Below are 72,089 nucleotides of genomic sequence, written 5' to 3'. Positions count from 1 at the left end.
TATCTGGGGGTCGTAAATCAGCTGAGAGGAGCTTGAAAACGATAGATGGAAGAATAGAAACTCTCCGATTGGATCGGAAAACTGAGCTCACTGATGGATACTCAGTTAACTCATTCTGCGGCCAGAAATAGACAATATAATTCAGAGTTTATAGAAGGCAGATATCTGGGGGTTGTAAATCAGCTGAGAGGAGCGTGAAAACGACAGATGGAAGAATTAGAGACTCTCCGATTGGATCGTAAAACTGAGCTCACTGATGGGTTCTCAGTTAACTCATTCTGCGGCCAAAAATAGACAGTGTAACACAGAGCTTACAGAAGGCAAAAGGTGCTACATTTTTAATAAAATACAGTTGCAAAAATGATTTTTTTTAGCCAAAAATATGTGCTTGTATATAAGAAAAAAAAAATATAAAGTTTCTTTGTGGAATGGTGGGAAAAATTCAGTTTCTTCTACTTGAGTAACAAGAACTCAGCAATTCAGGGATCAATCAGCAGAAGTTTATAAATGCTGAATCTTTTTGGTTCTGAAAGTGTCAGCGCGGTGGGGGATGATGGGTGAGAAGACTTAGTCATGCTCCTTGGTACAGTCAGTACCTTAAGCTTTGAGGGATTGCAATGCCCAGCGGCAGAAAAAGTTGGAGAAACTCATCTAAGAGAGGTCAGGAGTAAAAAAAATGATTTTGTATAATATGTTGTAGTTCATATAAATTTAATGGCTTCCAGACTCCAGAATCTCTATAAAACATGAGGGGAAAAACAAACCCCTATGTATTATATATTAATGCTGCTCAGTGGGTAACAAATCCTATCCAGACTTCGGATTTCTCCGGCCACGTCTCATCCGTTGGGAATGGAGATGCTTTTGTTTGCCCTGTGTATAAAGGATAGGAGAGTGCACCGCTATTAATATTTCATTAAGTATCTGTTAAACAACCTTTACCGTGACATTCACAGCTACAAATGATACATACCGCACCGGGGGAACCTTAAAGGGAATGTCCATATCTATTTCAATCAGGTGTCAATAATTAGATTATGGTCATTCGTCATAAAAAAAAAAATGCCAGATTTATTAAAACTGTCTAAGGTTATGTTCACACATTGCATTTTTGCTTTTTTTTTTAATGCAAAGTAGAAACTGTTTTTACAGTACCAGCAAAAGCTAGGAAATTTCACAAATCTCATGCACACTATTGCTTTTTTTTCCTTCCTGAATTGGAAAACTGCTGCATTACGAAGTCTCCGCACAAGAAACATCTCACGATGGGTAAAATCAGTGAGCTGTCTCAAGACTTTCACAACCTTTTCCCCAGTGCTGCTCTGTACCTGTGCATTACCAGAACACAATTGCTTTTTTGTCTGACTAAATTAGAAAACTGCTGCATTATGAAGTTGCCACACAAGAAACATCTCATGATGGGTAAAATCAGGGAGGTGTCTCAAGACTTTCCCAACCTTTTCCCCAGTGCTGCTCTGTACCTGTGTATTACCAGCACACAATTGCCTTTTTTTCCTCACTGAATTGAAAAACTGCTGCATTACCAAGGTGCCACACAAGAAACATCTTATGATGGGTAGAATCAGGTAGGTGTCTCAAGACTTTCCCAACCTTTTCCCCAGTGCTGTTCTGTACCTGTGCATTACCAGAACACAATTGCTTTTTTTCCTCCCTGAATTGAAAAACTGCTGCATTACCAAGGTGCCACACAAGAAACATCTTATGATGGGTAGAATCAGGGAGGTGTCTCAAGAATTTCACAACCTTGTTCCCAGTGCTGCTCTGTACCTGTGCATTACCAGCACACAATTGCTTTTTTTCCTCCCTGAATTGAAAAACTGCTGCATTACCAAGGTGCCACACAAGAAACATCTCATGATGGGTAAAATCAGGGAGGTGTCTTAAGACTTTCACAACCTTGTTCACATTGCTGCTCTGTACCTGTGCATTACCAGATTTTTCCAACAATATAATACCAAAGTGTAAAAGGTTTTTCATACATGAAAAAAAATTTTTACGGATTTTTTTCTTTCCTGGTCTGCTCTGTTTCCACACTATTTTTGAAAACTGCAGCATGTCGATTTTTTCAGAGATTTTGCAACTTTTTTTTCACCATAGAAAGGAAGTGCAGAAACGCTGCAAAAAAACCCGCAACCATGCATTTTTACTGCATTTTTTTATGAATAAAACTAGCTTTATTGTACTGTACTGTACATCAATTGTCTAAGTAAATACATTTCTAAAGTTGTTTTTGACATGAAGTTCTTAGCAGTTGTCAGTAACAACTCATCTAATCCACACAGGTAAAGAAATCATAAGCCATAGATATCCATGTTAAGTTAGATGTAATAATGAAAAAGAATTGAACAAATGAATAGAGAGAGGTACAAAAAAGCCATGGAAAGTCATGACACCAGCTGAAATTATCTACATTGCGAAAAATAATATCAGCTGCTTATACTGATGGCCTATAGAAAGATGTCTCATTACCAAGGTGCCACACAAGAAACATCTCATGATGGGTAAAACCAGTGAGCTATCTCAAGACTTTGACAACCAATGTTGCAAAAGATACTGATGGCATTGGTTACAGAGGAATATCTAAACTGCTGAAGGTTTCAGTGAGTACTGTTGGTACCATAATCGGGAAGTGGAAAGAACGTAATTTTACCATAAATCAACCACAACCAGGTGCTCCTTGCAAGATTTCAGACAGAGGAATGAAAACAATTATCAGAAGAGTTGTCCAAGAGCTGAGGACCACCTGTAGAGAGCTACAGAAAGACCTGGAGTCAGCAGGTAGAATTGTTTCAAAGAAAACAATAAGTAATGCACTCCTCCTCCATGCCCTGTATGCACGCTCCTGTATGCACGCTCCTGTATGCACGCTCCTGTATGCACGCTCACCAAGCAAGAGTCCATTGCTGAACAAAAAGCAGATTGAAGAGAGTTTAATGTTTGCTCAACAACATTTAGACAAGCCTGTGAAATACTGGGATAATATAGTCTGGTCAGATGAGACCAAAATTGAAATCTTTGGATGTCATAATACACACCATGTTTGCAAGCCAAAAGGCGGCACCGCGCATCACCCCAAAAACACCAACATTGAAGTTTGGAAGTGGGAACATCATGATGTGATCCGCAATCCAGCAATCCGGCAGTACTTTCACTGAGATCAGCAGGGCAGCCTGGGTGTGAGAGACATGTTTCCCTCTCTGCAGGCGCTGGATGTAGCAGAGCTGAGGATCGTTGTGGGACGTCATATGGATGGACTTCATGTGGATGTCGGATCTGTAAAGGTGTTTTGGGGGTTAATAAAAGGGTGAAAGATGGGTGTGAATTTTTTAATTCAAATAAAGGATTTTTCTGTGTTTGTGTTTTATTTATTTTCACTTTCAGGATTAGTATTGGTGGAGTCTCATAGACACCTCCCCTTACTAATTTAGGGCTTGATGGCAGCTGACAAATCACAGCTGTCATTAACCCCTTTATATTACCCGGATTGTCAACGCACTAGAGAAATTGGTATGAGCCGGGTAAAACACCAGGATTGGCAAATTCAATGTGATACCCAAATCTACTTCATACTTTTGCAAAATTCTTCCCCCATAGGGCCAGTTTTTTCTGGGACTACCTAACCTGCCCGTCTACAGCTGGCAGCCATAAAGACGGTCAGTATCGAACCCCTGCAGACAGACCGGCTGGTGGCTGGTGCATTAGCTCATTACCAACAGTCACCCAAAAGCCGTTTACTCCTTCGTTACCTGAGATTGATCGAGTTGCTTGGGAAATTTAATGACGGCCATCAAAATAAAAAAAGAAGTTCTGTCTAAACTCGGTGTAGCCGCCTCTTCCTTTCATCACACTTCCTTTTTTTTTTAGATCCCAACTAACGGTGTGAAACAGAAAACTATTAAAAGATTTCTTTTGATCCTTAATGAAATTCATCTCCATGGAAACCTTAGTGAGTTAACGCCTTCTTCTCGCACAAAGATTTAGACGTGACATTATTATTTCTGCGGAAAACGAAATTAGCAATTATTCCGTTAACAATGACATCAAAGATACCGTACACTGCATAAATAATTTTGTGAATCACACATAAATCCGTTAAGGATCGTTGTCACGCGGCGGCGGCGGCGGCGGTGGTGCCGGCGAGCTGTTATTGAAAATAAAAGCAGGACAATCGGATTTAGAAGCTCAAAACTTTTATTTAAGAAAATCAAAGTTTTTATTAACCGAAAACGTTAATCATGAGATTTCCGCGATTTCCGATTCAACATTGAACGGATTACAGGATTTGTAAGACTTTATTAGATTTCTCTTGTTAATTAAAGAAAGAAAGATGGAAAAAGTCTGAGGAGTGATATCAAATACATAAGATGTCCCCCCCCATAAGTGCTGGGTAACAATGGGCAAAATAATCGCTTTTCTTAGCATTCTGGGGAAACACTTAAAACACAGTGTGCAATTTTGTGCTCCGGTGCGTAAGAACATGGCTGAACAGAGCCGGTGCAAAAAAGAGCCACCAAGGTTATCAAGGGAATGGGGTGACTGCAGTACTGAGACCGGTTGTACACTTGGTATTTGGAAAAAAACCTTCTTAAAAGGAACTAATCAGCAGCAGGTTTTTGTTCTATAAATTAGAGGCAATGCCATACTGGCACTAGGATGCTGATTAGGATACAGTTCCACTTGCGTTTTGCACAAACCGCACCAGGGCAATTAGTAAGAGTCGGGTAAAGTGTCGACACTGTCACATCTAATTTGGGTGGCTGTAGGCTGCTATTTTTAGTTTGGGGGGCCCAATAACCCTGGGTCTCTTCAGCCTGAGAATACAAGCCCCCAGCTGTCGGGCTTTATCATTGCTAGGTATCAAAATTGGGGGGACCGCATGCCATTTTTTTTTTTTAAACTCGTTTTATTGAAGGTTAAGTAAATCATTAGAATAAAAGACAATTCAGCAATTTGTACAGTAAAGATAAGTGTAAACTGGTTAATAGCTAGATTAATAATGCATCAACAATCAGGTCAACATCTATTGCTTTCAGCATGGCATTAGTACAGTAGATAATTCAAAGGTGTCAGCTCGTGAACCATATCCAACCTGGGGCAAAAAGCCCATATTGACAAGGAATGTACAACCCAGGTGTCAAGAACCACGTCACATTACTGATACGGAGTTTCATGGATTACATATTTCTCCTTTCCCATCACCGGAGCAATATCGAGTATTACTGCGATAGTAATGACCGTAGGTTATCGGTCAGGGAACCGGGTGATCCTCCGGTCAAGGGCGAACCCAACCATCTACCCCATATTTTGTCAAATTTATGTAAAGAACCTCTCGTCTTATATACAAATTGTTCTAACAGAATTATAGCATTTACCAATGCAATCCAAGAGGCTCTAGTTGGGGGATGAGTGCTCATCCAATTTAGTATAATGCCCTTCCGGGCCAAAAACAGGACCTTTTTTATTAATAGATTCTCATCTTGGGACCAGAAGTGTACATCCACCACCCCGAATAAACACAGGACTGGGCTCATAGCAACCGCTTTTTGAAGTATGGTGGAAAGAGTCGCTACAACCTCACCCCAATAGGAGAGAATGACCCGGCAATCCCATATCATGTGCCAGAAATCAGCACCGTCTCTCCCGCATCTCGGACAACCCACCCCCACTAAATTATTCATCTTTTTCATCTTTTTCAGTCTCTGGGGAGTGATATAACTCTGGTGTATTATATATAATTGGATCAGTCTATTATTAATTGCGGGAGAGACCAAAGTGTGGGATTCGACAATGCCATCCCACACTACATCATCAATTTCAGGAATCCTGGCACTCCACCTCTCCCGGACAGAAAGAGGACTGTTCATGGCTTTGGCCCGGATGAGGGAGGAGTATAGTTTGGGAAGGAGACCGCCAGGGCCCTGTGATCTGATAATTCCAATGACTGGGAAGGAAGAGAATCTAGCCCCACGACCAGAGAACTGAGCCCGAAAGGCGTGCCTGATCTGGAGATACTGAAACCCATGAGATTCTGGCAGATCGAATTCTGCACGCAGTTGCACGAAAGGGCGGAGTTCACCATCACGGACAATTGAACCCAGGGAGACTATTCCGCGATTCCTCCATTCACCAAATCCCAGCAACCCACAAAAGTGTGTAAGGTCCAGGTTATCCCATAAGGGGGTCTCAATTGGTATGTCATGAAATCCGAATATGGCTTTAGCCTCTTTCCAGATCCTGGCCCCTAGTTTGTGTATCGGGAGGACACGGCCCTCAGGGGCTCTCTTGTGATCTGTCAACAGTGGCCATAGGAGATCCATACCCGTGAACTCTGCCAAGAGTCCCTCCGGAGAACCCCTCACCCCAGGAAGTGTCCATTGACCCAGATATTTCAATTGTCCGGCCAGGTAATATATATAAAGATCAGGAAGGGCCATACCCCCCAGGTCTTTGGGTCTCTGTAATTTGGCCAATTGGACTTTCGATCTGGAGCCACCCCAGACAAAGGTGATCATTAAGGATTCCAGGGTCCGAAAGAAGGAGCGGGGGATCTGCACAAATACATGCTGGGTAATATAAAGACACTTTGGTTGCACTATCATTTTAAGGAGGTTAATCCTTCCCGCCACTGAAAGCGGGAGCTGGCTCCATCTATTAAATTTCTCCCCGAGGTGTGATAACAGGGGGGCAATATTTCTTACTATCATCTCCGAAGGGCTTCTTGCCAGTAGGCATGGCGTTTTTTAAAATTATTTATTCAAATAATTAAAAAAAAAAAGCTGCATGCGCTATTTTCATACATAGACAAGATAAGTGCACGACTGGGGGCTGCAGCCTGTAGCCGTATACTTTATCTTTGCTTCTATCAATAGATGGAGGGACCCCTACACCAATTTTATTTCTTTATTTTATACCACAATAGACCCACATACAGGGTCTGTATTCCAACCAGTCACAGATGCTATCTGGGGGCGGGGTCTGATGGCAGCTAATCAGAGACGGTGGTAGATGGATGAAGGATAGTCAGTGACCTCAGAAGTACAGCTGCGAGAGCAGTTACAGCAGCAAGGAGACTGGGTAAGTATGTCGTGCTTTAACCCTTTTGCTTCTTTTTTATAGTGATTTCCCTGGCCAATTACAGAAATGCCAATATGTGACATGGCTGTGATGGGGCCGTAAGTGGGTTTTCTGCAAACAAATGTGGCGCCCCTGACCTGGTCAGGCACCACTGAGCACTGAACCCATGCTGGGTCAATACAAAACAGGTTTTCTCAGAGGCTGACTAGGGTGTGGACACACAGACACGAAGTAACCAGGAACACACACAGCTTAGAGGGGACCCCTGGGCGGACCCAGGGAGGGGGTGTAGCCCTCGCATCCCAGCTAGTGGTGGGTGTGGGACTGGAGACGGGGAGTTGTGCAGAGGCAGCCGAAGGAGTAGGAGTGGAGGAGCCGTGTTTGGAGGGCAGAGCAGAGGAGCAGGGCCCTGTCAGACACTGGACCAGTCAGTGGCTACTGGAGGGGGAGAAAGGCTACCCAGTGGCACCGCCTGAAAACCACCTAGGGCAGTAGCAAGAGGTGGCTAAGTAAGGGGACCACCGGTAGTCCAAGCCCGCACAGGGAAACAGGTCCCCAGAGCAGAGGCCCATTCAGTTGGCCTGCCAAACCTGCTGGTGAGGGCACTTTATGCGCCTCACCAACCACACAGAGTCCCCAGCTACAGCAGCAACGAGGGGGCCCATAAGGAAGACAGAGCCTGGAGCAGTCTTAACCTTGGTCCACGCTGCCTGCAAATGGGCCAGAAAGGGGAGAACGGCAGTTGCGACTTCCCTGGGTGATTCAAGTAATACTACAAGTAGGAGTCACCTCAAAACAAGAAGGGCTAAGAAGGCGAGTCAGCAGTCACCCCTACATCAGCCGAAGGGATACCTGGTTCCTCCTGGTTCATCATAGCATCGCCCGGGTTGACTCACAGCTACCATCTGAAAGTGAGTAAAAACCCTGAAAGACATTGCTGCTTGTGTGTGAGTTCTTCTGCGACCTGTGGTACTACACACACTGGGCCCTGGGGCCAGTCTCACTCTCGGGAGGCTACAACATCTGACTGCATTTACCATCAGCCCCAGGCGCTCCTTAAACTGCAGTGGCGGTCACCCCCCTGACCACAAATACCGAGAGTGGCGTCACGATTCCTATAGAAGTTAACCTGACCTACCTGTGGCCAGAAGATCCCCAACACGTGGAGTCCCTGAAGACCCTGAAGCGACCTGAAGGTAATGCGGGGCTCCACACAAACACTTACCGAACACTACTGACTTTTGAGCACAGTGTTCGGTAACCCGAGCCCGAACGAAGCAGCCAAGGCTCGTACTAAATCTGAAGTTGGCAAACGCAAACTGAACAGGTTCGCTCATCTCTATTCCTGACTATTTTGTTAGAGCTGGGCATAATATATCTTGGATAAGATTTAGAATCCCTACCCCCCACTTTCTCCACTTAAGAGCCCTTTCATCTCCACTCACCCGTCTCCTGAGCATGTCATTCACTTTGAAATACAGCTAAACTTAGTTTTGTCTCTGCCAGTTCACTGAGGGGCCAAATTACAGTTGCATGTTGAAATCGATGGAGACTGGAGTAGAAGATCGAAGGATATAGTAGTGTGAAAGAAAGAGGCACAAACAACACACAGACAGTGCTGTTGTTTTCTACTAGGCGCTTATCTCATCTCAAAGGTGGATTCACAGATACACTGCTTAATATTGGAAAAATTACAGTTTCACATTGACGTCTATAGAGAGGAATGTGGAGGGGAGGAGGGATATGCCAAATGAAAGTAAATGAGAGAGGCACAGACAACACAGACAGTGCTGCTGTTTTCTACTAGGCGCTTATCTCATATCAAAGGTGGATTCACAGATATACTGCTTAATATTGGAAACAAATTTGTCACGTCCTCACCGGAGCCCACTCCTGGGACTTCCGCTTTAGTCACCAGGCGCCACCGTATTCCCGCCATGGACAGTGCTGGTGATAGGAGAGGAGTCGGTATCCGTGGCTCTGGTGGGCGCAGGTTCTGCTCATCCACTAAGCTGGGTTTCATTGCAACCTGCAGTACCGCTGGCTGACTGTAGGTGGCATGTTTCTTCCAGCTGAAGTTACCACCATTCAACTACAGCCAATGGGAAGACACCACACCCTTCTAATTCCCCCTCTTGTCTGCTGGTCACTGCCAAAGATAGTTTTGTACTCCTGCTAGTGTCTGGTCCCTGTCCTGTCTATTGATCCATGTGTTTTGACCTCTGCCTGTGTGATGCCCTGGACTAGCCAGGTCATCCCAGGTAGTCCCATACACACACAGGCCCCCTTCCCTTAGTAAGGTGACAGCAGCCAAACTACAAAACCCTTGTCTCCACCCTCCGGGTTTAATGTTCACACCAGGGGGGCAGAGCCAGGCGGTTGGCTCCGCCCACCGAGGAGTTCACAGGCCCTGAGGCGGGAAAACAGAGTTAGAGTTGAGCTTTGACAGTGGAGTGGAGTGAAGTGGAGTCAAGTTCAAGGGCAGACCTGTGCCCAGGCTTGCCAAAGTCTACACCAGGTGTCTGGGTTGGAGCCCAGTCACCTCTGGCAAGGAAGCAGACGGTGGTGACCGCCTGCAGGAGCTGGGATTACAGCTGGTGGAACCGATGGGACCGGGGACGGGCGGTGGCCCACCGGTACCGAACCAGGGAACCGATTGGAAACTTGAGCACTGGTCCGTGAAGAGCTCGAGCCACCCACAGACGAGCACGGATCTGAGTGGCTCAGCAGCCGGCCGAGCCCCGGGGCGGTACACCTGCTCTCTGACTACTTTCCTGCCTGCCGTTTTTGTACCTCGCTGCCATCTCTGGTTTTGACCTCTGCCTGGTTTCCTGACTATGCTCCTGCCTGCCATTTTTTTCTCTTTTTGTGCCCCTGGTTTGGACCCTGCCTGAGTAACACTCTTTCCTGGATGGCAGCCTTCCATAGGCAGTGATCTCCTGGACTTTGTGTAATTCCAAATCCCTGTACAGGGGTTAAAGGGTTTCAGGGTTCTTGAGATCCTGCCAACTTAGTGACTAGCCCTAGTATATCCGTGACAGCCATCCTGAGTCTGTGGTCCACGGCAGACTTTACAAAATTACAGTTTCACATTGACGTCTGTAGAGAGGAAAGTGGAGGAGAGGAAGAGGGAGATGCCGAATGAAAATGTCAGAGAGGCACAGACGACACACAGACAGTGCTGCTGTTTTCTAGTAAGTGCTTATCTCAACCCGAAGCTGGATTCACAGCTACACTGCTCAGTATTGCTGTTTGATGTCCTCCATGCTGCTGTTGCTTCTTTTGAACAAGTGCTACATAGACACAGGAAAGCAGGAATCCCTCATGGCTGTGTATTCTGTGTATCAAAGATTTCATTACAGCTAGTCTCCATCGACTAGCTCAGAGACAATGTAAAGTTAGAGACATAGCCCCCGATTCATCAAAGCAATTTTGCAAGAATTCTGGTGTAAATTGGTTTGAAGAGTTGCACAAAAATTTTGCACTTCAGTTTATCCAACCTATGCTAAAATGGATGGAACTGGGGAAAGATGGAGGGAGAGTAAAGGACACTATGGCTCATTTATTTCATGACAAGCTGTGCTGTTATTTACCCCCAGGGACTGGTGTAAAATTTCTGGAGTGGCTCACGCTGCCTGTCTGACGCTCTTGCCCGTCTTCATGAAACAGGTGCCTCTGACTCCACCACACCCTAATCAAGACCGGAAAGAAAATCGTTGTTCTTGATGAATCGGGGTCATAATCTGCAGAGGGAAAAATTGCTGAAAAATGCCATCATATCATGGCCAGAAGGTGTCTTATCCCTCATGCAACTTATTCTGAAAAGAGACCTGAAATGACAAATTTGCTTTTGCAAACCTTCCTTCAAACTCTCTTCATTATACAGAAGTTTACCTTTATTACCATAAATCCAAAAAGCTTCTTAACTCCTATTGACGTTTGTACTTAAATGCGAGATTTGTTTTTATCATCGGAAAAATGTTTCTGAATTGGGTCGTTAGAGTAATCTTAGTGGAAAATTGTCTCCTCTACGTTTGGGAATTTCCAAAATATTCTTTAAGAGAGTTCAAAGAAATGCTCCCGTTGGTTTTTCTTTAAAGGGCTTTTGAATCTTCAAAGGAATTTGATATATTGACTTGTAGATCCCTGCGAGCAAATTTTACTACATTACTTTTTCACTCTTCCTTCCGTGTCTCTTTGACATGACTTGAAATGATATATACATATGCACAACCTAGCTCAGCCGAGCAGCACACCGCGGATGATGTTGCCTCAGGTGCATCTACATTATTCCTGCCTTTCATTCGTGCTATAGTAAAGTCTGTGTCTGACTATAAAATCATAAAAATGTAATAAAAAAATAAAAAATAAACTAGCAACACTCTCCATAATATTCTTCCATGCAAAATATAACCGGTGGGAGTTTCTGGGCACCTCAACAATCCCAAGATTGGAGATGACCACCACCTGTATTCCTAGTGGAGAGAAACAAAAATGTGCAACAACTCTTTATTATTGGGAATTGGAGTGTTATAGGTCCTGCCAAAAAAATGGAATACAGAGTTTAAAGAGGTGGTTCACTACTCAGCAATAGTGGCCACATCCCCGTAAATTCCGGGCTCCGTCACCTATGAGATCCGGTGATGTCACGTCAACTTCCAGTTGACCCGACATCACCAAGCCCGGTCAGGCCCAGTCTCCGTGAGTGACTGGGCTGTGGGGGGGTTTCACCGCTCATCACAGCCCAGCATATCGCATGCTTTCTCCATCTTTGCAGAGCGCTGCAAGCAGATGCGATGCCGGGCTGTAATGAGTGGCGAAACGCCACCCACAGCTCAGTCACTCAAGGATGTGCAGCCTTATCCTTATATAGTATGTATTTTTTGGCTTGCACTCAGAATATATATATATTAGTGCTCACTTCAGTTATCCTATTCAGTTATATGTAGTTTTTTTTTTTTTTAATGAATGTGAACACAGCTCCGCCCCTTTCGGCCATGTTTTTTCCATCTCCTATATAAGACAGTCCTTAGTTACCCCTCTCCACCCAGAGCAGTTTTTAATTGCAATGAGATGACACACAGTTAGGGTCACAGAGCTAGGGACCCCAATATAGAGATATACCTTGACGAGGTTTTGGGGCTCAGTTACATTGATCAATGCGATTGCTAAATATCTCCTTTTTCCTAATATTCATGGAAGGTATGCAATTCATTATTCACATGTTCAAGTTAGCAAGTAACATTTTTCATTGTATTTTTCAAATATTTTTCCATATGCTTGAGGCATTATACCATTATCTAAGTTTGATGTGCAGCCTTATCCTTATATAGTATGTATTTTTTGGCTTGCACTCAGAATATATATATATTAGTGCTCACTTCAGTTATCCTATTCAGTTATATGCAGTCACTCAAGGAGACTGAGGCAGGCTTCGGTGATGTTGGGTCAACTGGAAGTTAACGTGACATCACCAGATCTCAGAGGTCATGGAGCTCAGGGAATCACTTCATGGGGATGAGCAGTCCGCAATATCGCCGCTCAGAGGCAGAATTGGCTGAACAAGGTATTTTGAAAAAGCCTTCCTTATCAGTTTTCCGTAAATGTAGTCATTTTCCAGAGTAGTGAGCCACCCTTTTAAGGGATTCCCTAATTTTTGCCCCTAACAATGTCAATGAGGAATCACTTTGGTGTAATAGGATTCCCAAGTCATGGTGCCCAGACTAGTTACGATTTGACAGTCGGATACAGCAGCAACAAAAGAATGCAAACAATATGTTAAGCGTGGAATGGGATTGTGAAGCTAGTACGGGAAAAAAGAGCAGGGAAAAAGGACCATGGCCGCAGGAAAGGACCATGTTTACAGGACAAGGATGAGGTCACAGGGCCGGAACAGGACAGTCATTTGGTTTCTGACAATAGAAGGTCACAGCATTTGACTGTGCAAAATGCTCCCTGACTTTCTATTGTTCTTGCTATTAGTATTCATTGTACAAGGTAACTTTCCTGCTGGGTTGTAGTCTCTTCCCCTCTAGGACCCAGCGGAACTCTCTTTCCATCCAGTTGCTGATTATCAGTATTCTACATGTACTTAAATACTCCCATTTTCCCTGGACTGTTGTTGGTGATATTATTCAGTTCATTCAAACTCTGGATACAAGTAGGTGGCTTGTACTCATCCTAGGTATTGTTGCTCTTACTTTATTGAACTTCTACCTGAGTCACTTATAGATAAGTAATTCATGCATTTTTCCCCTGTGTGTCCTCCTTATTGTCTTCTTTAGTGTTTATTGGTGTTGACGAAGAGGTCATCCCATCCATTCCCAATTTGGGGCCCAGCATTGGGGATACCTAGGGTTAGGTATCTGGCTTGGCACATAGGTGTGGAACCTATCTAGGGTGGTGAGGGACAACAGGGGCCAGTGGTAGAGTTGGTCACCCCCCTTCCCTAGACACAGGGTTTAATTTCCCTTCCTTTTCGCTTAGTACTTCATCGTACCTAACGTGACATTTGGTCAGAGGTCAAGTAATATGGAGCCCAGGAACTGGATAGGAGCTGGAACGAAGAACACAGAAAACAGACTGGAAATTGGAACTAGGAGATCCCAAGGACTAGCTCTAGAAATGGGCCAGGGTTGGAACCAGGTAACAACAAGAACATGTCTAGAAGGAGGCCATGGTCAGAGCCAGGAGATACCAGGAACATAATCCGGGAGTAGTTTTATGATGGAAATAGGAAATAGCAGGAGGAGCATCCAGGAGCAGTTTTGAGTAAAGAAGACATCATAAGACACCAGGAGCAGTGTTTGATTGAAGGTTTTTAGATGAGGCCTGCAGAAACGAGGTCCAAGAACAGCCCTTCAACAGCATCAGAAGATATCATGAGCACCATGATGGAAATAGGAAATATGAGCAGCATCCAGGATAAGTTTTGTGTAAAAATACCAGAAGACACCAGAAGCAGTGTTTGATAGAAGGTTTTTAGAGGAAGCCTGCAGAAACAGGGTCAACAGAATCAGAAGCTATCATGAGCACCATCCGAGAGTAGTTTTCTGATGGAAATAGGAAATAGCATTAGCAGCATCCAGGATCAGTTTAGAGTAAAAACACCAGAAGACACCAGGAGCAGTGTTTGATAGAAGATTTTTAGATGAAGCCTACAAAAACAGGATCCAGGAACAGGCCTTCAACAGAATCAGAAGATACCATGAGCAGCATCCAGGACTAGTTTTGAGTTAAAGCACCAGAAAACACCAGGAGCAGTGTTTGATTAAAGGTCTGTAGTTGAAACCTAAAGATTTTAGAAACAGAATCCAGGCAAAAGCCTTCAACAGAACCAGAGGATACTAGTAACAGTGACCACGAACTTGCCTAAGAACAAAAGCAGGAGATTACACCAACAGTGACCAGGAATGAGTCTTGAAAAGATCATGGAGCTACTAAGAATTGTCGCTAGAAATAGGCATAGGACAGAATCAGGATATTGTAGAAGAACAAGGCGGAGAAGGTTCTAGGAACCATGCATGGTCAGGAATTGAAACACAAAGATTTTCACCAGGTGATTAGTCAGGATGTGACAGACAATGAGTCAAGACGGAAGAGTTTTCAGGAGCAAACCAGTGGTCAGAATCACGAGTAGCACCACAAATAGCAAGTCAAGTATCCAACGTTGAAGATAACAATGTAGACAGGAGAAGCCAGGAGGAAGGAACAGATCTATTACCACAAGTACCAATCATGGTGCCCAAGGGTCAAGATAACAATGTAGATAGGAGAAGCCAGGAGAAAGGAACAGATCTATTACCACAGGGACCAGTCATGGTGCCCAAGGGTCAAGATAACAATGTAGACAGGAGAAGCCAGGAGGAAGGAACAGACCTATTACCACAAGTACCAATCATGGTGCCCAAGGGTCAAGATAACCATGTAGACAGGAGAAGCCAGGAGGATGGAACAGATCTATTACCACAAGTACCAATCATGGTGCCCAAGGGTCAAGATAACAATGTAGACAGGAGAAGCCAGGAGGAAGGAACAGACCTATTACCAAAAGTACCAATCATGGTGCCCAAGAGTCAAGATAATAATGTAGACAGGAGAAGCCAGGAGGAAAGAACAGATCTATTACCACAAGTACCAATCATGGTGCCCAAGGGTCAAGATAACAATGTAGACAGGAGAAGCCAGGAGGACGGAACAGATCTATTACCACAAGTACCAATCATGGTGCCCAAGGGTCAAGATAACAATGTAGATAGGAGAAGCCAGGAGAAAGGAACAGATCTATTACCACAGGGACCAGTCATGGTGCCCAAGGGTCAAGATAACAATGTAGACAGGAGAAGCCAGGAGGAAGGAACAGACCTATTACCAAAAGTACCAATCATGGTGCCCAAGAGTCAAGATAATAATGTAGACAGGAGAAGCCAGGAGGAAAGAACAGATCTATTACCACAAGTACCAATCATGGTGCCCAAGGGTCAAGATAACAATGTAGATAGGAGAAGCCAGGAGGACGGAACAGATCTATTACCACAAGTACCAATCATGGTGCCCAAGGGTCAAGATAACAATGTAGATAGGAGAAGCCAGGAGAAAGGAACAGATCTATTACCACAGGGACCAGTCATGGTGCCCAAGGGTCAAGATAACAATGTAGACAGGAGAAGCCAGGAGGACGGAACAGATCTATTACCACAAGTACCAATCATGGTGCCAAGGGTCAAGATAACAATGTAGACAGGAGAAGCCAGGAGGAAGGAACAGACCTATTACCACAAGTACCAATCATGGTGCCCAAGGGTCAAGATAACCATGTAGACAGGAGAAGCCAGGAGGAAAGAACAGATCTATTACCACAAGTATCAATCATGGTGCCCAAGGGTCAAGATAACAATGTAGACAGGAGAAGCCAGGAGGCAGGAACAGACCTATTACCACAAGTACCAATCATGGTGCCCAAGGGTCAAGGCACAAGGCACCAGTAAAGCAGAGTTCAGGTGTTTTTTTCCATGATTGAAGACTAATGTGCGGCATCTTAAAGGATAGGGCGATTTTTACTTTTAAAATGTTACAAACAAGAAAAAGAGAAAAAAAGCATCTTTGATTTTGTACAAAATTCATCAAACATCATGCGCATTTTGATTAATTTTGCACAATATCTGCCGGCACTAAGGCCTTTGAGCCAGAATACCGGTGTAATATTGCTGCAAAACTTGGTGCACAACTTTTTTTGTCAACATTTTAGCTCCGATTCATCAAGACAGACGCGTGCCCGGGAGTAACCGGTGCCAAATTCATAAGGAGGCGCATGCATTTTTTAGCTGACGCAAGAAATCTGCATCAGTCAGGGCTTGTTACATGAGTCTCAATGTGCACAGAGAATTTAAAGGGCTATGAAGCATCCCATATTTATAGGAAATAATTTATTTGCCATCTAATTACAGTTTTATGGAAAGTTGCAAATGTCAGATAATGACTTGGTGCTGTAGGGTCTATTATAGTAACAACACATGTACGAGGTTATGTCCTCCAGTGGACGATGAGCCTTAATTATCCTTCTCATCATTCTCAATTTACGTAGCCCCAATACCTCTCCTCTGTTCTGTGGACTGCATCACATGCCGAGTGCAATCTACTATTCTGCCAGTCATAGATGTCTGCACTGTACATCTCCCTTCTCTCAGGCCAGAAGAACTCCGCAGCCACAACAGGACTTGTATCTCTAATAAAGAGGGGGAATTCAACTGTTATTACTGGAGAGGAGCATGAAGATTGCCTTAAACACCATCATAGAAAAATCTATGAAATTACTAATCCCGAGTTACATCCTGTATTATACTCCAGAGCTGCACTCACTATTCTGCTGGTGCAGTCACTGTGTACATACACAGGATAAGTAATGTATATACACAGTGACTGCACCAGCAGAATAGTGAGTGCAGCTCTGGAGTATAATACAGAATGTAACACAGGATCAGTAATGTAATGTATGTACACAGTGACTGCAGCAGCAGAATAGTGAGTGCAGCTCTGGAGTATAATACAGGAGGTAACTCAGGATCAGTACAGGATAAGTAATGTAATGTATGTACACAGTGACTGCGCCAGCAGAATAGTGAGTGCAGCTCTGGAGAATAATACAGGATGTAACTTAGGATCAGTACAGGATCAGTAATGTAATGTATGTACACAGTGACTGCACCAGCAGAATAGTGAGTGCAGCTCTGGAGTATAATACAGGAGGTAACTCAGGATCAGTACAGGATAAGTAATGTAATGTATGTACACAGTGACTGCACCAGCAGAATAGTGAGTGCAGCTCTGGAGTATAATACAGGAGGTAACTCAGGATCAGAACAGGATCAGTAATGTATGTACACAGTGACTGCACCAGCAGAATAGTGAGTGCAGCTCTGGAGTATAATACAGAATGTAACACAGGATCAGTAATGTAATGTATGTACACAGTGACTGCACCAGCAGAATAGTGAGTGCAGCTCTGGAGTATAATACAGGAGGTAACTCAGGATCAGTACAGGATAAGTAATGTAATGTATGTACACAGTGACTGCACCAGCAGAATAGTGAGTGCAGCTCTGGAGTATAATACATGAGGTAACTCAGGATCAGTACAGGATAAGTAATGTAATGTATGTACACAGTGACTGCACCAGCAGAATAGTGAGTGCAGCTCTGGAGTATAATACAGGAGGTAACTCAGGATCAGTATAGGATAAGTAATGTAATGTATGTACACAGTGACTGAACCAGCAGAATAGTGAGTGCAGCTCTGGAGTTAATACAGGAGGTAACTCAGTATCAGTAATGTAATGTATGTGTGTCGCGGGCGGGGAGGAGGGTGTCAGCACACCACGCTCACCCCTTCTGCTCGGGTCCGGCTGCTCAGTGGTGGCTCGAGCCGTAAGCCGGATCCCGGGAGTTTCCTCGAGCGGCACTCCTCGCCCGTGAGTGAAAGGGGGGTTGTTTGGGGTGTTGGGATAATGTCCGTGACGCCACCCACGGTTGTGGTGATTGGTAGCACCACCGCTGCTTATTACGGGGATCCCGGGGATGGTGATGTGGAGCAGCCAGGTGTTGTGTTGCCCCTCCGTGGGTAGGGGTTGGTGATCCCGGGGCCCGGTGATGGCTTGTGAGGTGCAGGGCCTGGTGGGCGCAGGGACGCGGGGGCAGCGCTGTGCCTTGCGGCACTGTGGTACTCACTCAACCTGAGACACGGACACAGTTTGTACGGTAAACCAAACGGCTGGTAGGACGGTCCCACAGACGGCTGCTTTGCTTTCCCGGTAGGTGACGGTGATGTCCCTTTTCCTTGCACCTGTATGTACGGTTGGTTGCGATGGGTCCCCACCGGTAACCCGCTCCCCGGCTTCAAGCTGGGCCGGAGGAGCACTACACTTTGCCCGCAGGCGCTGGCCCTCAGAGACTGGTGCCCTGGCGGTGGCGGTGTCTCTGTTGTACGGGTTGGGCTGTTGCCTTCAATCGGGACTTGGTTGTTGGGGGAATCTACGTCCCCTTCACTGACGGATTCGGCAAATTTGGCGACTCCTAGCCTTGCCGGGGTCCGAGAGGCCCCTGCCCCGGTGCTGACTGTCTTTCGGAACACTGCTCCAGACCACCGGGCACACAGCCAACGGGGTCCTTCCAGGAACTTCCAAACGGTCCCCCTCCGGACAGTCACCGCCGTCGCTGACCTTGCTGTTCTGGCCCTACACAAAGCTGGACCTTCAGGCTTCTCTCTCTCTCTGTCACCACACTTGCGCTCCTCCTTTACCACTTTTCTTTCTTTTCTGTCACTTGGTTGTTTACTTTAGCCACACTGGGCTACTCCTCCACTCCTTCTACTTCCTCCTCCCTGACTAGAGTTCACTCTTGCCCTCCCTGGGCTAATCTGCCTGGTACTTCCTGCCTCCAGAGCTGTGATCTCCTTGGTGGGCGGAGCCAACCGCCTGGCCCACCCCCTGGTGTGAATCATCAGCCTCTGGAGGAAGGCAACAAGGATTTGTGGTTCAGCTTAGGTGTGCCTACCTGGGATGTGGGGTGTGGTGGTGTGTGACCTGTGTCCCCTGGCTTGCCCAGGGCGACACATTCCCCCTTAGCAAAACGCAGACCGTCCGCGGGCTGCCGTCCTACACCGGTTTTATTTTCTGTAAAAAGGGGATAACAGGGTTAAACATAACATTTTCAATAATCTTCCCTTACGGGAGGCACATTTTACTTTAACGTTGCAACGGTTTACGGTTACGGTTTCCGCTCTCTCCCACCCAAGTAACCTGGCCCTGATGCTGCCCCTAAAGCCCAGGCAGCACCCCTTGACCCACAGTCCAGCACACGGTACCCGAGCGGGATCTGTCCTTCCCCTCCAGAGGGTAGCCACCGGTCCCTTTGGTGGCTGGGCCCTAGCCTGCTCTGCTCAGGGCCCTCCCTCCAACCTGCCTCTCCGGACGCGGCCTGCGGAAAACGGTAACGGTAAACAACATATTTACAAGCCACTAACGTCTGTGGTTGCCCTGCAAGTTCACGGGCTTGTCCATGGATAGTTCCCATGCTAAATTTTTTAAACGGTCCCCACGGGGACAACGGTGCCGGCTCCAGCCGGTTGCAAATCACACAAGCAAATCAGGTGAAACTTCGGTATCATCATTTTTCATCATTTTCAACTTTTAAACAAACAAACTGTGGTGGTCCCAACGGGGACTGTGCAACGGTGCTCCGCTGCCTTTTGCGGCTTAACAGTCCATTCTTACTCGTGGGGCTCTAGTGCCACCTTCACATGGTGCACCGCTCTGGACCTCAATGGTAGCTCGCTGCAGGCGATCTCCTTCCATATTCATGCGGGCATGCACATCCGCTCTACACCCCTCTCGGGCATCGATCTCCCTGCGCAGCTGCTGTTGCCGCCGCTCCCAGCCGGGAGTACCTTCCGTTGGCTCCGGTTCAGCGTGTGCGGGGGACGGACCCAGCCAGAGTCCCTCCGTGTCAGCTACGACCGGCACCTTCAGTAATGAGGGACCCCGCTGTGACATGGCCTCCTCTGCCTCCTGGCAGCTGCATCCCCGCCGTGCCTCCAGTGCATCTTTGCTGACGGGCTCAGCCTTTGGCTTCTTCCATAGAAGCGGTTCAGGGTGGTCATGAGCTTCTGCTGCAGGTCGGTCCGCCGGGGCGGATTGGCAGGGTATTGCTACCGGTGGTGGTGGTAGCGGGCCTAGTGGCGGGGCAGCAGCAGCTAACGCGGGTAGCGGGAGAGGCAGCAGGGTGAACGGGTGTAGGCCGGGCCCCTCAGCCGCAGCGGCCGATCCCTCGGGAATACAGGGACGTGGGTCTCTTACCCGTTCCTCCAAATCTTCCTCCACCTCGCATCTCTGCATAGCAGCCACCACTTCCACCATGTCGGCCTCCCACTCCTCCAGGAGGAGCTGCATGCGGACCTGCAGACGGCTGCTTAGCTGGGCGGTCCGGACTTCCACCCACGCCGCCATGCCGGGCGCGGGGACCACGGTGTTGTTGGTCGGACTCAGCATCTTTAGCAGCGGCCTCTTCCAGGAACCAATAAATGGCCGCAGGGTCCTGGCGTCCCTGCTTCCACAGCCGCGCTCAAATGCGGCCAGCCGCCATTTCGTCCCCCTTAGCTCTTTCCGGCCCCTCCTCTCTCGGGGCGGGGTCTTGGCCTTCGCGCCTCTACTGCTCGAGAAGACGCTCGAGCGGGAACTTTTCGCGCCAAAGATGGCGGCTTCTGCAATTTTTCTGCCGGATACCTCCGGCGGTAACAAGGCGCACCTCTACCAGACGGCAGAGCGGTAAGATCCTGTTCGTGACGCCAAGTTGTCGCGGGCGGGGAGGAGGGTGTCAGCACACCACGCTCACCCCTTCTGCTCGGGTCCGGCTGCTCAGTGGTGGCTCGAGCCGTAAGCCGGATCCCGGGGGTTTCCTCGAGCGGCACTCCTCGCCCGTGAGTGAAAGGGGGGTTGTTTGGGGTGTTGGGATAATGTCCGTGACGCCACCCACGGTTGTGGTGATTGGTAGCACCACCGCTGCTTATTACGGGGATCCCGGGGATGGTGATGTGGAGCAGCCAGGTGTTGTGTTGCCCCTCCGTGGGTAGGGGTTGGTGATCCCGGGGCCCGGTGATGGCTTGTGAGGTGCAGGGCCTGGTGGGCGCAGGGACGCGGGGGCAGCGCTGTGCCTTGCGGCACTGTGGTACTCACTCAGCCTGAGACACGGACACAGTTTGTACGGTAAACCAAACGGCTGGTAGGACGGTCCCACAGACGGCTGCTTTGCTTTCCCGGTAGGTGACGGTGATGTCCCTTTTCCTTGCACCTGTATGTACGGTTGGTTGCGATGGGTCCCCACCGGTAACCCGCTCCCCGGCTTCAATCTGGGCCGGAGGAGCACTACACTTTGCCCGCAGGCGCTGGCCCTCAGAGACTGGTGCCCTGGCGGTGGCGGTGCCTCTGTTGTACGGGTTGGGCTGTTGCCTTCAATCGGGACTTGGTTGTTGGGGGAATCTACGTCCCCTTCACTGACGGATTCGGCAAATTTGGCGACTCCTAGCTTTGCCGGGGTCTGAGAGGCGCCTGCCCCGGTGCTGACTGTCTTTCGGAACACTGCTCCAGACCACCGGGCACACAGCCAACGGGGTCCTTCCAGGAACTTCCAAACGGTCCCCCTCCGGACAGTCACCGCCGTCGCTGACCTTGCTGTTCTGGCCCTACACAAAGCTGGACCTTCAGGCTTCTCTCTCTCTCTGTCACCACACTTGCTCTCCTCCTTTACCACTTTTCTTTCTTTTCTGTCACTTGGTTGTTTACTTTAGCCACACTGGGCTACTCCTCCACTCCTTCTACTTCCTCCTCCCTGACTAGAGTTCACTCTTGCCCTCCCTGGGCTAATCTGCCTGGTACTTCCTGCCTCCAGAGCTGTGATCTCCTTGGTGGGCGGAGCCAACCGCCTGGCCCACCCCCTGGTGTGAATCATCAGCCTCTGGAGGAAGGCAACAAGGATTTGTGGTTCAGCTTAGGTGTGCCTACCTGGGATGTGGGGTGTGGTGGTGTGTGACCTGTGTCCCCTGGCTTGCCCAGGGCGACACATGTGCACAGTGACTGCACCAGCAGAATAGTGAGTGCAGCTCTGGAGTATAATACAGGAGGTAACTCAGTATCAGTAATGTAATGTATGTACACAGTGACTGCACCAGCAGAATAGTGAGTGCAGCTCTGGAGTATAATACAGGAGGTAACTCAATATCAGTAATGTAATGTATGTGCACAGTGACTGCACCAGCAGAATAGTGAGTGCAGCTCTAGGATCACGAAGTCATCCATAGTACGAGAATGGTTGTCTATAGTAAAGTCAATTGGAGAAGTTAATTTGCGTTGTCACCTCCATATGTTCTTACTCATCTGTAACCTGTTCTCATCCGTACTTCACATTCCTCAGACTTTGCTGTTTGCAGTTGATGGGATTATTCGGGATCCTCTTCCTTGATGGAGCCATCAGGTTGATGTAGAGCCGCACAGACAGGCCACTGGTCTGGAATAGAGCACATATTTTATTAGTGTTTGCGTGTTGGAAATCAAAATAGCCCATAGGTTTCCCTTCATCTGCATTATTCCGCTGCTGGCGCTTCAGTTAAGTCAGCGCTTGTTAAAAATAGCTGTCTTCTTCCCGTAGAACGTGTCATGGTGCCGGGCGCTGTGGACTCACTGGTTAACGTTTATGACAGCCGTGTTGCTTAGCACTTAGCTCCATGCTTGGAAAGATCACTGTTAATTGCTGCAATGATATTGTGAAGCCACAAATGACCATATTTTAAGCCGCACTTCATCGAAGGCCTTCTAGACTCTGCAATCTATGGGTGGCCACGAAGCAACAGATAATGTGATGCGGCAAACGGAAGGCGACGTGTGAAGATTCGGTTTTCTGTCAGCTTATTTGGTGGATATTTGCTAAATTGTTGCATCATTCCAGTGATTGGCTTGTTCTTTATAGGAACTGTCTGGTTTGGCCAACTAGTCTGGGGAAACAAGGCCTCCACGACTAGTCAAGGGGAGAAGTATTGAACATGTTTCTAAAATTAATTTAATACTTCCCACAAAATCCTTTCTTGGTGATGAAACTTCCAGACACCTTCTGTATGGAGACACTAGTCACCTGCATTGCTCAGGTGGGATTTTTGGCCCATTCCTATACACAATCGCTCTTCACATCCTGCAGGTCCCGACTCCTTCTATGAACTCTGATCTTTAGTTCCTTCCATGCATTTTCTATTGGATCCAGCTCCGGTGATCGGCTCGGCCATTCTAGCAGATTTATTTTCTTTCTTTGATACCAATTGATAGTCTCCTTGGCCGTGTGTTTGGGATCATTGTCTTGCTGAAATGTACCCCCTCGTTTCATCTTCATTAGGTAGATGGCATCAGATTTTTGTCCAGAATGTCTTGGTACATTTGCCTATTCATCCTTCCTTCAGTTATATGAAGTTTGTCAGTGCCGTATACAGAAAATCAGCCCCACAGCATAATGTTCCCACCTCCACACTTCACTGTTGTGGTGTTTTTGGGGTGATTTGCCTTTTGACCTCCAAATATGGTGTGTATTATGGCCTCCAAACTGTTCAATTTTGCTCTCATCTGACCAGACTATATTCTCCCAGTATTTCACAGGCTTGTCTAAACGTTATTGAGCAAACTTTAAACACGCTTGAACCTGCTTGTTGTTTAGCAATGGAGTCTAACGTGGTGAATGTGCATACAGGAGCGTGCATACAGGCCATGTAGGGTGAGATTTTTTTCTTTGAAACAGTTGTACCTGCTGATTCCAGGTCTTTCTGTAGCTTTCTATAGGTGGTCCTTGGCTCTTGGACAACTCTTCTGATAATTCTTTGCACTCCTCTGTCTGAAATCTTGCGGGGAGCACTTTGCCGTGGCCAGTTTATGGTGAAATTATGTTCTTTGGACTTTAGGATTATGGCCCCAACAGACCTCACGGGAACCTAATGTAAGGGGATGGCAAACAACCGGTTTGTATCCCAAACAAATGTCGCCACCTGCAGGTTAGACAGGATCGACTGGAACTAAAGCATGATGAGTGTGTTTCCTCAAGGAAGGGTGTGAAGGGGACGTTGGATCAGATGACAGCTGTGGGGCAGTTACAAAATATAAAAGGTCTGGACTCCAGAGAAAGGGAGAACTTGGCACTATTTGCAGTGAAGCAGACGTGTGCACAGCAGAGCAGGCTTGTGTCCATTACACTGAAGTCACCTCAGAGAGAGCAGAACCTGATGAGAACCTGAGCCATACTGACTACCAAAGACCGATTACCGAAAACCAGTTCCAGAGAGACCAGTCTTCATTGTCAAGTACCGAATATGAATACCCATTCCATAGAGACCAGACTTCGCCAGTCAAGTACCAAAGACCGAATCTTGACTCCTCATAGCAGGAGAAGGTCAGACTCCACAGGTCAAGTCACAAAGCCTGAAGACTTCAGACCGGAGCTCGAGAGCAGCACATTGGCCCCAGCGCATAAATCAGGCGAATCAGGCTGGTGGTTCCTGCATCGCGTACTGTATTAAAAAAGGCAAGCTATTTGTAAGGGTTGGACGGGTGCCATAATATATTACATATAGACTGTATACACATATATAAACATTGAGAGTCTTCCTCAATACATGTAACGTCTGCCTCAGTCTCAGGATGGCTCTCACGGACAGGCTAGAGGCTAGCCGCCCACTACGCAGGATCCAGAGAACCCCCAAAATGCTTTAACCCCTATACAGGGATTTGGAATTACTACAGGCCACTGGAGATTGCTACCTGTAGAAGGCTGCAGTTCCAAGAAGAATAGTCGTCAGGCAGAGTCAAACCAGGAGATACAGAAAAGGGACAAAATCGGCAGACAAGGGCATTGTCCGAAATCAGGCTAAGGTCAAAACCAGAGTTGGCACTGAGGTACAAAAACGGCAGGCAGGAGAGTAGTCAGAGAGCAGGCAAGGGGTCAAAACACAGGGATCAATACACAGAACAGGGTGAGAACCAGAGACAAGCAGGACTAAAAAACTATATCTGGCAGAGACCAGCAGAGCAGAGGGGGAATAAGAAGGGTGTGGTGTCTTCTCATTGGCTGTGGCTGAAACGTGGTAACTTCAGCTGGAAGGCACATGTCACCACAGTCAGCCAGAGGTACTGCAGGTTCCAGGGAAACCCAGCTTAGTGGATGGGCGAAGCCTGCGCCCACCAGAGCTACTGGTACTGAGTTATCCCCTATCACCAGCACCGCCCATGGTGGGAATAAGGTGGAGCCTGGTGACCAAAGCAGAAGTCGAAGGAGCGAACTCTGGTGGAGACGTGACAATACAGTCAACTCCATCTTAATGTAAATAAACTGTGCAAGCGTCCTCAATGAGTTGCCTCTATTGCATTGTTGTATTCCTGGTACCAGATTACACTTCAGCAGTATAGAAATTCTTCTGTAACCAAAGTTATCAGTATGTTTTGCAGCAATAATGGTCTTGAGACAGCTCACTGGTTTTACCCATCATGAGATGTTTCTTGTGTGGCACCTTGGTAATTACTTAGTCCATTTTTTATAGGCCATCAGGTCACTAGTTGATATTATTTTTCACTAAGTGGCAGGATTGCTTTCCAATTACTGATATATTTCAGCTGCTGTCAAGACTTTCCATGGTTTTTTGCACCTGTCCTTCTCCATGTGTTGAATGCTTTTTTTCCCTGTTTCATTTCCCATTATTACACATAACTTAATTTATAGACATCTATGGTTTGATTTATTTGCCTGTGTGGATTGGATGGGTTATTACCTACATCTGGTGAGAAATTTATGTCAATAGCACCTTTAGAAATATATTTACTTAGAAAATTGATGATGTGTTCAATACATATTTCACCAATTATACATCAGTATAATTGGAGAGATGATACATATATGTATTTGCAGGTAGTGTTGCCTCTTGTCTCTTCCTGTAAATAATGCAGGCACGGATAGTAAATCTTCCTTGTCTTTTTCTGTAAATGACGAAGGCATAGACAGTACTACCTTCCATATCTTCCTGTAAATTTTGTATGTACAGATAGTACTGCATCTCTAGCTCTTCATTTAAATTATGTAATAATATATTTTGATTCGTCTAGTATTACCTGTTTGTCTCTTCTTGTAAATGAAGTACATAGACAATTGGAAATTACAACCTCTATCCCTATGAATGTTGTAGGTACAGCTAGGACAACCTTCCGGTTGCTTCCTGTAAATTATATACATTCAGGGTGAACATCCATTTTGCCTCTTCCTGTAAATGATGTATGTACAGATAGTGCAACCTACCTGTCTCTTCTTGTAAATTATATAAATATAGGTTGAACATTCTATTTGTCTCTTCCTGTAAATGTTGTACACACAGGTAGTACAGTCTTCCTCTCTCTTACTGTAAATGATTTACATACTTATAGTACAACCTACCTGTCTCTTCCTGTAAATGATATACGTACAGTTTGATCATCCGTTTTTTCTTGTCCTGTACATACAGATAGAACATCAACCCTGCATCTTCCTTATAATGATGTTCACACAGATAGTATTACCTCCCTGTATTTTACTGGAAATGATGTAGGTATAGATAGTACAACCTCCCAGTCTTTCTCTTATAATGATGTTCATACAGATAGTACTTCCTCCCTGTCTCTTCTTATAAATGATATATGTATAGGTTGAACATGCTATTTGTCTCTTACTATAAATTGTGTAGGTACAAAGAGTACAACCTCCCTGTATCGTCCTGTCAATGCTTTACATACAGATAGTACTGCTTCCCTGTCTCTTCCTGATAATAATATATGTATAGGTTGAACATGCTATTTGTCTCTTACTATAAATTGTGTAGGTACAAAGGGTACAACCTCCCTGTATCGTCCTGTCTGTCTTACAGATAGTAAGATAGTACTGCTTCCCTGTCTCTTCCTAATAATGATATATGTATTGGTTGTGACTCGCCCACCACAGGGCTATGGGACACCCGGTGCCGGGCCGGACTAGTCGGGGGTCGTCAGTGGTGGCGGGGCCCGACTCCGTGACCCTGGCGGGTGTCAATTAAATATGGCTTCAGTGTTGGGGTAATTAAAGTTTGTATTTTCGTGACGCCACCTGTGGTTTGCGGCTATTAAGCCGCCGCTGCTGTATGAGGCCTCCGGGGCTGGTGGTATGGCAGCTCGGATGGTCCTGCTCCCCACAGGTGGAGCGGTGCCCCGGGGCAACTGTTGGTGCTCGTGAGAGTCTATGGTGTGATGGAAGTCTATGCAGATGAAATAACAGAGGCAACACCAGGGACTGCAGTTTCAAGATGTTTACTCACAGTTGGTTATTTGACACGGCAGCTGTCCGGTTGCCCACTGGTGTGCTGGAATCCCCTGTCAGGGACCTCCGCCGATCCCGGGTAGATCTGGGGGAAAATGCCAGTGCACCCCTCTATGTGTTTCTTCTCAGCTGACTTCACTAGCCTTGCCCTTGTTGGCTGAACCTGGCTCGGCCTCCACTGCAACCTCCAGGCTGGGAGCTCGCCTGTCGGTTATTTGCCCCTTTTCTAGAGGTTCTGCTGTGGGCTGGGGTCCGGGGAGCATGCAGCTTCCCTGGACCTCGGTTGTTAACCTTTGGAGTTGACCTCTCCTCCTCCAGTGACTAGGGACCGTCCCCTGGATGCAGCTTGATCCCTCCACCGATGTTCCTGTGGACAGGCCACCAGCTCAAAAGCTATCTGTGGCCCTGGAATCCTTTCGTACCCTGCTTGGTGTCACCTGGACCCTCTGAGTCCCAGGGTCTTCACCAGGAAGCGTCACTTTCTTCTCTTGCTCCTGACTGACTAGAGCACTACTCTTCTTTCTCCTCTGCCTCCCGCAGACCTCCTCCTCCTTCTCCTCTCTCTCTCAGACTGCTCAAACTTGACCTTCCGTTCTCTGTCTGCTCTCTGGTGGCTCCTCCCACCTCCCAGTTGCTAAGCTGCCACCCAATCGGACGAGGATGGGACTTACCGGCCCTCCGAGGCGAGCCAGCCTCAAGGGTTGCTGCCATAGTCCCCTGTCCCTGTGTGTGCCTACAAATGGGTTTAGTGCGGATTTACCTGGGAACTGGCATGTACCCCTTTCCTTACCCAGGATGGGACATCACACCTCTGGATGAGGTGCAATGTCTCTGTGGCGACGGAAGCCTCAGGGGCGCCACAGTTGCACATGCTATTTGTCTCTTCCTATAAATTATGTAGGTACAAATAGTACAACTTGCCTGTCTCTTCCTTTCAATGCTTTACATACATATAATAACCTCCCTGTATCGGCCTGTCTGTCTTACAGATAGTAAGATAGTACTGTTTCCCTGTCTCTTCCTAATAATGATATATGTATAGATTGCACATGCTATTTGTCTCTTCCTATAAATTATGTAGGTACAAATAGTATAACTTGCCTGTCTCTTCCTGTCAATGCTTTACATACATATAATAACCTCCCTGTATCGGCCTGTCTGTCTTACAGATAGTAAGATAGTACTGTTTCCCTGTCTCTTCCTAATAATGATATATGTATAGATTGCACATGCTATTTGTCTCTTCCTATAAATTATGTAGGTACAAATAGTACAACTTGCCTGTCTCTTCCTGTCAATGCTTTACATACATATAATAACCTCCCTGTATCGGCCTGTCTGTCTTACAGATAGTAAGATAGTACTGTTTCCCTGTCTCTTCCTAATAATGATATATGTATAGATTGCACATGCTATTTGTCTCTTCCTATAAATTATGTAGGTACAAATAGTATAACTTGCCTGTCTCTTCCTGTCAATGCTTTACATACATATAATAACCTCCCTGTATCGGCCTGTCTGTCTTACAGATAGTAAGATAGTACTGTTTCCCTGTCTCTTCCTAATAATGATATATGTATAGATTGCACATGCTATTTGTCTCTTCCTATAAATTATGTAGGTACAAATAGTACAACTTGCCTGTCTCTTCCTGTCAATGCTTTACATACATATAATAACCTCCCTGTATCGGCCTGTCTGTCTTACAGATAGTAAGATAGTACTGTTTCCCTGTCTCTTCCTAATAATGATATATGTATAGGTTGCACATGCTATTTGTCTCTTCCTATAAATTATGTAGGTACAAATAGTATAACTTGCCTGTCTCTTCCTGTCAATGCTTTACATACATATAATACTGACTCCCTGTATTTTTCTGTAAATTTATTAAGTACAGATAGTACTACCTCCATGCCTCTTATTGTAAATCCTGTACATCCAGATAGTACTGCCTAACTGAAAGATGTTTTTCTTATCCCTCCCTATTAGGTCAGTGTGACAACAACCTGTCACCTCTGTCCAGGGTACTGGCCAAGGGTCAAGGAGCGTGAGCAGAAAGGAACACCCCTTTTTTTCCTGGGTAGCAAAACCTAGCACCGTGATGCGCAGGACTACTTTACTCTTAGCTATGATCCTCTCAATTATGCTCTTCATAGATTCATTGGTCTACAAAAAAAAAAAATGTTTCTGTCATGGACTTTAAGAACAGTTTTAGACTAATTTGAGGGTGCTGAATTCAAATCTGATCTTATAATTTCTCTATCACATCACGTTTTTGCGCTTTAGGTATATATCCTATTTTTATGAATTCCATGAAAAATATAAGTAGCGTATCAAAAGTGCCGGTTTATGGTTTATACGGTTCACTAAGGTAAATTTCGTTTTCATTTAGTCTCCCAATAAATGTGAGAATATCTTTGTTTTCTTTGAACATGCATAATTCCCTATTGTTAGGATACGAAAGTAAACAAACAGTTTTCAACGTACACAACAGTCGTGTGCAGGTACTGCGTTATTTATTGAAATTTTCAATGAATTTTAATATTTATTATTTTTATCCTGCTGTTTTTCTGTTTTTTTGTTTGTGAATCAATACATAAGGTGGGGGGGGGGGACAGAAATTCAATGAACAACTCAGGTAGCTAACAACTTTTATCTTGTATTTCTCTGCAGGATGATTTGCTGATCTAACAATGGCATCTACATCTTGCAGAAGACAGTGCTCAAATGGTCCAAATATTTTTTGTTACATCTGTGGAAACTTTACTGTGAAGACTCAGAGGTGCAACATTACTAACTTTGTTAAGGGGGGTGTATTTTGCATACTTCAAAGTAAAACTTGGAGACCAAGACAAGCATTGGGCTCCTCACAAGTGTGCAAAACCAGTATTGAGAGCTTGAGATCATGGTCTCAAGGAAAGAGTGCTAAACTTCAGTTTGGAGTTCTTATGGTTTAGAGAGAACCAAGCAATCATTTAGAAGACTGCTATTTCTGCCATGTCGATGTAAAAGGTTTCAATAAGAAAAACAAGCAATATTTGCAATACCCGAGTACCCCTTCAGCTATTCGACCAGTTGCCCATAGTGAAGACATACCTGTTCCAAGATTTACTGCGCTTCCAGAAAACGTTGACACAGATCTCTCCTCACATTGTTATACTGATGAAGAAGACAGTCCAGATATTTTTCAGCCATGTGATGAAGATTGTGACAAACCGATTCTGTTTACTCAGTCTGCTTTGAATGTTCTGAACAGGAACTTCTAAAGAAAATTGGGGATCATCGCCGCGCTTATCACCATTCAATCCAATGAATAGTTTTCAGGTCATTTATTGAAGAAGTACAAGTCTACGCGTTTCAGGGGTCTCTGCCCCCTTCCTCAGGACAAGTAAATGATTATACAGAAGATCAAGTAATTTTCATCAAAAATTGAAAATATCTCGAAATCCTGATGTGATAGCCAAAAACGGAGTTCATATTCGTAATCAGCAGGCAAAATTGACGTAACCCCTTAATGACCGCGGGCCGTAAAATTACGTCCTAGCGGTCATAACGTTACTGCCCGCGGTCTGCCGGCGGCAGCATGCTGCGATCAGCGCACATCTCAGCTGATTTTCACAGCTGAGATGTGTGCCTGCTAGGCACGAGCAGTATCGTTATCTGCTCATGCTGTTTAACCCCTTAAATGGCGCTGTTAATATGTGACAGCACCATTATAAGCTCGATCGCGGTAAACTTTTACTTACCGCCCAATACCGGAAGTCACGTGACGCGACCACGTGACTTCCGGTAGTTGTCATGGTAGCACAGGGTCATGTGATGACTCCTGTACTACACATGAATTGCTTTTACTTTCGCTGTGCCCGCAGCCCAGTGAAAAAGAAAGTGAGCGTATCTGCTGTTTACAGCTATGTAGCTGTGATCAGCAGATAGTGCAGAGCGATCGGACTGCTGATCGCAATAGCCCCCTAGGGGGACTAGTAAAATTAAAAAAAAAAGTTAAAAACAAAGCTTTAAAAATTAAAAAAAAAACAAAAAAAATTAAAAGTTCAAATCACCCCCCATTCGCCCCATTGAAAATTAAAGGGTTAAAAAAATAAAAAATATACACACATTTAGTATCGCCGCGTTCAGAAACGCCCGATCTATCAAAATATAAAATCATTTATTCTGATCAGTATACGGCGTAGCGGCAAAAAAATTCCAAACGCCAAAACGACGTTTTTTTGTCGCCACAACTTTTGCGCAAAATGCAATAAGAGACGATCAAAACGTAGCATCTGCGCAAAAATGGTACCGTTAAAAACGTCAGCTCGAGACGCAAAAAATAAGCCATCACTGAGCCATAGATCCCGAAAAATGAGAACGCTACGGGTCACGGAATATGGCGTAAAACGTGCGCCACTTTTTTCGGACAAACTTCCGATTTTTTTAACCCCTTATATAAAAGTAAGCCTATACATGTTTGGTGTCTACGAACTCGCACTCACCTGAGGCATCACACCCACATATCAGTTTTACCATATAGTGAACACAGTGAATAAAATATCTCAAAAACAATAGTGCTATCGCACTTTTTTTTGCAATTTTTCTGCATTTGGATTTTTTTTGTCGTTGTCCAGTACACTATATGGTAAAACTTATGGTTTCATTTAAAAGTACAGCTCATTCCGCAAGAAAATGAGCCCTCACATGACCATATTGACTGAAAAATAAAAAAGTTAAGTCTCTCAGAAAAAGAATGGCGAAAAAAACAAACCGGAAAGCGATAAATCGGTCGGTCGTGAAGGGGTTAAAATATGCTTTAAAACCTTTTGCTAGAAAAATTGCGTTGACCTTATGTTACATTTTTCAGCTGCTCCTTTTTTTTGTTCTCTTTGGCCCAGGACACGTGTACCCCTTCTCTCCTGTTGACAGCATGGCTTTCTATGGTCTACAGGAGATGGATGGGTCTTCTTCAGCTGGTTTCATAAATGGATGTCAAACAATGAAAAAAAATTGTAAAACAACATTATGACGCCGGCCTGATATATGTATTTTGCTTCCAGGCATATGAAGCTCTGCTGCACTGGGAACACGTCAGGTGGAAGCAATATCATCCAGATTACCTGGAAGAAGAGTCAGGGGTTACATAAGGTCAAAAGTTAGAAACTTTCTTTTTGAGCAGCAAAAATGTTATCTTATGTTTATAAGAGTAAAATGTAAATACAGATGTAGCAGAGATGAGTTTGTTTTTGTCCTAACTCTTCTGGAATCATAATTTGATGAGGAATTCTGCATATTTTCAACGTAACATCCCTTGTATGTTTGATTTGGGACGTTGTTACATTATTTTTGCCAAGTGCAAAGTCAAAGGCAGAAAAACAGAATTTAGACAAAATGCCTGCCGCCTACAGTGAAATATAGTGGTGGCCGACGGTGTCTTTATGTCGGGCTGTATGAGCGCTGATCTGAAGCCAACTGAAACACCTTTGGGAATTTAATTACATAGGTTGAAAAAAGACCTAGGTCCATCTAGTTCAACCTTTCTCCATCAATTCTACACTTTGTCATTAAGTCATTGTTGTGTATAATTACATAGTTACTTGAGCACTCGAGTATTATGGATGTCAATGGGGGACTTGAGCATTTTTCGTGACTATTTCCCAGAAAAATGCTCAAATGCCCCATTGACTTCCATTATACTCAGGTACTCAAGTTGTGCCCATCCGAGCACCCAACTGCTCATTACAAGTACCGAGCACCCGAGCATGGTAGTGCCCGCTCATCACTAGTTACAAGTACCGAGCACCCGAGCATGGTAGTGCCCGCTCATCACTAGTTACAAGTACTGAGCACCCGAGCATGGTAGTGCCCGCTCATCACTAGTTACAAGTACCGAGCACCCGAGCATGGTAGTGCCCGCTCATCACTAGTTACAAGTACTGAGCACCCGAGCATGGTAGTGCCCGCTCATCACTAGTTACAAGTACCGAGCACCCGAGCATGGTAGTGCCCGCTCATCACTAGTTACAAGTACCGAGCACCCGAGCATGGTAGTGCCCGCTCATCACTAGTTACAAGTACTGAGCACCCGAGCATGGTAGTGCCCACTCATCACTAGTTACGAGTACTGAGCACCTGAGCATGGTAGTGCCCGCTCATCACTAATTACAAGTACTGAGCACCCGAGCATGGTAGTGCCCGCTCATCACTAGTTACAAGTACCGAGCACCCGAGCATGGTAGTGCCCGCTCATCACTAGTTACAAGTACTGAGCACCCGAGCATGGTAGTGCCCACTCATCACTAGTTACGAGTACTGAGCACCCGAGCATGGTAGTGCTCACTCATCACTAGTTACGAGTACTGAGCACCCGAGCATGGTAGTGCCCGCTCATCACTAGTTATGAGTACTGAGCACCCGAGCATGGTAGTGCCCACTCATCACTAGTTACGAGTACTGAGCACCTGAGCATGGTAGTGCCCGCTCATCACTAATTACAAGTACCGAGCACCCGAGCATGGTAGTGCCCACTCATCACTAGTTACGAGTACTGAGCACCCGAGCATGGTAGTGCTCGCTCATCACTAGTTACCAGTACCGAGCACCCGAGCATGGTAGTGTCCGCTCATCACTAGTTACGAGTACAGAGCACCCGAGCATGGTAGTGCCCGCTCATCACTAGTTACGAGTACTGAGCACCTGAGCATAGTAGTGCTCGCTCATCACTAGTTACCAGTACTGAGCACCCGAGCATGGTAGTGCCCGCTCATCACTAGTTACGAGTACTAAGCACCTGAGCATGGTAGTGCTCGCTCATCACTAGTTACGAGTACAGAGCACCCGAGCATGGTAGTGCTCACTCATCACTAGTTACGAGTACTGAGCACCTGAGCATGGTAGTGCCCGCTCATCACTAGTTACGAGTACTGAGCACCTGAGCATGGTAGTGCTCGCTCATCACTAGTTACGAGTACAGAGCACCCGAGCATGGTAGTGCTCGCTCATCACTAGTTACGAGTACAGAGCACCCGAGCATGGTAGTGCCCGCTCATCACTAGTTACCAGTATAGAGCACCCGAGCATGGTAGTGCTCACTCATCACTAGTTACCAGTACAGAGCACCCGAGCATGGAAGTGCCCACTCATCACTAGTTACAAGTACTGAGTACCCGAGCATGGTAGTGCCCACTCATCACTAGTTACCAGTACAGAGCACCCGAGCATGGAAGTGCCCACTCATCACTAGTTACCAGTACTGAGTACCCGAGCATGGTAGTGCTCTCTCATCACTAGTTACAATATATCGCCAACATTATTGTGGCAATAACAATATTTTCCAATCTGCCCCCTTCTTTAATAATGTCCATTGTCCCGGTGCCTTTTTTGAAGAATACCTATCATCTTGTGCCCCATACTTACTTAAATTATGTCCCGCATCCTGGTCCCAATCTTGTAATATTCAGTGTTGTACCTAGAGCGGTGACATCACGTCAACCGTTCGCATCATCGCTCTAGCCATTCACTGAGCTCAGCGTCATGTACTGCCATCCTCTGCACAAGCACTGAGCTTAATGAGTGGCTACAGCAGTGACGCGAGTGGTTGACGTGATGGTGGGGGAAGGCGGCGCCAGATGAGTTTGTTATTTTATATACTTTACTCACTTTGGGTACGACTTCATCCTTTAAATGCATGTTGTTTTTTTGTATAAAAATATATTTTTTAATAAGATTTTTTTTATACATCTTTTGTGTTGCTCTGGCCATTTCTGGCTGCATAATGAGTTATCTGAATATCCGTCAGCTGTGCTGTGACATGAGATTGATCGTTCTCTCTTTGTATTTTCCAGGCTCGGTTTGTAATTTTCCGATGCTTGGTCTCTGTCAGAGTGATTTTTTTTGTGCAGCTTGCTCCCCGACTTGGGTCACAAACTCTACTAACGATATGATTTCTCCTAATCTAGCCTCACTAATGGAATACTACCCCTGTCCTGACCGCGCCGAACATTCAGATCTTCCTTCCTGGCATCAAACGGTTTCTAGATAACTGACTATTCGAGTCTTTAACCATTTTCTCTTGCAGAATTGTCTAGACACTTTCACACTTTTGATCCCCAAACTCTCCAAAATTACAAAATAAAAATTTAATTTTCTGCATCAAATTAAAAAAAAATACATAAAAAAACACTTTGGTTAAATGTTTGAACTAAACATAAAATGAGATGTCAGTGATGAGCGAGTGTGCTCGGCACTGGTCAGTACTCGATCGAGTATTCTGGTATTTGGGGGTCATGTTTGAGTTCCCACACCTGTTTTTCAGCCACTAAACATGCAGTGATTGCCTACCAATCACAGCAGCAATGTCTTAGCCATGTTGGCTACTGGCATTACTGTGATTTTCAGGCCACATAGTGTCATCGAGTCTACATAAGACGCGCCGCTCGGTTGACTGTATGCTTTACACGCTGCGACATCGCTAGTGATCTCGTTAGCGATGTGACATGCCAGATTGCAGATGCGATCTGCCGAGATCGCACATGTGACCGGCGCTATAAAAACAACCTATGTGCGATCTTGGCAGACCGCATCTGCAATCTGGCGTGTCACATCGCTAACGAGCTCGCTAGCGATGTCGCAGCGTGTAAAGCACTCAACTCAGAAACAGTGTAGGAAGAGCTGCTGGAGAAGGGATAGTGTATTAAAATGATTATTGTCTTACATTGCTTTCTGATGCTGTCACTTTAACCCAAAAGTCCTTTTCAGGACTAATTCAAATATATTCTATTCTCTTATAATACAGCTCTTAGCTGCAATTAGTGTAGGGAGAGCTGCTGGAGAAGGGATAGTGTATTAAAATGATTATTGTCTTACATTGCTTTCCGATGCTGTCACTTTAACCCAAATGTCCTTTTCAGGACTAATTCAAATATATTCTATTCTCTTATATCACAGCTCTTAGCTGCAATTAGTGTAGGAAGAGCTGCTGGAGAAGGGATACTGTATTAAAATGATTATTGTCTTACATTGCTTTCTGATGCTGCCACTTTAACCCAAAAGTCCTTTTCATGACTAATTCAAATATATTCTATTCTCTTATAATACAGCTCTTAGCTGCAATTAGTGTAGGGAGAGCTGCTGGAGAAGGGATAGTGTATTAGAAGTATCTAAGCAGAGATTATTGCCTTACAGCCCTTATTGCTGCCACGTACAAACAAAAAATCCTTTTCAGGGCTGATTCAAATATATTATATTCTCTTATAATACAGCTCTTAGCTGCAATTAGTGTAGGGAGAGCTACTGGAGAAGGGGATAGTGTATTAGAGATATACGAACAACCTACGTCCACAACGACCAATGAGATTTTGAAAATAAATGACGTGTCAACGATCAACGATAAGGTGAGTATTTTTGATCGTTACACTCGCTCAGAGCTGTTACACGCAACAATGTCGCTAACGATGCCGGATGTGCGTCACGAATTCCGTGACCCCGACGACATATCGTTAGATATGTCATTGCGTGTAACGGGGCCTTTACAGCCCTTCTTGCTGCCACGTACAAACAAAAAATCCTTTTCAGGACTAATTCAAATATATTCTATTCTCTTATAATACAGCTCTGAGCTGCAATTAGTGTAGGAAGAGCTGCTGGAGACGGGATAGTGTATTAGAGGTATCTAAGCAGAGATTATTGAATTACAGCCCTTCTTGGTGTCACGTACAAACAAAAATCCTTTTCAGGGCTGATTCAAATTATATTCTCTAATACTACCACTCTTAGCTGCATACCTAATTTAAAATGTTCAAGATGTGAAGTAAGGAATGGGGAAGAGGACATCCCACAGATGGTGCACGCAGAGGCCATGGGCCAGGGCAAAATGTGCCTGCTGCAGGAGAACAACAAACAGTCATCATCTAGGTTTATCTCCCTGTCTCACTTTGCAGGGGGGCGCACGGGACACTACTGTTGTGGCCAGAATAGTGCAAGCAGGTTGTTGGTTAGATGGCAGATAAAACTTCCAGTCTGTTTAGCAACACCACCCTGTCTTTTACATAGTATAGTCTCACTAAGCAAGAGTCTGGACCACATAAGAACCGGCGAGTGGCCATAGACTTCTTACGTCTGTGCGGTTCTCCAAAACCTTGAGGAATCAACTAAGATGGTGAGCGGCGATGACGCCATAACCAGAGTAACCATCCTGCTTCTCTGTCTACTGAAACGCATATTGTGTACAATTAAAGAGGAAGGTTTGCATGTGGAGCACATAGAGATGGAGGTGATATTACCCAACCCAGCCTCATCTCATCTTCTCAGCACAGACTGGATGATTATATGGAGGAGGAGGTTGAGGAGGAACAAGAGATGGTAACCTGCACTACAGAGGTGTCACGAAGCCTCTGTGCAGAGCATCTCACACACTATGAGAGGCTCTGCTGTGTTTACCTGGTGTACTGAGCTGTCAGTGTACATTGACAGCACAGGCTTCCATTCTGGTTCTAGAAGGTGCTGGTGGATCAGGTCTTCCATCTGCCCTGTAATTGCTCAGGCTTCTTAACCGAGCATGTTCCCCCAGAAACCTGCCAGTTGTACATTCTGGTTGTGTAGTTGTGCTGTTGTCCTGCATACCTGTGTTCTGATTTTTGTTGACTGACCCTGGACTGTTGTTTGACTCCCCTCTGCCAGCTCCCTGTTCTTGACATGACCTTCTGGTATTTTGACCTCAGACCATTACCTGATGGAACAGGAGTGGGTAATCCAAGACAAATAAACAGATGGGGGAAAACCAAAACTCAAACTCACAGCAATCACTCACAGGAGGTATAGACAATATATGATCAAGAAGAAACCATAAGAAGGGAGGAAATAATCAGACAATAAGAGAATTTCCACAACACACCAAACAGCACACAGATGTTGACCAGCAACTGGATAACAAAGTGCAAGGACCGGGATCGCATAAAGCTATAATCGGCATGGGAGACCAGACTCCACCATCTTAAAAAGGGTGGAGGCGAGTGTGATAAGTCTCCTGCATCATGTGACTCAAGAAGTAATCCACAGGCTGGCAGAACTTAACTCCTGCAAGCCAGGTTACTAATAAGAGCACAGCTGGTTGACACCCAAGCATGTCTGTGCATCTCAAAAGCAGCATCATGTGGACTGTCTGACTCTGCTGTGTGAACAGTTTCAGATGTAGTCCTGACACTCAGCGAGTTTTGAGCCAGACACCGTGTGACAGACATTTGGCTAAACAGGAATGATTAATCCCACACATGTAAATAGACGGGGGGAAAAAACAAAACTCAAACTCACAGCAATCACTGACAGAGGTATAGACAATATGTGATCAGGAAGAAACTAAAGGAAGAAAGGAAATAATTAGATAACAAGAGAATTTCCAAAACACATCAAATAGCACACAGAAGGTCACCAGCAACAGGATTTCAAAGCACAAGGACCAGGGTCGCATAAAGCTATCATCGGCATGGGAGACCACACTCCACCATCTTAAAAAGGGTGGAGTCGACTGTGATAGGTCTTCTGAAACATGTGACTCAAGCAGTAATTCACAGGCTAGCAGAATTTAACTCCTGCAAGCCAGGTTACTAATAAGAGTACAGCTGGTTGGTGCCTGAGCCTTTCTGTGCATCTCAAAAGCTGCACTGTGTGGAATGTCCGTCTGCTGTGTGAACAGTGTCAGACCATGCTCCACCATCTTAAAAAAAAGTGGAGTCGACTGTGATAGGTCTCCTGCAACATGTGACTCAAGCAGTAATCCACAGGCTAGTAGACCTTAACTACTGTAAGCCAGGTTACTAACATGAACACAGCTGGTTGATGCCCGAGCCTGTCTGTACGTTTTCAAAAGCAGCATTGTGTGGAGTGTCTGACTCTGCTGTGTGAACAGTGTCAGACCATGCTCCACCATGTTAAAAAGGGCGGAGTTGACTGTGAAAGGTCTCCTGCAACATGTGACTCAAGCAGTAATCCACAGGCTAGCAGAACTTAACGCCTGCAAGCCAGGTTACTAACAAGAGCACAGCTGTTTGACGCCCGAGCCTTTCTGTGCATCTCAAAAGCAGGAATGTGTGGAGTGTCCGACTCTGCTGTGTGAACAGTGTCAGACCATTCTCCACATTCCTAAAAAGGGCAGAGTCAACTGTGATAGGTCTCCTGCAACATGTGACTCAAGCAGTAATCCACAGGCTAGCAGAACTTAACTCCTGCAAGCCAGGTTACTAACAAGAGCACAGCTGGTTGACGCCCGAGCCTGTCTGTGCAACTCAAAAGCAGCATCGTGTGGAGTGACCAATTCTGCTATGTGAACAGTGTCAGATGTAGTCTTGACACTCAGCGAGTTGTGAGCGAGACACCGTGTGACACATACAATTACTGTCTATATAAGTGAATTGGTGATAAAGGAAAAGATGAGTGACCCCGTTGGGCTGAGCTAATATACTCATTTATCCCAATGGAGTGAATCTGAACAAATACAATAAATCTCTTATGGTACATGATAAACTCAGCTCTGCTACATCTGTGTGTACACCATGTTCCAAATTATTATGCAAACTGGATTTTAGTGTCATAACGATTATTTATTTTTTTTCCAATGAAACTCATTGGTGATTTTGTGTCTTAGGGTTCTTTGGATCACTGAAATCAATCTCCGATACCTGTGATCATTAGTTTGCCAGGTGAGGCCCAATAAAAGGAAACTGGATGCTCCACAATATTAAGCAGCCACAGTTTTCAAGTAACATGGTAAAGAAAAAGGATCTCTCTGCTGCCGAAAAACATCAAATAATGCAATGCCTTGGACAAGGGATGAAAACTTTCACGAAAACTTAAGCGGGATCATCGTACTATGAAGAGATTTGTGGCTGATTCTAAGCACAGATGTGTTCGTGCAGATAAAGGCAGAATGAGGAAGGTTTCTGCCAGTCAAGTCCATCGGATTAAGAGAGCAGCTGCTAAAAAGCCATTACAAACCAGCAAACAGATATTTGATGCTCCTGGTGCTTCTGGCATCCCTCGAACCTCAAGGTATAGGATCCTTGAAAGGCTTGCTGTGGTGCATAAGCCTACTATTCGGCCACCTCTAACCAGTGCTCACAAGCAGAAACGGTTGCAGTAGGCCCAGACATACATGAAGACCAATTCTCAAACAATCTTGTTTACTGATGAGTGTGGAGCAAACCCTGGATGGTCCAGATGGATGGAGTAGTGGATGGTTGGTGGATGGCCACCATGTCCCAACAAGGCTGTGACGTCAGCAAGGAGATGGAGGAGTCAGGTTTTGGGCCGGAATCATGGGGAGACATCTGGTAGACCCCTTTAGGGTTCCTGAAGGTGTGAACATGACCTTTTCAAAGTATATAGAGTTTCTGACTGACAACTTTCTTCCACGGTACAAATAGGAGAAACGTGCCTTCAGGAGCAAAATCATCTTCATACATGACAATGCACCATCTCATGCTGCAAAGAATACCTCTGTGTCATTGGCTGCTATGGGCATAAAAGGAGATAAACTCATCTTCCACCATCATCTACCCCTGACCTCAACCCTATAGAGAACCTTTGGAGTATCATCAAGCAAAAGATCTATGAGGGTGGGAGGCAGGTCACATCTAAACAGCAGCTCTGGGAGGCGATTCTGACATCATGCAAAGAAATTCAAGCAGAAACTCTCCAAAAACTCACAAGTTCAATGGATGCAAGAATTGTGAAGGTGACATCAAAGAAGGGTTCCTATGTTACATGTAACGTGGCCTGTTAGGATGTTTTGGATTTAAATAGCCTTTTATTTCAGTGAATGTGACCTCCTAATGCTGCAAATTCCACAAATCAGCATTTTCAGTCCTTTAAACCATATAAAATGTTTAGAAACTCTACTGTGCCTAATAATGTGGAACAGGAAGATTATACTGTTATCATTGGGAGGTTTCTTCAATAAAATTCGATGTATCCTCTAACGGGTGATGACTTTTATTAGACTGACTGTCATTTGCACCGACCATTTAGAAAAATCAGAGAAAAATATAATTTGCATAATAATTTGGAACATGGTGTATATCAGTGCATCATTTCTTGCTTTTTCCAAAGCCCCATTTAACATAAAATGTTTGTTAATGAGTTTGTCACAAGGCTCCAGATATTTATTCCTCCCAATACCCGCACATAATTAGTCATTTGCTCATACCGCGATACAGTTAACCAGTATTTTATCCAATTATCATAAAAAAAGGGGGATATTCCGCAATCAGTAAATTCAATAACGAACCTCACATTTGCACAATCACCCTATAATGTTCATCAGAATGAGCTCGGAGTCGCGTATATAGCGGCACAGGAACATCATGACTGCGCCATAAATACAACAAGAAGTCATATAATGATAATTACTTCTCATTGTATCCAATCAGGGCTTTATTGGTGAAAGTGATGAAAGGGCTTAGTAACGAGTGGATATATTTATAGACCATATGAAAAGCATGTGCTACTTAAAATGGAAATTAGAAATGGACTTTACAAAGCAGGCACGCCGGAAAACCTACGAGAGGCTCCGATTGTATGGGGTCCGGAGAATGAGACAATGCGCTGTACGCAAGCAGATTGCAGAAGCACACAGCACCATCCACCATTAATCATTTCACTGGAAAACACTGACGCCTTCTTTCGGAAACAGCACCCCTTTTAGTCTGTTTTTGGTATTGCAGGCAGACACATTTTTTTTCTTACTTAAATTTCATATAATCGTTTTTGCAGTTGGGTGTCATTAAATATTTTGTACCGTGTGCCATCTATGTGCCGCCCCCGCGTCAACAGCCAGATCTGCGGTGGCTCGAGGGGTCTCCAGACCCGGGGGTCGGGGTTACGCGGCCACTCGGATAAATGAGGAAGTATTTACATGGGATGGTATGGTTCAAGTTCGTGACGCCACCCGTGGTGCGTGGTAAGATGGAGTACCACCACTGCGATTGGGAGTACCCGGTGGCGATGGTGTGGGCAGCTAGCTGTTTAACCCCTCCACGGGTAGGGAGGAATGCCCCAAGACTCGGTGATGGTGACGGGGAGGTGCCGTTGGGACGGGAAGGGTCACTTGCTTACTCACTCAGTCCAATAATGCTGACACCGACAACTGTAGTAACCCAAAGTTCTTGATGCCGCTGCTGCAGGGAGGGAGCACGCCAGGATCCCGTGCCTGTTGGTGTTGCCTGTTAGTCTGTGACCTTTTCCCGTGGCATCTTGTCTTCTAGTTGGTCCCTTGCCTGAAACTAATCGGGTCCCACTCCCCAGTATGGTTAACTGGGTGAGCTTGCTTTCAGGGTTCACGCTTGGGATTTTCTGGACCATGTAGTGGAAAGTCCTATCCCCCTCGTTGCGCTAGTACCCCGATTTTGGAGTGGGTGGAGAACGAATCTTGAAGGCTCCGTCCTCGTCGGGTAAATTGTCAGGACGCCTGAAGCTCCTTCCTGGCCTAGGGTCCACGTACTCCGTCGTGCCCTGGCGACTGCCCGGTGATGGCACAAGGCTACCGGCTGTCCTCCTCGATAGTCCATGGCCCTTGTCACGATCCCCTGCGACCAGGGTCCAGCACCTACCAGGCCCAGATCAACGTCTGTCACCTAGTAGTCTCAAGGAGCCCAGCTCCTGACCTCTCCTTAACCAACCCCCCAAGTGGGCGACCCTATTCCACTATGGTCGGCCACTGGTGTATCTGGTGGGTGTGGTGTAGAGTGTTCCTAGGATTTTGATTAGCTTTCTCTTGGCAACACCAAAGGTCAGGGACCCGTAACCAAGGAGGAGGTGGATATTGCACAGAAGGACAGATTGCACAATACCCTGTGATGACCTGATAGGCCAGGGCGTCACATCTACACCCTCTATGGTGTACTGTCTTTTACTGATTGTAGAATGAGTTAACTGAGAATCCATCAGCCAGTTCACTATGACAGTCTGATGAGGAGCTTGGAACTTTTTTTGAGCTCCTCTCAACTCACTTATGACCGCAGTTGAATGTATGGGGAAAAATGAGCCTGGAAAATCTCAAAAGTGCAACATTTTTAATAAAACCCATTGCAAAAAATTATTTTTAGCCCCCGAATGCATGCAGTTAGGTAAAAACAAGCAAATAATTGCCGCAAAAGGTGGAAGTGTATGTATCCGAACCGAAAAATAAGGGAAGGAGCATCATATTGGAGTTTATATTTAGTTGGAATGGTTTGTGGGAGTCATGTTATATTGGCAGAACACTTGAGGTGCCAGATTAGTAGAAACCCCCCACAAGTGACCCCATTTTACAAATTACATCCCTCAATGAATTCATCCAGGGGTGCAGTGAGCATATTGACACCACACGATTTTATACCATTGGCCGGAGAAGAATACTTAAAATGCTTTCTTAAAATCTTGTTTTAGACCCAAGTTTTTCATTTTTGTAATGGCTAATAAGAAAAAAAATGTACCACAGTTTGTTGTGTAATTTCTACTGAGTCCACGAATGTGGTAGAAAAGTACTTTTGAGGCATAGTGCAAAGCTCAGCGGGAGCTCACAGCCGGGTCCTCCACTGCCCTCAGTGGGTCTCAGGAGCTTCAGTGATCGTTCACATTTTTTATCACTGCAGCTTCTGGATGTAACAGAGCCAGGATCATTGTGGAATGTTGTGTGGACTATGTCAACCCTGCAAGGGGGAGGGGTAATTTGGGTAAATAAATGGTAGAAAGAGGGTGTGTTTTTTAAATTATTATTTAAAATAAAGGATTTTTGTGCCACTGTGTCCTGCAATGCGACAGTCTGGCAATCCGGCAGTCATGTAACCGGAGTTCACACTCAGGGGCTCCCCCGTTGCTCTGAGTAAACTCAGTGGAAACCAATTGAGTTGTTTTTTTTTTTACTAGCAGGGTTGGTAATGGGAGGGTGGGGGGGTCCTCATAGACACTTTCTATTGCCAAGCTAGAGCTTGATGGCAGCTGTGATTTTTGACAAATCACAGCTTACATCACCCCCAGAATTACCATGATTGCCACAGCACCAGGGCAATCGGGATGAGCCAGGTAAAGCACTACAATTGCATGCGCCAAATGTGGGGTGGCTGCAGGCTGCTATTATAAGGCTGGGGGGCAGGGTCCAATAACCATGGACCTTCCCAGCCTGCAAATACCAGCCCCCACCTGCCTCCTTTACTAGGCGAGGGACCGAAAATCACAAAAAATGCCAGTAGCAAAGATGGCTACAGCATTACTGTGTTTGGAAGGCAAAAATGTGGGGAGAGGACTCAAAACTCATGAGATGAATATTAAAATACACAAGGAATACATAAATAATTCATAATAAATTTGTATTAATCACAAATTAAAAATATTTAAAATACCATGAAATACCATGACAAGAAACATGGGCATTTAAGCGGAGAGTATAACCAGGTGAAAAAACCCTAGGGTGAATCCCATCAAAATCTGATCACAAAATCTGCATGTAAGAGAGCTAATAGTATAATGCTATGGAAAATGACAAGTACAACATCAGGTTCAAGCTTAAAAAACGTACCATCTACTACATATCATAAATCTAATATATAAAGCTGAATGTGTGTGTGTGTGTGTGTGTCGGGGATTGGCATCTGCACCGTCGCAGCTACAGCCACAAAATTTTGCACACTCACACTTCTGGACCCCGAGAGCGTCATAGGCTATATTTTGAGGGGAAATTTTAACCCCACGCTTTACAGTTATTCACCAAAAACCTGCCTCCATTAAAGCGAATGGAGCTGGGAGCCACAGTGCAGCCAGAACGTCAGAAGAATGCGCAGCCACGCCCTGAAATGGAATGTTGGTGTGTCACAATGCAGCCAGGGAAAGAGACAGACACAGTCAGGGAAAGAGGCAGACACAGACAGGGTAAAAAACAGACATAGACAGGGTAAGAGACAGACACAAAAAGACAGACACAGACAAAGAGACAAACTGACAGGGAAAGAGACAGACAGGGAAACAGAGAGACAGGTTAAGAGACATACACAGACAGGTAAAGAGACAGACACAGACAAAAAGACAGAGACAGACACAGGGAAACAGACAGACAGGGAAAGAGAGGGAAAGAGACAGACAGGGTAAGAGACAGACAAAGACAAACAAACAGACAGACACAGGGAAAGAGAAAGAGGGAAAGAGACAGACAGGGAAAAAGAGGGAAAGAGACAGACAGGGAAAGAGAGGGAAAGAGACAGACAGGGAAAGAGACAAACAGGGAAAGTGACAGAGATAGATAGACAGACAAAGAAAGATTGAGACAGACGAAGAAAGAGACAGAGACAGTCAGAGACAGACAGGGAAAGAGACAGACAGACAAAGAGATAGAGAGAGACAGAGAGATATATACAGAGGGGGAGACAGACATTATAATTATAATTACATTTATATCTATTTGTTTTGTGGTTTTTGTGTGCAGAATACATTTTTGTTAATACATTCTATTTTGTTAACAGCAGTTATTAACCCGGGCGAAGCCGGGTAGTACAGCTAGTCTAATATATAAAGCTGAGTGTATGTATGTGTGTGTGTGTGTATGTGTGTGTATGTATGTATGTGTGTATGTCCGCTAAAGGAATCCGCACCGTCGTATTTACAATCACGAAATTTTGCACAGACACCCCTTGTGACTCAGGGAACGTCATAGACTAAGTTTTCATGGGAAAATTTAACCCCGCGCTTTACAGTTACTCTCCAATAAAACTGCCTCCATTAAAGTGAATGGACCTGCGAGCTACTAAGTTATTAATACTAGCTGTGATTGGTTACTATAGGAACAAAGGACATTGTTAGTATAAGAAGCTTATGTGTGAGGTCATATGATGTCGGTGGAGAGACTGATAGAGTGAGACAGAGATAGACAGACAGGGAAAGAGACAGACAAACAGGCACAGACAGACAGGGAAAGAGACAGAGAGAGAGACGGACAGTCAAAGAGACAGACAGTCAAAGAGACAGACAGACATAGACACAGAGTAAGAGGCAAACAGGGAAAGAGACAGAGAGAGACAGACAAAGAGACAAAGAAAGAGAGAGACAGACAGTCAAAAAGGCAGAGGCAGACAGACACAGACAGACAGGGAAAGAGACAGACAGGGAAAGAGACATGCAAAGAGACAGGGACAGAAACAGAGACAGGGAAAGAGACAGACAGGGAGATAGACAGGGAAAGAGACCAATACATGAAAAATGACAGAGACAAGAAAAAAGACAGGGAAAGAGACAGAGACAAGGAAAGAGACGGTGAAAGAGACAGACAGGGAATGAGACAGAGGGAGAAAGAGACAGATGAGGAAAGAGACAGACGGGGAAAGAGACAGACTTGGAACAAGACAGACCTGGAACGAGACAGACGGGGAACGAGACAGACTGGGAACGAGACAGGCGGGTAAAAAGACAGACAGAGAGATAGAGAGAGACAGACAGACACAGAGATACAGATAGACAGACAGACAGACACAGAGATAGAGAGACAGACAGACATAGAGATAGAGAGACAGACAGACATAGAGAAAGAGAGACAGACAGACAGAGATAGAGAGACAGACACAGAGATAGAGGGACAGACACAGAGAGAGACAGACACAGAGATAAAGAGAGACAGAGAGACTGATACAGAGACAGACAGAGAGGTAGACACAGAGAAATAGAGATAAAGACACACATGAATATTGACAGACACAGACAGGGAAAGAGACAGAGAGAGACAGACACACAGACAGAGAGAGAGACAGAGAGAGACAGACAAAGACATACAGAGACAGACAAACACACAGAGACAAACACACAGACAGACAGACAAAGACAGATAGAGACAGACAAACACACAGAGACAAACACACAGACAGACAGACAAAGACAGATAGAGACAGACAAACACACAGAGACAAACACACAGACAGACAGACAGAAACAGACAGACAAACACACAGAGACAAACACACACAGACAGACACACAGACAGAGACAGACAGATAGAGACAAACAGACAGAGACTGGGAGAAAACAGAGAGACAGTTACTATCCCGGGCAACGCCAGGTACTACAGCTATCATATAATAAGAAGGATAAATATAATATGAGTCAATTCTATACTAAACAGGAAGAAACCACGGAGGCTGTATATGGTTTTAATGACAAGGCTAAACAATATAGATAGACTCTATTCTATACAGGATAGTTTATTATACACTACCTCTATCTGTTAAGATTTAATTATAAATAGATTCAACAAAAATTATATATAAAAAATGCAAATATCTAAATTAGTGTGAATTACCTAGTGGGAAGTGCATATAGAGACCATACAGATGATACAAGTATATCCCTTAAAGAGTAACCTTGTGTAGTAAAGGGGTGTTCACTACAGAACCATCATTGTGGGCCAGCATGGGAGAAGTAGTACATATAGAGAACATACAGATGGTGGCAGTATATCCCATATAGAATAACGTAATATAATAAAAGGATGTTAACTACAAAAACATCATTATAGATCAGCTAGAGCATAATAGTACATACCAGGTACCCCAGGGATGCTCCCAACATGTGTTTCGCCATCTTTCTCAAGGGAAATATATCACTAAGGCCCCTGTTCAATGATCCACAAATGACAAAGCACAGTGTACGTCATTATGCTTGACATACCACATAACCTGAAATGCTTAAGTCAAAGTCACTGGATGAGGACAGAAGATCATAATACCACAGGAGCCATTTATCAATTCAACAATGCCAGACCGCATGTTGCTCGTGCTACTGTGAGCAGAGAGACCTAAATGTACTTTTGTGGCTGCAGTGTCTCCAGACGTGTCTCCCATTGACCACATCTGGGACGTCATTGGTGGGTGATTACACAGAGAGCTGCCAGCAGCGGATCTTGATGATCTGCACAGGTGCATTCTGTGCTGTAAAACATTTCTCAGATGACCATTAATAACCTTACTGATAGCAGTCGGGGACTGTAAGTGAAGGGATTTATGCACATGTTCCTCATACTCCAGATTGAATATATCCAGATGCTTTACAAATGTTGTTCCTATTTTTCATCACTTGCAGGTCATCCATCCTATGATTTCCATCATGCCATGACTTTTCTTTCTAGATGTTGGGATTTCAATGTTTAGCAGTGTAAGAAAAAGTTTCATTTATGTAAGAAGAATAAACATTAGTCACTGAATTCTTCTAGTAAGTGATTACATCCATTTTGAAAAAAAATGAAGCAAACATATAATATAATGTAATAAATAGGTATGAGTGGACCCGTGGAAGTTCTGGTTCGCTGGATTCAGTCAGACTTTAGTTAAATGTTTGTTTAGGGACCCGGCCTTGACCCTGGACACCAAACCCCTGTGAGACTCATGTGGGTTTAGTGGATGAGGGCAGGTATATCTCACCCCGGTATCGGTCCTATGTGACTTAGCCTGGCCAGGATCACCTGGCTACTAATGGATTAATGGGAGGTGAAGGACGGAGGTAAAAGGAATCTGGGAAGTTGGGGGAGGGTCTCCATCTGGGAACACAGTAAGCCTGTCTGTGTGGGAGACACTTGTGAGTGGGAGCAGTGCCTGATGTTTGTATGGTTTAGCTGGAAGGGAGAAGCCCTCCAGTTGGTAGTTAGGATAACACCGTGTATAGTTAGTGCCGGACAGGCAAGGATTTATTTTGTTGGTGTTTTTTTTTCTTTTTGTTTATGCTTCACTGCAATAAACCTGACCAAGCGTCAGTTACACCTTGAATTCGGCTGTCTGCCTGAGGTGAATACGTGCCCTTTGAACCCAGCAAAGGCGATCCCGGAGCGTGTTATCACATTGTGGTGGAGAACGCGGGCAGCACGTTACAGCGCATCATAATGGATGACGTGGTGAAAGCGCTGGTACAATCCGCAGCTGTGCAGCAAGAGGCAAATCGCTTGATGTCGGCACAGTTGAAGGAACTGGTGGAATCGACGGTTAAAGACCGCCAACTTTTGCAGCAGGTGGCGCAGCGTCTGGCGACCGTACCGGAGAGTAATGCGGAGGCTGACCAGAGGGTGATTCATGTGAGTCGGTGCTGGCAGAAATTAACCACAGAGGACGATGTGGAAGCTTACCTGACCACGTTTGAACGGACGGCGGAGCGGGAAAAGTGGCCAAAGGAGCGATGGGCTGACTTGCTTGCACCGTTTCTGGCAGGTGAGGCACAAAAAGCCTACTTTGATCTTGAGCCTGAAGCAGCGCATGACTTTGATAAACTAAAAGCCGAGATCCTTGCCCGGCTGGGAGTGACGACGGCCGTGCGAGCACAGAGAGTTCATCAATGGACTTATCAGCCCGATAAACCACCGCGGTCACAGATGTTTGACCTCATTCACTTGACCAAGAAATGGCTACAGCCCGAGGTTCTGACGGCGCCAGAGATGGTACAAAGAATCGTTCTTGATAAATACCTAAGAGCTCTACCGCCATCTCTGAAGAGGTGGGTAAGCCATGGAAACCCCACGACAGCGGATCAGCTAGTGGATCTAGTGGAGCGTTATTCCTTGGCAGAAGGACTTATGGACGATGCTACACATCCTCGCTCTTCCCCTTCTCGACGAGGATCTGGTAAGACTGTTCCAGGGTCATGGGGAGGAGGAAAATATCCTAAGGCAGTGGAGGAGGAAAACAGGACTGCTGGCCCTGTGAGGGCTAAGGTGCCAAACTATGGTCTTAGCAAGGGGCCCGTGAGGTGTTTCCGCTGCCAGGAGGCGGGCCACATTGCTGCAAACTGTCCAGTAACTACAGAACCGATGCAGTGTGATGTCACGGACTTTGAAAAACGCAGGGCTATGGTTGCACGGGTAGTGTGTGTTGCTGCATGTCAAGGCGATATGAAAAAACACCTGTGTGAAGTGTCCATTGATGGCAATACTGTTGTTGCACTATTAGACTCGGGAAGTGTGGTGACTCTGGTAAAGGCCAGTCTGGTGGCAGTCCCGATGGGACCGTCAGATAAATTTTCTGTGACATGTGTGCATGGAGACACCTGCTCGTACCTCACAACGGTCTCCTGCATTACTACGCCCTATGGGTCTGTGCATCATAAGGTGGGACTAGTACCAGCACTATTGCATGATATCATTTTGGGCAGGGATTTTCCCCACTTCTGGCAGTTGTGGGAGAACCAATTAGTACCCCAGGGTAGCCGCACGGATGATCCTTCTCCCACACCTTGTGTGGGCCCGGAGCCACTAGAGGATGCCCCACAAGAGGGTTCAGAGGAGGAATCCGCTGAAAACAACCCCCAGTTCCCCTTTTCAGTTCTGGCGGGTGATTCCGATGAACCCGGGGCAGAGGCGGACACGGGTGGCTGTCCCCCTTCCTCTTGGCTGAATTTGGAAGTCCAGAAAGATGACTTCCAAAGTGAGCAAATGAGAGATCCTACCCTTTCTCAGGCTATAAAAAAAATGTTAAAATGATAAACGGGGTGCAGGTGGATGCAGGTACTAGGCTGTCTTACCCCTACATGGCACTGGAGAATGACTTTCTCTATCAGATAGAGAAGAAGGGGGATGACACAGTACAACGATTGGTTGTGCCGAGAGCCTACAGGCGGAGAGTGCTGGACCTGGCACACGGACACATGATGGGGAGACACCTGGGGGTCCAGAAAACTACTGAAAGGATATTACACTGTTTTGTTTGGCCCGGCATGCATCACGATATTCGCACCTATTGCGAGTCTTGTCCTGACTGCCAAATCTCTGCGCCTAGGCCCCGTTTCTGTAGCCCCTTAGTACCTCTGCCTATCATCGAGATCCCATTTGAGAGAATTGGGATGGATTTAGTTGGACCCCTCCCCAAGTCTGCACGAGGACACCAGCACATCCTTGTCATCTTGGATTATGCCACTCGTTACCCCGAGGCCATCCCTTTGCGTAACACGGCCACCAAGACCATTGCCAAGGAGCTGGTCCATGTGTTTAGTCGGGTTGGTGTCCCAAAACAAATACTCACAGACCAAGGAACCCCCTTTATGTCTAAAGTAATGAAAGAACTCTGCAGGCTGTTACAAATAGCACAGTTACGCACCTCCGTGTATCACCCTCAAACGGACGGACTGGTCGAACGGTTTAACAAAACTTTGAAACAGATGCTCCGTAAGGCGATAGACAAGGACGGGAAGAACTGGGACTACTTACTCCCGTATTTGCTTTTTGCCATCCGGGAGGTGCCCCAGTCTTCCACCGGGTTCTCTCCTTTCGAGCTTCTGTACGCCCGACGTCCCCGTGGACTGTTAGATGTCGCTAAAGAAACCTGGGAGGGACAGGTCACCCCGTTCAAAAGCGTAATAGACCATGTAACCCAAATGCAGGACCGTATTGCGGCGGTGATGCCCATCGTTAAAGAGCATATGATACAGGCTCAAGGAGCACAGAAAAGGATTTATGATAGGGGGGCCAAGATCCGTACTTTTGCACCCGGAGATAGGGTGTTGATCCTGGTCCCCACGGCAGAAAGCAAATTTCTGGCAAAGTGGCAAGGCCCCTTTGAAATTAAGGAACGGGTGGGTGAGGTAAACTACAAAGTGTACCAGGCTGGTAAAAGGAAGCCTGAACAGATTTATCACGTGAATCTGATAAAACCCTGGAAGGACCGTCCAGCTCTGTCAGCAGGTCTGGCCCTTCCGGTCTGCAAGCAGACCATACCGGATGTCGGGACGGCGGAGACTCTGTCGGAGCGGCAAAAGACCGACGTCAAGCAGTTTGTAATCAACAATCACGAGTTTTTCTCGGAAAAGCCCGGGCAGACCACTCTCATTAAACATGACATCATAACAGAGCCTGGGGTAACAGTTCAGGTAAAGCCCTACCGAATACCGGAGGCTCGGCGGGAAGCTGTCTCCCGAGAAGTGAAGACCATGTTGGAGTTAGGTGTAATCGAGGAATCGCATAGCGCCTGGTCGAGTCCGATTGTGTTAATACCGAAACCAGACGGCTCCATTAGATTCTGCAATGACTTCAGGAGATTAAATGCGGTCTCCAAATTTGATGCATACCCTATGCCACGGGTCGATGAATTAATAGATCGGCTTGGAAAAGCCCGGTATATCACGACCCTAGACTTAACGAAGGGCTATTGGCAGATCCCGCTAACAGAGGCCGCTAAAGAGAAAACCGCGTTTTCTACACCGGAAGGTTTATACCAGTATGTGTATATGCCGTTTGGACTACACGGGGCACCGGCAACCTTTCAAAGGTTGATGGACCGAGTCCTGAGGCCCCATAGGCAGTATGCTTCTGCGTATTTGGATGACATAGTCATTTACAGCCTGGACTGGGAGACGCACCTCCAGAAACTAGAGGCTGTGATTGAGGACCTGCGGGAGGCGGGTCTAACAGCAAACCCCAAGAAATGTCATATCGGGCTGGAAGAAGCCCGGTATTTGGGATACGTAATTGGGAGGGGAATTGTTAAACCCCAGATTGACAAGATACAAGCCATTCAGAAATGGCCGCAACCAGTCAACAAGAAGCAGGTGAGAGCGTTTTTGGGAATAGCTGGCTACTACCGACGGTTCATTCCCAATTTCGCGGCTACCGCTGTTCCCCTGACGGACCTTACCAAAGGGAAAGACTCTGTCATGATCAAATGGACCACGGCAGCCGAAGAAGCCTTCCATAACTTAAAACTAGCTCTTTGCTCTCAACCTGTGCTAATGACTCCTGACTTCCGCAGCGAGTTCGTGGTCCAAACGGACGCTTCTGATGCCGGTATAGGGGCTGTATTGTCACAACTGAAGGACGGAGAGGAACATCCGGTCCTTTATCTTAGTCGGAAACTTAATAAGCATGAACGCAACTATGCCATAGTGGAAAAAGAATGCTTAGCCATTAAGTGGGCTCTAGAGTCCCTTAAATATTACTTGATAGGAAGGAAGTTCCGGCTGATCACTGACCATGCCCCTCTCAAGTGGATGCACTTGAATAAGGAACGGAATGGCCGAGTGACCCGGTGGTTCCTTGCACTTCAGGCCTACCGTTTTACAGTGGAGCACCGCCCGGGGGTGCGGATGGGGAATGCTGATGCCCTGTCTCGTGTGCACTGTTTTGTGGGTGCTGTTGCTCAGCTGCAGTGGTCTGAGCAGAGGGGGGGGATATGTGAGACTCATGTGGGTTTAGTGGATGAGGGCAGGTATATCTCACCCCGGTATCGGTCCTATGTGACTTAGCCTGGCCAGGATCACCTGGCTACTAATGGATTAATGGGAGGTGAAGGACGGAGGTAAAAGGAATCTGGGAAGTTGGGGGAGGGTCTCCATCTGGGAACACAGTAAGCCTGTCTGTGTAGGAGACACTTGTGAGGAGCAGTGCCTGATGTTTGTATGGTTTAGCTGGAAGGGAGAAGCCCTCCAGTTGGTAGTTAGGATAACACCGTGTATAGTTAGTGCCGGACAGGCAAGGATTTATTTTGTTGGTGTTTTTTTTTCTTTTTGTTTATGCTTCACTGCAATAAACCTGACCAAGCGTCAGTTACACCTTGAATTCGGCTGTCTGCCTGAGGTGAATACGTGTCCTTTGAACCCAGCAAAGGTTATCACACCCCATATAAGTCAATAAAGACCTGAACTTCGGTGCTGTAAAATAGTCATAGCAAGGGATAGGGGGCTGCCAAAGGAAGCAAAATGGGGAAATTGCCCTGCAAACGAATGTCAATAGGGAATAAAAAAAAAAAATTACATGGGCTCTTGCCTATTTTTTGATAACTAGCGCAGGTAAAGCAGACAGCTGGGAGCTGCAGTCCTCAGCTGTCTGCTTCACCTTGGCTGGTTATAAAAAATAGAGGAGATCCTACAATGTTTTTTTTTTATTATTTAACTAAATTATTTGAAAAAACAGCATGACCTTTGCTCTATTTTTGATAATCAGCCAAGGTAAAGCAGACAGCTGGGGGCTGGTGTTATCAGGCTGGAGAGGCCCATGGTTATTTGGCTTTTCCCAGCCTAAATATTGCAGCCCGCAGCCGCAACAGAAGTGGGGCATCCATTAAATGCGGCAATACTGGCCAATTACCCGGCTCTTCCCGATTGCCCTGGTGCGGTGGCAATTGGGGTTAATACTTTTGGTGTTGATGTCAGCTGTGCTTTGTCAGCTGGCATCAAGCCCAGGGGTTAGTAATGGTTAGGCATTTAGCAGACACCCTCATTACTACCCTGAAAGTGTTGAGCTAAAAATTCCTTGAGGAATTTCTGTGCAGATATTTCCGGAACGGTGTAGATGAGATTTCATGAAATTGCTGGTACTCTATTAAACTACAGATTCTTTTCATGAAAATCTGCAAAGAAAATCCGCAGCAAATCTGCAGCTTGAAAACATTCACCAAGCGTCCGATTCCTCATTGCATTTTGCCCATTGTTTTGGCATATTGCAGAACATGTGACTTTTTTGGTTAAAAGATAAATTAAAAACTAAAGCCCGTTCTAGACATAAGCCCGTTTTTTCGCTGGTGGTTTGGGAGAAGAAAAGGAGATAAATGGTATTCTCTTTCTTTCTGCTTTAATATTAATTAAACAAGCAGAAGATAGCTTGATGGTAAATCCGCCGCTGATTTATGGGCGAGGATGAGGAAGCTGAACATGAATAATGATCAGACCTGGATTGCAGAAGTGACACCGGAGCCGCGGCTGCGCCCGTTACCATCTCTCATTACAGCGCATTAGTAATCGCAATTATTTAATATTTAATAAATTGTTCAATTGAGCAATTTGGAAACTTGTAAAGGTCACGGAAATCTGAAGTCAGTTCTGATGAATGAATAGTCAGAGCGATTGGAATCCATCGTATCCGGTGAACGTCCGCCGTAGCCATGTTCATTAGCATCAGAATAGCACAAAGAACTGACCTTTTGTTCAATGAGAAAATTTGCTGTAATTAGTGCGACAACCATGGAAAGTTGTGAAATTATACGTAAGGTTACAGTGTAGAGTGCGGAGACAGCAGCGATCAATGCAAGAATAAAGGTTAAGACGATTGACAGGCGGCAATTGTCAGTGAACGATAATATCCTGTTCATTAAATATGTGTCCAGGTAATCTGCATAAACGCTCAGTGACTGCGTATATATATTACATTACTTATCCTGTATTGATCCCGACTTACATCCTGTATTATACTCCAGAGCTGCACTCACTATTCTGCTGGTGCAGTCACTGTGTACATACATTACATTACTGATCCTGTACTGATCCTGAGTTACATCCTGTATTATACTCCAGAGCTGCACTCACTATTCTGCTGGTGCAGTCACTGTGTACATACATTACATTACTGATCCTGAGTTACATCCTGTATTATACTCCAGAGCTGCACTCACTATTCTGCTGGTGCAGTCACTGTGTACATACATTACATTACTGATCCTGAGTTACCTCCTGTATTATACTCCAGAGCTGCACTCACTATTCTGCTGGTGCAGTCACTGTGTACATACATTACATTACTGATCCTGTATTCTACTCCAGAGCTGCACTCACTATTCTGCTGGTGCAGTCACTGTGTACATACATTACATTACTGATCCTGTACTGATCCTGAGTTACATCCTGTATTATACTCCAGAGCTGCACTCACTATTCTGCTAGTGCAGTCACTGAGTATGTGTCACCCACCTGCAGCGATCGCCCCAGGGAAGTCACTCCACCTTCAGGGACGCCACAGGGTCTCCACTCGTTGGTGTCTCTGGCCACAGGTATGTCAGGTTTATTTACATGGGAGTCGTGACACCACTCATGGTTTGCGGTCAGGGTTATGGGTGACCGCCACTGCATGTTTAATAAACATCTGCGGCTGATTGGGTCTGCAGTCTGGTGGTGTGGCCTCCCGTGAGTGAGGCTGGCCCCAGGGGCTTGGGTGCGTGGAACAACAGGTCCCAGTATAACTGCTATGCGGCGATGCTGAGATAAACCAAGTGGAACCAGGAACTCCTTCAAGCCGATCTGAGGGTAACCATTAACTCGCCTTCCTAGCACTTCTTGTTTGGGATAATCCCTGACTTGAAGCAACGTGGGGTCTATCCAGGGAAGTCGCTGCTGCATTTTCTCCCCTTTTTGGACCGTTTGCCGGCAGAGTGGACCAGGTGAGATGGCTTCTGGCTCTGTCTCCTTATGGGTCCCCCTGTTGCTGCTGAGGCTCGGACTCTAGATGGTTGGCAAGGAACCTCCAGTCCCCTCACCGGCAGGTTTAGCAGAGCACTAAATGGACGTCTACTCTAGTGACCCGTTCCCCGTACGTGCCTAGTCACCAGCAGTCCCCGTACTCGACTGCCTCTCTTGAAGTGTCTTTCTGACTGATTCTCCGGGAACTGTTCTCCCCCGCTAACAGCTACTACACATGCAGGGTCTGACTAGCATGTCCATGTGTCTGCCTCTCCCAGCCACTGCCGCACTCCACCCCCAGACTGGCTCACACCTCCTGCTTTTCTTACAGCCTCTGCAGCTTAGCTTCCAGCCCCTCCCCTCCACCCCTTGACAAGAATTGAAAGCTAGCCTCTTCCAGAGGATACCCAAGGGTCCCATCTAATGGTGTGGGAGACCTGGTTGCTATGTGTCTGTGCGTACACACCCCTTTCTGGCCTTTGGAATTACCTGGAAGCACTGTCCCAGTGTGGCGCCCTGGACAAGCCAGGGGCCACAGAGCACAACACCCACTCACCCCACACTCCCAGCAGGCACACCGAAGTCAGACACAAAACCCTTGTTGCCTTCCTCCAGGGGCTGATGTCCACACCAGGGGGTGGGCCAGGCGGTTGGCCCCGCCCACCGAGGAGTTCACAGACCTGGAGGCGGGAAAACAGACAGTCTAGTTTTGACAGTGAAAGTGGAAGGAGGAAAAGTGTGGTAGTGGAGCAACTGACTGAGAGCGTCCGGGTGTGTGGCCCGGGCGGAACAGCAAGGTTGGCAGACGGTGGTGACCGTCTGCAGGAGTGGCCTTTCCGAGTTACCGTAAGGACCGTGGACGGGCGGTGGCCCGGCGGTACCGGACCGGTACACAAAGAGAAGCCAGCACCATCTGGCAGGGGCTTTTCGGACCCCGGCAAGGCTAGGAGTCGCCGTGAATTTGCCGAATCCGTTTGTGAAGGGGACCTCCTGGGTTTCCAAACAGTCAAGTCCCGACAGAAGGCAACAGTCTAACCAACAGAGGGAGACACCGCCACCGCCAAGGCAACCGTTTCTCAGGGCCAGTGCCTGCGGGCAAAGAGGGGCTCCTCCAGCCCATATCCAAGCTGGGGAGCGGGTTACCGGTGGGAACCCATCGGAACCATCAACCGTACTTAGGTGCAGGGAAAGGCAGTCACCATCAACCTGCCGGGAGAAACAACACCGCAGCCGTCTGTGGGACCCATCCATCCAGCCGAGTCTTTTACCGAGAACTGTGTCTTCATCATTGGGCTGAGTGAGTACCACCGTGCCGTGCGGCACAGCGCTGCCCCCCCGCGACCCTGCACCTCACCAGGCCCCGTAACCCGCCTGCCATCCATCCCTACCCCATTACCGGGTCCCGGACAACCAACCCCCTACCCACGGAGGGGAGAACTAACAACAAAGCTGCTCCCTGTCACCGCTCCCGGGATCCCCGTCCAGAGCAGCGGTGGTGTCACCATTATCACCACGGCCGTGGGTGGCGTCACGGACAATAATCAAAAACCCCCACAATCAAAAATCCAAACCCCCTTTTCACTCACGGGCGAGGAGCGCCACTCGAGTCCCCGGGATCCGGCCCACCGCTCGAGCCACCACCGAGCAGCAGCCGCAGCAGCAGCGGCAGCCGGACCCGAGCAGTGGGAGAGCGCAGCGTCCCCTCCTCCGCCCGCGACATCAGCAAGGGTGCAGTACTCAGTGGTACCTGACCAGGTTAGAGGCGCCACATGTACATATATTACAATACTGATCCAGAGTTGCATCCTGTATTATACTGCAGAGCTGCACTCACTATTCTGCTGGTGCAGTCACTGTGTACATACATTACATTACTGATCCTGTACTGATCCAGAGTTGCATCCTGTATTATACTGCAGAGCTGCACTCACTATTCTGCTGGTGCAGTCACTGTGTACATACATTACATTACTGATCCTGTACTGATCCAGAGTTACATCCTGTATTGTACTCCAGAGCTGCACTCACTATTCTGCTGGTGCAGTCACTGTGTACATACATTACATTACTGATCCTGTACTGATCCTGAGTTACATCATGTATTATACTCCAGAGCTGCACTCACTATTCTGCTGGTGCAGTCACTGTGTACATACATTACATTACTTATCCTGCACTGATCCTGAGTTCCTTCCCACAACCTACCCCACTACCAATTGTATCTGTCAATAGACCCCTATATACAGTATGATGACAATGTAGCCCCATAGATACAGTATTATGGCCCCATATGTTAGACAGCTGTCCAGGATCCCATTTGCTCACCTCAGCCCATTTGCATGCCTCTGTCTCCTGTGTGCCTGTGGCCTCTATTACCTCTGCTACCTGCTTCCTGAATTATTGTCAGCTTGCAGCCTCCAGTACCTATACTATCTGTATCCTACGTGTGTATCGCCCCGCGGCCTCGGCTGCGACCGCCGAGCCGCTCGGGTCCGGGCTCGTGAGTGTCGGTAGCTCGAGCGCCTCCGGACCCAGGGGTCACGTCGCTCAGGAAGGGGTGTAGTGGCGGTGCACGCAGGGGTTGTGGGGTGGTTGTGTTGTAAAGTTCGTGACACCACCCACGAGTTGTGGTGATGGTGGGCACCACCGCTGCGGTAAAGGTGCAGGGAATCCAGGGAGCAGTGTACTGGCGCAGCTAGGTGTTGACCCCTCCGTGGGTAAGGGATGTTGGTCCCGGGACCCGGTAGTGAGGGCTGGGGTGCAAGGTCAGTATTGCGGTGCAGCGTGGTGCGGTGCCTGATGGCACTGGTGTACTCACGATTAAACCACACAGAGACACTGGTAAACCAAACGGGGTGACGAATGGGGCCCGCAGCCGGCTGCAGTTTCTCCAGATCGGTTGGTAATGTCCGCCTTTCTCCCGCACCTGTTTGTGATCTTGGCTACCGTGCCTGGGCACTGGTAGCCCACTCCCCGGTGTGTATGTGTCGTAGGAGCCCGTTTTCCCGCAGACGCTGACCCTTGGATCTCTGGCGGTGGCTACTATCCGGACGGGTTGGGCTGTTGCCTTCAATCGGGACTTAGGTGGGAATGAACCCCTGAGGTCCAGACCGCAATCAGTTGATCTGACTATGGTGGTGGCTTATAGCCTAGTTCGGGGTCTGAGTACCCTGCCTGGTCTGGTGCTCCGGTATCCAGTTAGCTCCCCGGTTCGGTTCCGGCGGGCCACTACCCTGTCCCGGTCCCTTACGGTTCCGCTGGTTGTATTCCCGGTCTCCTGCAGGTGGCCACTACCGTCTGCCTGCCTGACTGATTTGGGGTCCTAGGCTCCAACCCAGGCCCCACACAGAACTGAGCTCCTCTCTCTCCTCTTTCCTAACTTCACTCTTCTAACTTCACTCTCTGTGTTTTTCCTGCCTCAGGCCAGCAGACTCCTTGGAGGACGTGTCTTTCCGCCTGAATCCGCCCACCTGGTGTGCCTGTCTGACTCTGAGGGAGGCAATCGGGTCTTTTGGTTGACTGTTGGTACCTTACTGGGATGGGGGTGTATGTGGTGAGTGTAATGACCTGTGACCCCCTGGGGTGTCCAGGGCGTCACATTCCCCCTTGGTTTAATGCAGACCGTCCGCGGGCTGCCCGTCCATCACCGGTTTTTATTTTCTGTAAAGATATAAACAGATTAAAACATTCAAAAGCATTTTTCATTTCTTCCCTTATGGGAGGCACATTACTTGAACTGTTGCAAACGGGAACATTTTTATTAAACATACGGGAACGGGTCCATGTCCTTCCGCTTTCCCACCCAAGCAACCTAGACCTTGATGCTGCCCCTAAAAAATGGGCAGCACCCCTTTTCCCCAGTCCGGAAACAGGAACCTGGCCAGGCTACCCATGCGGGAACGGGTACGCTGCTTCGCACCCGGCAGTCATTCAGAGGCCCCACGTCCAAGGGGACCCCTGACCCGGAGGATGGTCACCGCTTCTGATGGTGACTGGACCCCAGCCTGCTCTGCTGGGGGTCCCTCCTCCAACCAGCGTCTCCGGAGATTGGCAGTTGCGGAAAGGGCAGTTGGGCAATATTTACAAGCCCAATAGTTATTGGGTGGCTTGCTAGATCTCAGCCTTGTCTTTAGGGAAAAGGGGACAACATCAGTCCCAACCGGGACGGGCACTTCAGCAGCCAACGGGCTACCACAAAACAAACTGTTGGGTAAAACTTCGCTGCCGGCGCAGCCTCTTCCAGTCACTTTCCCCTGTCCACCACAGGGCAGCACGGGTCCCCAAGGCCACACTCACTCACGGTGGCACTGTCCATAAAGGACCCGTCTTCCACTGCCTGCAGTGCAGGTACGGGGAACCGGGCTCCACTTACAGAACGGTCCTCGCTCCTTTAACTCCCTGCCGTCCTCCACCAGGGGCTCCGACCCCTGATGGCGCCCACTGGGGTTCCGGCCCCAGCGACGTTCAACAAGTCAGGCAGGATCCGGCTCCTTCCACCCGGCCTACCGGATGGCGCCCCACGGGAACATGGGGGCGTTCAACAAAGGAAGACAGTGATGTAGGAACGGGATCTTTAAAACTTCAACTCTAAAACATTGAACTTGAAACTTCAGGGGTTAATTCTTTGCGGTTCGCCGGCTACCACCGCAGGGGACCGGACTGGCCGACGGTCTGAAGGTCGATCGGGCTCCCCATCCAGGTGCAGCGGGTTCCGGGGCTGTAGGCCATTAACGGGAACGGAGGCGGGGGTAGCGTACATGGGACTTCCTCCTCCATAAGCTGCGCCACCTCGGGCTTACTGGTCGCGGTACTGGCGGGCTCCAGCTCCCAACTGATAAGGGACGACATGGGGGTTTGCGTGGCTTGATCTCGGCGCTGTACGGCTGACGAGGCCCCTTGCTCACGGGCCCATACTACGGCAACCAGTCTGCAGACCTCTGCCCTCCAATCGAGTAACTGCTGCAGACTATGTGCCCTCGCTTTCAGGCAGAACCGACCCAGCTCCCACTCCAACCAGGCAGCGGTTCCAGCGGGAAACTCACCCGGGCCGCAGTCCCCGAAGAATACTCCTCCTCTGCCTCTTCTGGGCCCCGCCGCTCCGGCGGCAGGTGCCTCGCCGCTCCTGTCCAGGAACGCCGACATTTCTCTTTTTCCTCTCCTGCAGGCATCAGCAGCAGCCGGCTCGCCCGCTCCCCCCTTGGTTTTTCTACAGCACTTCTCTCTTTGGGGGCGGGGCTTCACTTTTGCGCCTTTACTGCTCGGGAAAATGACTCGAGCGGGAAACTTTCGCGCCCAAGATGGCGGATCTTCAGATTTTTTGGCGGGACGCCGCTGACAGGAACCACAAGGCGCACGTCTACCGGTAAGTAGACTGGTTCTATCCTGTTCGTGACGCTAGAAGAGTCGATGTGTACCGACCGCCGAGCCGCTCGGGTCCGGGCTCGTGTGTGTCGGTGGCTCGAGCGCCTCCGGACCCGGGGGGTCACGTCGCTCTGGAAGGGGTGTAGTGGCGGTGCACGCAGGGGTTGTGGGGTGGTTGTGTTGTAAAGTTTGTGACGCCACCCACGGGTTGTGGTGATGGTGGGAACCACCGCTGCGGTAAACGTGCGGGGAATCCCGGGAGTGGTGTAGGGGCGCAGCTAGGTGTTGACCCCTCAGTGGGTAGGGGATGTTGGTCCCGGGGCCCGGTAGTGAGGGCCGGGGTGCAAGGGCAGTATTGCGGTGCAGCACGGTGCGGTGCCTGATGGCACTGGTGTACTCATGATTAAACAACACAGAGTCACTGGTAAACCAAACGGGGTGACGAACGGGGCCCGCAGCCGGCTGCAGTTTCTCCAGATCGGTTGGTAATGTCCGCCTTTCTCCTGCACCTGTATGTGATCTTGGCTACCGTGCCTGGGCACTGGTAGCCCGCTCCCCGGCGTGTATGTGTCGTAGGAGCCCGTTTGCCTGCAGACGCTGGCCCTTGGATCTCTGGTCTCTGGCGGTGGCTACTATCCGAACGGGTTGGGCTGTTGCCTTCAATCGGGACTTAGGTGGGAATGAACCCCTGAGGTCCAGACCGCAATCAGTTGATTTGACTATGGTGGTGGCTTTTAGCCTAGTTCGGGGTCTGAGTACCCTGCCTGGTGCTCCGGTATAAAGTTAGCTCCCCGGTTCGGTTCCGGCGGGCTACTACCCTGTCCCGATCCCTTATGGTTCCGCTGGTCATATTCCTGGTCTCCTGCAGGCGGCCACTACCGTCTGCCTGCCTGATCTGGGGTCCTAGGCTCCAACCCAGGCCCCGCACAGAACTGAGCTCCTCTCTCGCCTAACTTTACTCTTCTAACTTCACTCTCTGTGTTTCTCCTGCCTCAGGCCAGCAGACTCCTCGGAGGGCGTGTCTTTCCGCCTGACTCCGCCCACCTGGTGTGCCTGTCTGACTCTGAGGGAGGCAATCAGGTCTTTTGGTTGACTGTTGGTACCTTACTGGGATGGAGGTGTATGTGGTGAGTGTAGTTGTCGCGGGCGGCGGGGCGCTGCGCTCGCTAACGCTCGGGTCCGGTGCTGCTGCTGCTGCTCGGTGGCTCGAGCGACGCTCCTCGCCCATGAGTGAAAAGGGGGTGGTTTGTTTGGGGATTTAGTCCGTGACGCCACCCACGGGTTGTGGTGAAGATGAGCACCACCGCTGCTGGTGACGGGGATCCCGGGAGTGATGGTAGGGAGCAGCTGGGATGTTGTTTTCCCCCTCCGTGGGTAGGGGTTGGTGGTCCCGGGGCCCGGTGGTGTGACGGGGAGGCAGGGTAGGTGAGGTGCAGGGTTGCAGGGACAGTGCGGCGCGGTGCCGGATGGCATGGGTGTACTCACTCAGCAAGAGATGCACAAAGTCCTCGGTAAACCAAACGGCTGGATGGACGGGTCCCGCAGCCGGCTGCAGTGTCTCTCCCCGGACAGGTAATGGTGGCTGTCTTTCCCTGCACCTTTGTGTACTGTTTGACTACGATGGATCCTCAACGGTAGTCCGCTCCCCGGTGTATGGATGCCGGAGGAGCCCGTTTTCTCGCAGGCGCTGGCCCTTGGGTCTCTAGCCTTAGGCGGTAGCTGTATACCCTCACGGTGCAGACGGTTGCCTTCTAACGGGTCTTTGGCTGTTAGGAAACCCCTGGGGTACCTGTCACACTCGGATTTGACTGTTGACGGCGACTCCAAGCCTAGTCGGGGTCCGATGGCCCTGCCTGTGTGTGCTGGCTTCACTTCGCTCCCCGGTCGGTACCGGCGGGCCGACGGCCGACCCCGGTCCTACGGTTCCGCGTTGATTCACCACTCCTGCAGATGGCCACCACCGTCTGCCAACCTTGTTGTCAGTGCCTGGGCCACAAACCCAGACACTCTCCACTTTACTCCTCTCACTTCAACCTCCTGGACTAAACTCCAGACTCTAACTGTCACTTCTCCCACCTCCAGGCCTGTGAACTCCTCAGTGGGCGAGGCCAACCGCTTGGCTCCGCCCCACCTGGTGTGGACATCAGACCCTGGAGGGAGGCAACAAGGGTTTTGTGTTTGGCTAATGTTACTGTCTAGTGGGGGTGGGGGGGTGTGAGTGTTACCTGTGACGACCTGGCTAGTCCAGGGCGCTACATAATGACCTGTGACCCCTGGGGTGTCCAGGGGATCACACGTGCCTCACCTGTTAGCTGCACCAAGGCCCATGACTTCTGCGGTTTAACTTGTTTACTCACTGGTTCCGTGAAGCTGCAACCCGGCTGGTGCTGGTTTCTACCAATCTGGGCCTCAGGTAATCCGGTATTCCCTTGATCCCAGTGCCGGTGAAGTGACATGGTGAGCTTTACTTTCATGCACCCATCTGGAGTTGGTGGGTCCCCATGGCCTGAAGCGTTTTTGGGTCCCCTCCTGTTGTCACAGTCCTGGCCCGTTTGGCAGGCAGCTTGAACCTCTCTTGGGTAGGACCTCTGTCCCTATTCCCGGATTCCCTCTTTGCTTCTGTGCCCCAGACACTAATGTTGGTGATGAACCCTGATGATTCCCTCACCGGGCAGATTTATACGGTGAGCTTGAAGCGTCTTCCTGAACTAGGGCTCTGCACCCCACCAGTGCTCGGTCCCGTGAGTACTCACATCGTTCTCTCCCGGGCGACTGTAGTCCTTTAGCCCAATAAGTCACTTTACACTCTCTGAGCATCGACTTCTGACTGACTTAGAACGGACCGTCCGACTCACTTCAAACTTACTGTCTGTCAAGATGTCTGTCTACTCTCAACTGCACTGACCAGCCCCTCCTCCTCCCAGGTGTCTGACTAGCAGATTGGATGAGTCCCGACCAATAGGTGGCCATTCATCAGATCCGTCGCTAGCCTGTTACCCAGTCTGGGGCATGGATGAGTGTGTTTGAATGGTATTTACCAGCACTGGTCTTCCAGGAATCCCGGGGTTAGCACTGGACCTGTTACTGGATACAATACCCAGTGGCACCTGACACCTCAGGGGCACCACATATCCAGTTACAGGTGCAGTACGTATCCAGGGCTCCTGGAAGACCAGTGCCGGTAAACACCAAACAACACCATTTAAAACATACCCAGTCTGGAAAAAGGGCAAAGAAATGTGTAACAGGCTAGAGACGGATTTGATGGATGGTCACCTATTGGTCGGGACTTATCCAATCCCGCATGTCAGAAACCTGGGAAGGGGAGGGGCTAGTCTGGACAGTTGACAGGGACATTTGAAAGTCAGTGAGGAGTTGACGTTTAGTCAGGGAGGTTGTGAGGAGACTCAGCTCCAGTGACAAACACGAGGAGTGACATCGGTGGGCTAAAGGAGTACGGCCACCGGGGAGAGTACAGTGTCAGTACTCACGGAACCGAGCACAGGTGGGGTGCAGAGCCCTAGTTCAGGAGGACGCTTTAGGCTCGCCTATTAAATCTGCAAGGTGAGGGGATCATCAAGGTTCCTCACCAACTTTAGAGTCCAAGAGGCATACCAGTAAAAAGGAAACCTGGGAAATGGGACAGAGGTCCAACCCATTGAGAGGTTCAAGCTGCCTGCCATATGGGCCAGGACTGTGGGACCAGGAGGTGACCCCAAAACGCTTCAGGCCACGGGGACCCACCAGTTACAGAAGGGTGCATGGAGGAAGAGCTCACCAGGTCACAACACCGGCACCGGGATCAAAGGAACACAGGATCACCTGAGACCCACATTGGCAGAGACCAGCATCAGGCGGGTGGCGGTAACACAGAACCAGTGAGTAAAGAACAAGTTGAATCGCAGTCACTGTGTTCTTCCCGCACCTCTGCATCACCGACTTTCACCATACTACAACCATCATCATTCTTCCCTGGGGCTTAGCTCTACTTGCGGAGGGCCGTAACATCCGAGCTGCTCAATTCCAACAGCCCCAGTCGTCAGAGACTACGCAGTGGCGGCTCCCTCTGATAGCCACACACCGCAAGTGGCATCACATACTTTATTTATATAATATTGACTATAACTCCCATTATTATCTCCCCTTCATTTATAAAAAGACACCGCCAGGGTCATGGAGCTGAGCACCGCCACCGCTGACATCCCTGGACTAGTCCAGCCCGGTTCCGAGTACCCCCGGCTCTGGAGTGGGCATGTCACATACAGTACAGTGGCCCCACAGCCCCCTACATACAGTATAATGGCCCCATAGACTCACTACATGCAGTACAGTGGCCCCACAGCCCCATATATACAGTGTAATGGCCCTATAGACTCTCTACATACAGTACAGTGACCCCACAGCCCCTTACATACAGTATAATGGCCCCATAGACTCACTACATACAGTACAGTGGCTCCACAGCCCCCTACATACAGTATAATGGCGGCATGGACTCACTACATACAGTATAGTGGCCCCACAGCCCCCTATATACAGTATAATGGTGGCATGGACTCACTAAATATAGTACAGTGGCCCCACAGCCCCCTACATACAGTATCATGGCCTATAGACTCTCTAAATACAGTACAGTGTCCCTACAGCCCCCTATATACAGTATAATAGCCCTATAGACTCACTACATACAGTACAGTGGCCCCACAGTCTCCTACATACAGTATAATGGCCCCATAGACTCACTACATACAGTACAGTGGCTCCACAGCCCCCTACATACAGTATAATGGCCCCATAGACTCACCACATACAGTAGAGTGGCCCCACAGCCTCCCTACATACAGTATAATGGCCCCATAGACTCACCACATTCAGTACAGTGGCCCCACAGCCCCTCATAGACTCACTATATACAGTACAGTGATCTCACAGCCCCCTACATACAGTATAATGGCCCCATAGACTCACCACATACAGTACAGTGGCCCCACAGCCTCCCTACATACAGTATAATGGCCCCATAGACTCACCACATACAGTACAGTGGCCCCACAGCCCCCTACATACAGTATAATGGCCCCATAGACTCACCACATACAGTACAGTGGCCCCACAGCCTCCCTACATACAGTATAATGGCCCCATAGACTCACCACATACAGTACAGTGGCCCCACAGCCCCCTACATACAGTATAATGGCCCCATAGACTCACCACATACAGTACAGTGGCCCCACAGCCTCCCTACATACAGTATAATGGCCCCATAGACTCACCACATACAGTACAGTGGCCCCACAGCCTCCCTACATACAGTATAATGGCCCCATAGACTCACCACATACAGTACAGTGGCCCCACAGCCCCCTACATACAGTATAATGGCCACATAGACTCACCACATACAGTACAGTGGCCCCAAAGCCCCCTACATACAGTATAATGGCCCCATAGACTCACCACATACAGTACAGTGGCCCTACAGCCTCCCTACATACAGTATAATGGCCCCATAGACTCACCACATACAGTACAGTGGCCCCACAGCCTCCCTACATACAATATAATGGCTCCATAGACTCACCACATACAGTACAGTGGCCCCACAGCCCCCTACATACAGTATAATGGCCCCATAGACTCACTACATACAGTACAGTGGCCCCACAGCCCCCTACATACAATATAATGGCTCCATAGACTCACCACATACAGTACAGTGGCCCCACAGCCCCCTACATACAGTATAATGGCCCCATAGACTCACTACATACAGTATAATGGCCCCATAGACTCACCACATACAGTACAGTGGCCCCAAAGCCCCCTACATACAATATAATGGCCCCATAGACTCACCACATACAGTACAGTGGCCCCACAGCCCCCTACATACAGTATAATGGCCCCATAGACTCACCACATACAGTACAGTGGCCCCAAAGCCCCCTACATACAGTATAATGGCCCCATAGACTCACCACATACAGTATAGTGGCCCCACAGCCTCCCTACATACAGTATAATGGCCCCATAGACTCACCACATTCAGTACAGTGGCCCCACAGCCCCTCATAGACTCACTATATACAGTACAGTGATCTCACAGCCCCCTACATACAGTATAATGGCCCCATAGACTCACCACATTCAGTAAAGTGGCCCCACAGCCCCCTATATACAGTATTAGTATAATGGCCCCATAGACTATCTCCAATGTGTACAGGCAGCATGGTGACCCTGTGTCATGTCATTCATCTGATGTGGCCACAAATAGTGTGCTGCTCGGCCACATCTGCTATTCTGTGGGACAGCACCTGGCATATTTAAAGATACAGTACCAGCCCGACTGATAGCTGCTCCCATGCCACCTGGCACAGTCCCCCGCTGGTTGCAAAAAATTACTTCAGGGGCCACTCGTGGTCTACATTTTTGAGACCCGTGATATAGTGTATATGTCGCGGGCGGAGGGGACGCGCTCCCCATGCTCGGGTCTGGGTCTTCTGCTGCTGCTCGGTGGCTCGAGCGGTGGACCGGACCCGGGGACTCGAGCAGCACTCCTTGCCCGTGAGTGAAAAGGGGTGGTATGTTTAGGGAGATTGTTCGTGACGCCACCCACGGGGCGTGGTGATGATGGCACCACCGCTGCTGGTAACGGGGTTCCCGGGAGAGATGGCAGGGTGCAGCTGAGATGTTGTCCCCTCCGTGGGTAGGGGGGTTGGTGATCCCGGGGCCTGGTGGTGTAACGGGGAGGCTGGATGGCTAGCGTGCAGGGACTGCGCGGCGCGGTGCCGGACGGCACTGGTGTACTCACTCAGACAATCACTGACAGAGTCTCTGGTAAACCAAAACGGCCGGATGGACGGGTCCCGCAGCCGGCTGCAGTGTTGTTGTGCTCTCCCCAGACGGCTGAAGGTGGCTGTCTTTCCCTGCACCTTGTAGAATGTTCTGACTCCTGTGGTTTCCCACCGGTAGTCCGCTCCCCAGCGTATAGGTGCCGTAGAAGCCCGTTTTGCCCGCAGGCGCTGGCCCTTGGATGTCTAGCCTGTGGAGGTGGCTGTATATCCTCACAGTGTGAGCAGTTGCCTTCTGTCGGGACTTGGTTGTTGGGGAACCTTTGGGGTTCCTGTCACTCTCGGATTTGACTATTGACGGCGGCACCAAGCCTGGTCGGGGTCCGATGGCCCTGCCTGTGTGCTTAGCTTCACTCCGCTCCCCGGTTCGGTACCGGCGGGCCAACGCCCAACCCGGTCCTTACGGCTTCGCAGAGTTCCACCAACTCCTGCAGACGGCCACCACCGTCTGCCAACCTTGCTGTCAGTGCCTGGGCTCCTACCCAGGCACACGCAGTTCGTGTCCTCCTACTTTCACCTCCAAGACTCAACTGTCACTTTTCCCGCCTCCAGGACTGTGAACTCCTCGGTGGGTGGGGCCAACTGCCTGGCTCCGCCCCACCTGGTGTGGACATCAGACCTTGGAGGGAGGCAACAAGGGTTTTTGATTGACTGTTGTTACTGTCTAGGGTGGGGGGGGTGTGCATGTTGTTATGTATGTGACTACCTGGCTAGTCCAGGGCGTCACATATACATATACAAATATTAACAGCCAAGACTGAGCCATTGTAAACCTTGTCACCTGTAAGATTACTATACACTGTTTGGAATTATATATTCTGTCGGCTGTTTTCAGCACATACTAATAACTGCCCGAGTCTTACACAACCGCAATCAACCTCTCGCTGGGATGAAGATATAGGCCGACGGCTGCTCCAGTTTCTTTACTATATTTCATAATGGCGGAGAAAGTGATTTTCATATATTTAAGGCATTACCTGTAAATCCACCTATCCCGTTGTGTATGTCATCTGGCTGAAAGCCTCCTTTAGTCGGCAGATTATAATCAGATTTTCATAAATCTGCTGCTGCACATTATTATAATTTCACTTAACCCTTTTCTATCCGTGGATTTATTATTTTGTCTGTTACCTGAACATAAACATTTGATCATATAATCCTTGTTCCTTTAAGTCTTAGGATGCAGCAGTTATTTTTGGCAGCTGTTGGGAGGTTCAGATCGTCAAACATAGAGCGACCGAGGGTAAAGAGTGGACGGTAGTAGATACGACATAAAGAGGAAACACATACCGTACTTCTCCCCAAGTGATACACTAGAGTGCAGTTTTTTCCATGCAAAGGAAATAACCGTTAGATTCTATGAATCAAGAAAAGAACAGGATCTGGAGGCAGTAATCATACAAGTCAATATTATTCCATTAAACAGACCTGCAACAAGATTTAGGATTTAAAGAATGAAACAATTGTCTCCAAGAAAAAAAGACCTTTATTTGCAGTGAGCTATTCCATGATTCAATATTACAATAGTTATATTCTTGTACAAATTGGGCAGTATTATAGTAGTTATATTCTTGTACATAGGGGCAGTATTATAGTAGTTATATTCTTGTATATAGGAACAGTATTATAGTAGTTATATTCTTGTACATAGGAGCAGTATTATAGTAGTTATATTCTTGTACATAGGAGCAGTATTATAGTAGTTATATTCTTGTACAAATTGGGCAGTATTATAGTAGTTATATTCTTGTACATAGGAGCAGTATTATAGTAGTTATATTCTTGTACATAGAGGGCAGTATTATAGTAGTTATATTCTTGTATATAGGGGCAGTATTATAGTAGTTATATTCTTGTACATAGGAGCAGTATTATAGTAGTTATATTCCTGTACATAGGAGCAGTATTATAGTAGTTACATTCTTGTATAAATTGGGCAGTATTATAGTAGTTATATTCTTGTACATAGGAGCAGTATTATAGTAGTTATATTCTTGTACATAGGAGCAGTATTATAGTAGTTACATTCTTGTATAAATTGGGCAGTATTATAGTAGTTATATTCTTGTACATAGGAGCAGTATTATAGTAGTTATATTCTTGTACAAATTGGGCAGTATTATAGTAGTTATATTCTTGTATATAGGAGCAGTATTATAGTAGTTATATTCTTGTACATAGGGGCAGTATTATAGTAGTTACATTCTTGTATAAATTGGGCAGTATTATAGTAGTTATATTCTTGTACATAGGAGCAGTATTATAGTAGTTATATTCTTGTACATAGGAGGCAGTATTATAGTAGTTATATTCTTGTACATAGGAGCAGTATTATAGTAGTTATATTCTCGTACATAGGAGCAGTATTATAGTAGTTATATTCTTGTACATAGGAGCAGTATTATAGTAGTTATATTCTTGTATATAGGAGCAGTATTATATTAGTTATATTCTTGTACATAGGAGCAGTATTACAGTAGTTATATTCTTGTATATAGGAGCAGTATTATATTAGTTATATTCTTGTACATAGGGAGCAGTATTATAGTAGTTATATTCTTGTACATAGGAGCAGTATTATAGTAGTTATATTCTTGTACATAGGGGCAGTATTATAGTAGTTATATTCTTGTACATAGGAGCAGTATTATAGTAGTTATATTCTTGTACATAGGGGCAGTATTATAGTAGTTATATTCTTGTACATAGGGGGCTGTATTATAGTAGTTATATTCTTATACATAGGGAGCAGTATTATAGTAGATATATTCTTGTACATAGGGGCAGTATTATAGTAGTTATATTCTTGTACATAGGAGGCAGTATTATAGCAGTTATATTCTCGTACATAGGAGCAGTATTATAGTAGTTATATTCTTGTATATAGGAGCAGTATTATATTAGTTATATTCTTGTACATAGGGAGCAGTATTATAGTAGTTATTTTCTTGTACATAGGAGCAGTATTATAGTAGTTATATTCTTGTACATAGGGGCAGTATTATATAGTAGTTATATTCTTGTACATAGGGGCAGTATTATAGTAGTTATATTCTTGTACATTGGAGCAGTATTATAGTAGTTATATTCTTGTACATAGGAGCAGTATTATAGTAGTTATATTCTTGTACAAATTGGGCAGTATTATAGTAGTTATATTCTTGTACATAGGAGCAGTATTATAGTAGTTATATTCTTGTACATAGGAGCAGTATTATAGTAGTTACATTCTTGTATAAATTGGGCAGTATTATAGTAGTTATA

This window comes from Anomaloglossus baeobatrachus, chromosome 6, assembly GCF_048569485.1.
Source record: "Anomaloglossus baeobatrachus isolate aAnoBae1 chromosome 6, aAnoBae1.hap1, whole genome shotgun sequence".
In the NCBI taxonomy this organism is placed as follows: domain Eukaryota; kingdom Metazoa; phylum Chordata; class Amphibia; order Anura; family Aromobatidae; genus Anomaloglossus; species Anomaloglossus baeobatrachus.
The sequence above is the reverse complement of the archived record's forward strand: the minus strand, read 5'-3'. Positions refer to the sequence as shown.